The sequence below is a fragment of the Nomascus leucogenys genome, unplaced genomic scaffold (genome assembly GCF_006542625.1).
Source record: "Nomascus leucogenys isolate Asia unplaced genomic scaffold, Asia_NLE_v1 000741F_108327_qpd_obj, whole genome shotgun sequence".
Taxonomy (NCBI): Eukaryota; Metazoa; Chordata; class Mammalia; order Primates; family Hylobatidae; genus Nomascus; species Nomascus leucogenys.
In genome coordinates this window covers 909-70,993 of record NW_022095814.1, presented here as the reverse complement: position 1 = coordinate 70,993, position 70,085 = coordinate 909, and the positions used below count along the sequence as shown (strand labels likewise).

The 70,085-nt window shown below is 57.4% G+C and overlaps 1 protein-coding gene across 1 annotated transcript; it reads left to right on the top strand.

Annotated features, from left to right (window-relative positions):
- The first annotated feature begins 36,962 nt into the window (after positions 1–36,962).
- On the top strand, positions 36,963–53,572 carry LOC100601837 (meteorin-like protein). The gene is made up of 4 exons (XM_030808571.1): positions 36,963–37,348; positions 43,062–43,456; positions 51,593–51,652; positions 52,700–53,572. The coding sequence occupies exons 1-4, from the start codon at positions 37,179–37,181 to the stop codon at positions 53,017–53,019; spliced, it is 945 nt and encodes a 314-aa protein (XP_030664431.1). The 5' UTR covers positions 36,963–37,178; the 3' UTR covers positions 53,020–53,572.
- Positions 53,573–70,085: the final 16,513 nt, after the last annotated feature.

The following is a 70,085-nucleotide window of genomic DNA, read 5'->3' as shown; positions in this document are numbered from 1 at the left end:
TGATGAGCTGGGGGAGGTCACTGAGGTAGACGCTTGGAGGGCGGTTTGCATGTGTGTGATGAGCTGGGGGAGGTCACTGAGGTAGACGCTTGGAGGGCGGTTTGCATGTGTGTGATGAGCTGGGGGAGGTCACTGAGCTGGATGCTTGGAGGGCGGTTTGCATGTGTGTGATGAGCTGGGGGAGGTCACTGAGCTGGATGCTTGGAGGGCGGTTTGCATGTGTGTGATGAGCTGGGGGAGGTCACTGAGGTAGACGCTTGGAGGGCGGTTTGCATGTGTGTGATGAGCTGGGGGAGGTCACTGAGGTAGACGCTTGGAGGGCGGTTTGCATGTGTGTGATGAGCTGGGGGAGGTCACTGAGGTAGACGCTTGGAGGGCGGTTTGCATGTGTGTGATGAGCTGGGGAGGTCACTGAGGTAGACGCTTGGGGCGGGCGGGGGGGGGGGGTTGAGTGGCTGGGGGGTGTGTGGATGAGCTGGGGGAGGTCACTGAGCTGGATGCTTGGAGGGCGGTTTGCATGTGTGTGATGAGCTGGTGGAGGTCACTGAGGTAGATGCTTGGAGGGCGGTTTGCATGTGTGTGATGGGCTGGGGAGGTCACTGAGCTGGATGCTTAGTGGGTGATCATCTTGGCGTGCATCTCTGTGATGAGCTGAATGTGCTGCCAGCATCTACAACACCAGAGTGGGTGCACATCCCGTGACCCAGCTCTGATCGTAACAGATACTGTGTGGCGTAAACCCAGCAAAACTTAATCTGCACGGCCATCAAGAGCAGCACTATCATCAGAGCTCAAAACTGCGAACTATCCAAGCGCAGAACGGAAAAGCTGGAAACATACATGACAAGAAGGCACCCTCCAGGGCTGTACACACAGTGTGGGTGCCTCTCCCAGGCTGCTAGGCAAAGAAGGGAGCAGCTGCTGGGTGGAGGCACTGGCCCGAAGCATGAGGGCAGCCAAAACTCTTCTGTGCTGTGAGAAACTAGGAAAGCAGCTGCCCTTGGGGAAGGGGGTGACCAGAGGGGCCCGAGGGGGCTTCTGGGGGCTGTGATCTTCTGTTCTTCCTCAGGGTGCCGGTTACATGGTGTGTGCGGCTTGCAAACCTTCATCCAGCAGTAAGACTGTGATGTGCACTTTTCTGTGTGGATATTATATTTTAAGAGGAGTTTCAAAAAATCTCTGTCTTCAAGACATCACAACTGAGCTGGAAAAAGAGCTGAACGATGACCTATGGTTAAATGCCAAATGAACGGGATTGAAAACGGGGCTAGGGAGGCTTAAAGGGTCCCTGTTGGGGAGCTAGGCAAGAGCCTGAGGCTGTTAAGAATGTAAACCAGCAGAAGCAAGGCAGCCCAGGGCAGACCACCATCCTGGGTGCCGCCTGCGGGCGGTGGGCAGTCTGGGCAGACCTCATTATTTGGGGCAGCCTATGTTTAGGAAAGCAGGCACTGGGCAGCTTCATGGGAACTGCGTGTTGGGCTAAGAAGGCTCAACTTCCCCCTGCCAGCAGGGGTAGCCAAGGAAGGCTTCTGAACAAGGAGTAACAAGCAGAAATTGATGCGTGGCAAGCTCAGCTTGGATGCCGATGGCAGGGTGGATCAGAGGCGGCATTTAGCCCAAAATGAGGGTGCTGAGGAGGCGCCAAGGGGTAAGGTACCCACTTTCCCTAGAAAAGAGGCTGGCAACACCGGACAGTTACAGACATGATGGCACCCAGGAAAGTCACACAAAGCAAAACAGACGTGTGCAGAATTAAGCAATAGATCTCTTTGGTATCCAAATCAAGACAAGCTGCAGAAAGTTGTCGGTCGGAGGGACAGTGGCCAAGTGTGCATTTCGGCCACACCCGTGGCACTCTCCCGTCTCCCCTACAAGGACGGGAAGGCAGGGCTCCCACCCCACGGGGGCTGCCCTGTTCCGGGGGGACATCGAGCAAGCTCACGGCACCACTGGGACCGCATGGCCTCACAGAAGCGAGACGCACAGAGTCTCCCACCCTCTCTGCATTCTCCAACCTGGCGCGGTGCCCCTCTTCATACCAGGTAGCAGTTTAATTTCTAGCATTAATCCCTAAAATTTAGCCAGCTCAACCCAGTTAGCCAGAGGATCCCAGATGTCAAAATGCCAGGGGCATAAACAGGCACAGGGAAGAAATGCACCCAGGGAGGTTAGTGCCTGTTCTGCCCTGGGAGGAATGGTGGGCTGTGTCTCCAGGGCTGCTGCAGCCAAGCCTCCATCATCGCTGCAGAGCAAGGTGAGTGCCCTGAAGCTCCTCACGAGAAACACAGGCAGAGGCACCTGTGAGAATGCAGGGCCGGAAGGGGCCTTCCACAGGCACACCGCAGTCACCAGGGGCTCCGCTCACAACGTGGCTTGTTAGCGTCAGGTTTCAGGAGAGAAGGGTATCCATGAGCCTGGGTAACGAAGGAAGACTTATCTCACTAAGGAAGCTGGAAGTTTCTCACAATGAATCCTGTGTTTGGCAAAGACAAGGAATTTGCTTTAATATTATTGCCTTGAAGAAAGTCAAATGTTTGTGTGGGGCTCCTGTTTGGGGAGGCCAGTCCCTTTGTGAGGGGATCTGGTTGCCATGGTCTCAGAGGAAGAACTCACACGGCCGTGAGATATTAACATTCCTGCCTCCCGGATAGAAGAGGGGGGTTGTACTTCATTTTGGTTTTAGCAAGTGGCGACATTATTAGGAAAGTGGGGCTCCGTTAGTGCACAAATCATAATAAGTGAATCGGCCCATTTCAAATACCCAGCACTTCTGAAAAGAGACACTTTGGATCTACGTTATCTAATAGTCAATATAACTCTCCCTATTTAAGAAAAAATATTATTACAGGAAAATACGTCCCTTTCAGCTATAACCAAACCAACCATATTTTATTAAAGTATAGAATAGGGTCCCCATGAGGTCTCCTTACCCACACTTCAGACAGGCAGCAGGACGGCTCGTTTCAGCCCTTCACCTTGGTCCTTCAGAACTTTACAACGGATTGTTTTTATTATTGACAGAATTCATACAAATGGGATGTGCCTCAAGTTAGAGCTAATCTATAAAAAGTATTTTATGAAAAGCAAAATGTTTTCAAAATGGATGAATGTTTTTAGACAAGGAGTGTCACAACAGTCACCAAAATACTTTAAATTTGTTTTCATCCAACTATAAAAGATGCAAAACACTCTCTAATATTCTTTAACTTAAAAGAATATTAGGCCGGGCACGGTGGTTCACACCTGTAATCCCAGCATTTTGGGAGGCCAAGGCAGGCAGATCGTGAAGTCAAGAGATCAAGACCATCCTGGCTAACATGGTGAAACCTCGTCTCTACTAAAAATACAAAAAAATTAGCCAGGCGTGGTGGTGGGCGCCTGTAGTCCCAACTACTTGGGAGGCTGGGGCAGGAGAATGGCGAGAACCTGGGAGGTGGAGCTTGCAGTGAGCCGAGATCACGCCACTGCACTCCAGCCTGGGCGACAGAGTGAGACTCTGTCTCAAAAAAAAAAAAAAAAAAAAGAATATTAAAGGATGTTTATAGTAGTTTCAAAACCCAATTTGTTTACACACATTTCAGAAGCAAGTTGAAACCAACGTTCTACAATAATCAATTTATAGAGAGTTTTCTATTTCAAACCAACGAAAGATAATGAAAACAAGATACAACTTGGGGAAAAAACATCTTCCAAATACACAAGACGATGATGATGACAGCAATGATGATGACAGACAGCTGCCAACACCTCCTGAGTGCCTGCCGCCCACACCTGTTCTAGACACTCTGCTGAGCGCCCGCCGCCCGCACCTGTTCTAGACACACTGCGGATTAGCTCATTTCACACCTCACAGCACTCCAAGACGGGTACTGACCGCCACGGCCTGTTCACAAATAAGGAAACGGAGGCAGAACGAGGTGGCCGTGGAGCCGACCCCACCAGCCTGGGCCCACACCCGAGTCTACTTTATTCCTGCATCTTCTGAGCCCCACGGCACTGCAGGAGAAGAGCCGGGGCCGGGAGCTGCTCTTGTCCACTGACACCCCGTGGGTGAGTCTGTGATTTTGTGAGTCTCACAGATCTGAACAGGACCCAACAGAGGACTTAACTCCCCAGGCTCTCACACGGGGACATTCTAGAGGGACCCTAAACCCTCAGCCGCTCGCCCCTGAAATACGTTGTAGCTGTAAGACTCCCTCAGGACCAAGTCCACTAGAAAGTGGGGTGATGCCACCCATTCCTGAGCATGTTCTAAAGCAGTGGCTCCTGATTCTGGATGTGTCTCAGAATCTTCTGGAAAGCTTTTAAAATCCCAACGCCCACGCTGCACCCCAGACTAATTACATGAGAATATCTTAGGGTGAGACTCAGGCACTGGTTTTATAAAACTCACTGGTGATTGTAACATGCAGCAAAGTTGATGACCATTATTTTAGAGAAGCTGTGACTCCTAAAATCTGTAGGAACCTGTCCACCAACTAAAAATATATCATCTGCCGACCTCAACTTTTTCAGCCCCACGCATTACAGGCAGGCATATTTTTTTCAAGTCTTATATGAAAACTTTAAAGTCAAACTAAAAGGACCCTGATCTATTACAATCAAAGCTAAGAACACAAGCTAATCATTCAACATAAAAACAGAGGGTGAATGAAGAAACCTCGGCACACCTTGACCCAGCATCATGAAATTTCAAAATTCAAAAGCACAAAAAGAAAAATCTTAAATACTTTGAGAAACAATACCTTTAAAATAACAAGAGTCAGACTGGTGTAAGATTTCTTATTAGAAACATGGACACTAGAATATAATGAGACAATCCCTTTAAAAGTCTAAGAAAAATGATTTTGCACCTAGAATTCTATACCCAGCCAAACTGTCCATGGAGCATAAAAATATCCTTGAGCAAGAGAAATAAACAGAACAAAAGTTTGAAAAAACAATGGCTGAAAAATTCTCAAATTACTAAAATTTTACTGGAGGAGCTCAAGAGTATATTTAAATATGCAGAAGAAAAATTAGCAAACACAGAGATAGATGGGTAAGTCTGAATCTGAAAATGGAGTGAAAGAAGAATGAAGAAAGTGAAAAGCATCTCAGAGAAAGCTGGAATACCAGTAACTGTACCAACATATGCACAATGCAAGTACCACATGGAAAGGCAAGAGAAATAAACAGAAAAAAAAGTTTGAAAAAATAATGGCTGAAAAATTCTCAAATTATTGAAAAACATTCATCTACACATCCAGGAAGCTCAACAAACTCCATGTAGAATAAACACAGAAGATTCGCAGCTAAACACATCATAGTAAAAATGCTGAAAGCCAAAGATAAGGACAAAATATTGAAAGTGACAAGAGAAAATCACTTGTCACTTACAAGAGAGCCTCAGTAAGATTAACTGCTTACTTCTTATCAGAAACAATGAAGGCCACAGGCAATGGGGGAACACACAGATGCTCCTCAACTTAGGGTGAGCCTGTGTCTAGGTAAACCCACTGTACATTTAAAACATCGTAAGTCAAAAATGCGTGGGGGACTGGGAGCTGTGACTCACAGCCACTGCCTGGCATTGTGACAGAACCACAGTTTCTACTGAATTTGTATTGCCTTTGCACCATCATAAAGTTGAAAAATGGTAAGTTGAACTATAATAAATTGGGGACCATCTGTATTCATAGTGCTCAAAGAAAAACACTGTCAATTATGAATCCTATATTCAGCAAAGCCATCTTTCAAAAATGAACAAGCAATTAAGACATTCTAAGATAAACAAAAACTGAGGGAGTTCATTAAGGGCTGAAATGAAAGAGCACCAAACAGGAACTCATAGACAAAGAAGAAATGAAGAACAGGGATAAAGTTTACTGTTCAGGTAAATATAAAAGATAGTATTATTTTGGTTTGTATTTTTTCCTATATGCTTTTAAAACAAATACAGAAAACAAGCCGGGTGCTGTGGCTCATGCCTATAATCCCAGCACTTTGGGAGGCTGAGGTGGGTGGATCACTTGAGTCCAGGAATATGAGACCAGCCTTGGCAACAGGGCAAAACCCCCTCTCTACCAAAAATACAAAACTTACCCAGGCATGCTGGCAGGCACCTGTATTCCCAGCTACCTGGGGGGCTGAGGCACAAGAATCGCTTGAACCCACTGGGTGGAGGTTGCAGTGAGCCAAGATCATGCCACTGTGCTCCAGCCTGGGTGACGGAGTGAACTCCTATCCCCTACCGCCACACACACACCAGGAAACAATTATAAATCTACGTTCATGAAAATAATTTATGAATTTATGTTAATGTTACATGATTGAAGCTAAGTGTTAATTCAAACTACATTGTTATAAATTTAAGATGTTCACTGTAATCCTCACAGTAACCACTAAGATGATCATTTAGAAATATACAGAAAAGGAAATGAGAAGGGAATCAAAATGGCACATCGGAAATAAGCAATTAAACAGAAAAGAAGGTAGTAATGCAGGATTGAGGAATAAAAAAGACATAAGACATATAGAAAGCAAATAGCAAAGTGGCAAAAGTCCTTCTTTGTCAGTAATCACTTTAAATGTAAATGGAGTAAATTCTCCAATTAAAAGGCAAAAACTGGCAGAATCGATCTTGAAAATTATGATCCATCTAAATGCTGTCTATATGAGGAATTCACTTCAGATCCAAAGGCACAAGTAGGCTGAAAGTGAAACAAGGGAAAGAGATATTCCACACAACTAGTAATCAAAGAGTGCTGGCGTGGCTGTACAAATATCAGACAAAATAGACTTCAACTCAAAAATTATTAGAAAAGACAAAGAAAGACTATATGTTGATAAAAGAGTCAATTGATCAAGAAGATATAACAAGTATAAAACTGTACACATCTAACAAGAGGGTCACAAAATTAAGGCAAAGATTGACTGAATTGGAGGGAGAAACAGTTCTACCGTAACAGTCGGAGATTCAACATTCTACTTTCAATAATGGAGAGAACATCTAGACAGAAGATAATAAACAGAGAACTTGAACAACACTATAAACCAACTAGACTTAACAAAAGTATACAGAATACTCCACTCAACAGCAGCAGAACACACATTCTCAGGTGCACACGGCGCATTCTCCATGACAGATGACACGTCCAGCCCTAAAACGTGCCTTAAACATTTTTTTAAAGATTGAAATTATATGAAGTCTCTTCTCTGACCACAGTGAAATGAAACTAGAAATAAATAACAGAAGTAAAACTGAAAAATTCATAAACAAATGAAAGCTAAACAAACCAATATGTCAAAGAAGAAATCACAAGGCCCATTAGAATATACTCAGAGACAAACGAAAACAAAAACACAACAAACCAAAACTTTCAGGATGTAGAAAAATCAGTGCATAGAAAGGAATTTATAGCTATAAATGCCTACATAAAAGAGGTCTAAAATCAAGAACCTAAAAGTACACCTTAAGAAGCTAGAAAAAGAAAAATAAACTAAACACACAGCTAGCAGAAGGAAGGAAATAGTGAAGATTAGAGTGAAAATAAAGAAACAGTAACAAAACAATAGCAAATCAACAAAAAAAGTTGATTCTTTGAAGAGGGCCAACAAAATTGACAAGCGCAGCTAGACTGAGAAAGAAGGAAAGACAACTCAAAATGCTGAAATAAAAAGGGAAAGTGGAACCTGACTCCCAAACTTAACAGAAACTAAAAGGATCACGACAGTGTGAAGAACAATGTATGCCAAAAAATTAGATAACCTAGACGAAATGGACAAATTCCTAGAAACAAACTACCAAAATTGACTCAAGAAGAAATAAAAAAAATCTCAACACACCTATAACAAATAAAGAGATTGACTCAGTAATAAAAAAAACAAAACTCCCAACAAAAAAGCCCAGAGTCAGGTGACTTCACTGATGAATTCCACCAAACGCAGAGAATTACTAACCCCAATCCTTCCTAAACTCTTCCAAAAAAGAAGAGGAAGAAACACTTATTCTATGAGGCCAGGACTACTCTGATACCGAAGCCACACAAAGATATCGTATGAATAGGAACCTATAGGCCAATATTCCTTACAAATATATATGCAAAAATCTTCAACAACATTCTAGCAAACTGAATCCAGCAGTATACTAGAAAGATTATACACCAGGAACAAGTGGTATTTATCCCAATAATGCGAGGGCAGTTCGCCATAGGATATCAATCAACGTAACATACCATCTTAACAGATAAGGGGAAAAAAACTATATGATCATCTCAAATTGGTGTAGAAAAGGCATTTGACAAAATCCAACACCCTTTCATGATTTAAAAATTCAACAAACTAGAATTAAAAGGGAACCTCCTTAGCGTAACAAACGGCATTTATAAAAACCTACAGCTAATATCGTATTCGATGGTGGAAGACTGAAAGCTTTTCCCCTAAAATTGCTTAGGAGAACCTAAGCAAGGATGCCCACTTTCACCACTTCTGTTCAGCACTGCCCTCGAAGCACTAGCCAGAGCAATTAAGAAAGATAAAAGCCGGGTGTGGCAGCTCACACCTGTAATCCCAGCACTTTGGGAGGCCGAGGCGGGTGAATCACCTGAGGTCAGGAGTTTGAGACCAGCCTGGCCAACATGGTGAAACCCCATCTCTACTAGAAATACAAAAAAATTAGCCGGTTGTGGTGGCGCATGCCTGTAGTCCCAGCTGCTCAGGAGGCTGAGGCATGAGAATTGCTTGAACCCAGGTGGCGGAGCTTGCAGTGAGCTGAGACCGTGCCACTGCACTCCAGCTTGGATGACAGAGTGAGACTCTATCTCAAATTAAAAAAAAAAAGAAAGAAAGAAAAAGAAAGAATCTAAATTGTAAAAGAAGAAGTAAAACTATCTCTACTCATAGATAATATGATCTTAAATACAGGAAATCCTAAAAACCCACAAAGAACAAACTATTAAAGCTGATAAACTATTAGAGCTAATAATTGTAGGATACAAGGTCAACACTAAGAAAAATCAGTGATTTATCTACTAGAAATGAGCAATCTCAAATGAAATTAAGAGAACAATTCACAAAACTTATCACAAAGCTAAAGTAATCAAAACAAAACAATGAGGTACTGGTGTAAGGACAGACACATAAACCGACGGAATAGAATCTGGAGTCCAGGAATGAATCTATACGTTTATGGTTAATGGATTTTTCACAAGAATACCAAGACAATTCAGTGGAGAAAGAATAGTCTTTTAAATGGTGTTGGAAAAACAGTATCTACTTACAGAAGAATGAAGCTGGACCTTTGCTTCACACCATGTATAAAAATTAAGTCAAAATGGATCAAAGGCCTAAATATAAGAGCTACAAGGATAATTCTGAAGAAAACATACAGATAAAATCTTCATGACCTTGATTCAGCCGTGGCTTCTTAGAAATGACACCAAAAGCACAAAAGAAATAATAGATAAATTAGATTTTTGTCCTCATCAAAATCATAAGCCTTTTGTGCATCAAAGAACACTCTCGAGAGGGTGAAAAGATAACCCAAAGAATGGGAAAAAAATTGCAAATTATATATAATAAAGCTCTAGTATCCAGAACATATAAGGAGCTCTTACAATTCAACAATGAAAACACATACAGCTCAATTTTTACAATGGCCAAAATACTTGAATAAACATTTCTTCAAGGAAGATATACATTTATTTATTTATTTATTTATTTATTTATTTATTTATTATTTTTTCTGACAGAGTTTCACTCTTGTTTCCAGGCTGGAGTCCAATGGCACAATCTCGGCTCACAGCAACCTCTGCCTCCCGGGTTCAAGCAATTCTCCTGCCTCAGCCTCCTGAGTAGCTGGGATTACAGGCAGCTGCCACTACTCCAAGCTAATTTTTGTATTTTTAATAGAGATGGGGTTTCACCATGTTGGGCAGCTTGGTCTTGAACTCCTGACCTCTGGTGACCCACCCGCCTTGGCCTCCCAAAGTGCTGGGATAACAGGCACGAACCACCAAACCCCGCCCACTTATTTTTTATTATTTATTTTGAGATGGAGTCTCACTCTGTCACCCAGGCTGAAGTACAGTGGCACCATCTCGGCTCACTGCAACCTCTGCCTCCCAGGTTCAAGCGATTCTCCTACCTCAGCCTCCCAAGTGGCTGAGATTACAGGCGCCTGCCACCACACCTGGCTAATTTTGTGTGTGTGTGTGTGTATGATATTTTTAGTAGAGATGGGGTTTCACCATGTTGGCCAGGCTGGTCTCAAACTCCTGACCTCAGGTGATCCACCCGTCTCAGCCTCCCAAAGTGCCGGGATTACAGGTGTGAGTCACCATGCCTGGTCCAAGGAAGATATATAAATGGCCAACAGGCACATGAAAAGAGGCACAACATCTTTAGTCAACAAGGACATTCAGATTGAAACCACAATGAGACACCACTTCACACCCACTAGCATGGCTATAATTTAAAAAACAGAAAATAACAAGTGTTGATGAGGATATGTAGAAATTGGAACATCCATACATTGCCGGTAGGAATGTAAAATGCATCCACTGTGGAAAAGTTTGGCAGCTCCTTGGTATGTTAAACACAGAATTACAACATGAGCCAGAAATTCTACACCAAGGAATGTACCCAAAGGATTTGAAAACCAGTGTTCAAACAACTGTACCCAAATGTTCAGACTGTCACCATTCACAGTAGCAAGGGGTAGAACAACTCAAATGTCCACTGCCTGACAAACGGACACACAAAACATGGTACTTATGTACAACTGCATATCATCCTCCCAGAGAAAGGAATGGAGGACGGACACACGCCACAGCACAGAGGAACGTTAAAACGTTAGGCTAAATGAAGCCGGCTACAAAAGAGCACGTAGAACCTGGCTCCATTCATACAAAATGTCCAGAGCAGGCAAATATACAGAGACAGAAAGCAGACGAGTGGTTGCTAGGGACGGAAGAGCCTGCATGCCATCGCAGAATACCCCAGACTGGGTGGCAGAAGGGGTTTCTCACAGTTCTGGAGGCTGGGAAATCCAAGAGTCACGCTCCAGCAGATTCGGTGGCTGGTGAGGGCCCCTTCCTTGTGCACAGAGGTGTCTTCTCCGTGTTCTTACAGAGCAGGAGGGGTGGGGGAGCTCTGTGCGGCCTCTTTTATACGAGCACTAATCTCATTGGTGAGGCCCCACCCTCATGTCCTAATCACCTCCCAAAGTCCCCACCTAATGTCATCCTAATACTATCACCCTGGGGGTTCCAAATATGAATCTGGGGGTGGACACAGACATTCAGATCATAGTAATAAATCCTACCAAATAAGAAACTTAGGTCTATAATAAATCCTTATCAAAGAATAAGAAATTTAGGTCTATAATAAATCCTACCAAAGAATAAGAAATTTAGGTGTATAATAAATCCTACCAAAGAATAAGAAATTTTAGGTCTACTAGGTTCCTTTCTTTCTTTCTTTCTTTCTTTCTTTCTTTCTTTCTTTTCTCTCTCTCTCTTTCTTTCTTTCTTTCTTTTTCTCTGTCTTTCATTTTCTCTCCCTCTCCTTCCTTCCTTCTTTCCTTCCTTCCTCTCTCTTTCTCTCTCTTTTTTGAGATGGAGTCTTGCTGTCACCCAGGCTGGAGTGCAGTGGCGTGATCTCGGTTCACTGCAACCTCTGCCTCCTGGGTTCAAGCAATTCTCATGCTTCAGCCTCCCAAGTAGCTGGGATTACAGGTGTGTGCCACTACGCCCGGCTAATTTTTGTATTTTTTGGTAAAGATGGGGTTTCACCATGTTGGCCACGCTGGTCTTGAACTCCTGACCTCAAGTGATCCGCCTGCCTTGGCCTCCCATAGTGCCGGGATTACAAGTGTGAGCCACCGCACCCGGCCTCTACTAGGTTCTTAATAAGTGGCAGACCCAATTACCACCAGGATACTTTTTGTCAGTATTTGAACATGAAACTGCTTCAGTATGTAAGTTGATAAGAAACCACGAATTATAGTTTAATAAACTAAGCATGTTTACTTACCGCCTCGGGGAGAAGGAGAATCGTGCCCCCCAATGATCACGTGGACACCGGAATCTTCCAGCTTCACTCTCCATTTTTCAATGATAGCCCCAGACTTGTCCTGAAAGCAGAATGCTGGCAGGTCAGGAAACTTCCTTCCGAACAGTCAACCGTTGCTTACGCTGGGGGCTAAGTCACCCGACAGGAAGTTCATACAAACCTTACTGGCATCATTGAAAACAGACAGCTCCATGGTGCCTTCAAAGTCCTGTTGCAAAACAGACCTCAAACATTCGTCCAGCCACGGTTCAGCGTTGTGGACTGGGAGGATAATAGACTGGAATTCAAAAGAAATGGATTAATAGAAGTGTGAAAACATAGTTCCCTTTCCGTGGCTCTAATTTACCTCCCCTTCACCACCTGCACATATGCCGTGACAACAAAAGGTGTCCACTCCTTTACTCCAGGCTCTTAACAAGCTCATAAGATTCTTTATGTCTTAGCTTTCCCTGAACTGCCTTCTATATGATTTTGAAAGCGAAAAAAAAAATGAAAGGACTTTGGGAGGCCGAGTCGGGCGGATCACAAGGTCAGGAGATTGAGACCATCCTGGCTAACATGGTGAAACCCCGTCTCTACTAAAAATACAAAAAATTAGCCGGGCGTGGTGGCGGACGCCTGTAGTCCCAGCTACTCGGGAGGCTGAGGTAGGAGAATGGCGTGAACCCGGGAGGCAGAGCTTGCAGTGAGCCGAGATGGCGCCACTGCACTCCAGCCTGGGCGACAGAGCGAGACTCCGTCTCAAAAAAAAAAAAAAAAACTGAAAGGCATCAAATTGTTCCCAATTCAATGGTAAATCATGAGTTTTCCAATCACTGATCAGAAACATCATTTTGGTTGAAACAAGTATCTGGGTATCTTCCAACTCACTCATGAAAATAACTGTTTTTTTTTTTTTTTTGAGACGGAGTCTCGCTCTGTCACCCAGGCTGGAGTGCAGTGGCGCAATCTCGGCTCACTGCAAGCTCTGCCTCCTGGGTTCACGCCACTCTCCTGCCTCAGCCTCCCGAGTAGCTGGGACTACAGGCGCTGGTTGGTCATTTTCTAGGTGGAATAAGCACTTCAGCAAACCATGTTAGAAAACCTGCAACAAAGTAACCCCTTTAAGTAACCCCTCGCCCATAAAAAAAAAGCAATGTTTTAACAAAGTATCGGGCAGGACGTGTTCAAAGAACCCGGCTGAGCAAACGGGAGGCCTGACGTCCATCTCTGGATTCCTTTGTCCTACACTTCGTTTCGGGCTGGCTTGGCACTGGCATTGTCCTTTTCTCACGAAGCCCAACACAAAAATTTCTAAAGTGGGATGGAGTAAAACCAGTGAAACTCAATGCCAACAAAACAACTGATAACAGGAGTTAAGTCTTAATTTTATACATTATAATATTAAGTGATATGGAGCGATACTCAGAGATTAGTCTGTCCTCACCCTTAATTTATATCCAAAAAAGAAAAGTTGAAATTGTGTTGAAAACACAATTTAGTCAAGTTCTTTACAAATGAAACCTCACTCTATCCCTTCCTGGACTTAGGTTTGTAAGAATAAAACGAGTTCTGACTGGGCGCGGTAGCTCACTCCTGTAATCCCAGCACTTTGGGAGGCCGAGGCGGGCAGATAATCTGAAGTCGGGGGTTCAAGACCAGCCTGACCAACATGGAGAAACCCCATCTCTACTAAAAATACAAAATTACCCTGGTGTGGTGGTGCATGCCTGTAATCCCAGCTACTTGGGATGCTGAGGCAGGAGAAACGCTTGAACCCGGGAGGCGGAGGTTTCGGTGAGCTGAGATCACGCCATTGCACTCCAGCCTGGGCAACGAGTGTGAAACTCCATTTCAAAAAATAAAAATAAAAATAAAATAAAACGAGTTCCCTAATTTATTTACAAATTTACCTTAGTTTGGATTTACTTAAAGGAAAAGAAGGAAATAATTTTTCTCAAGATCTACAAAATATAATGTTTCTATCAAAGATAGACCTTGATTCACCTGTCCCCAATTTTAGTAAGACTGGAATAAAAAAGAAAAAAGACTGGAAAAAACAAACAGAAAAAAACAAAAACCAGAAAACACGCTGAGCCTTTGGGCGACTCCTAATCCTACACCCCTGTGGTCGTTCACTGCATCGGCCTATCGGCTGGGTCTGAACCCTGAGGGCCTTTGCTCCGGCCTCTGCCGGAGCACGAGGAACGTGTTCGGGGCTTGTGGGCAGGTTTTCAGGGCACGTGTTTGGGGTAAGTGTGCTGGGCACACAGGGAGGTGTGTGGGCGCGGAGCAGGTGTGCAGGTAGGTGTGTGGGATGTGCAGGGCAGGTGCACGGGCAGGTATGGGGCACGGGCATGTATGCAGGACGCAGAGCAGGTGTGTGAAGCAGGTGTGCAGGCACAAGACGGGTGTGTGGGGCATGGGCAAGTGTGCCAGGAATGTGTGACGGCAGATGTGTGGGGTGCGGGGTTGTGTGGCGGCACACGGAGAGGTGTGGGGCACGGGGAGGTGTGCGGGTACGGACAGTGTACAGGGTGTGGGGCAGGTCTGCGGACCAGGTGTGAGGGGTGCAGGACAGGTGTGCAGACCAGGTGTGCGGGGTGCGGGAGCGAGGCAGATACGCGGGCAGGTGCGCGGGGGCGGGGCAGGTGTGCGGGGGCGGGGCAGGTGTGCGGGGGCGGGGCAGGTGTGCGGGGGCGGGGCAGGTGTGCAGGGGCAAGGCAGGTGCGTAGGAGCGAGGCAGATGAGCAGGTGCGCAGACCAGGTGTGTGAGGTGCGGGGGCAGGTGCGCGGGAGCTAGGCGGGAGCGAGGCAGGTGCGCCGTCCGTCCACCCCACGACCAGGTGAGGGCGAACGGGGAACTGCCTGAGCTCCGAGCCCGGAAGCTTCAAAATCAGAACGAGGAAGGTCGGTGAGGAGGCCACAATCGCGGGACGGGGAGCAGGAAGCGCAGCCGGAGCTGCAGATCTCGGCCGCGCCCCGCGGGCTCCAATCCCGAGCGTCCCCCACACGCGCAACCGCGCTCGCCCGCGGGGCCTAAGGGCTGCTCAGGGCGGAGACCCCGTAGGTGAGCCCGAGAGGCGGTGCGGGGCTGCGAACCCCGGAGCGGGAGAGGACTGGAGGGCGCGGTGAGGGGACGCGAGGACCCAGCTGCGCGGCGGGGCACCCTCCCCGCTGGCACCTACCACGTGGGCCTGCATGGCCTGGCGCTCCTCGGACGCCCCGCCCACGCCGGCTCAGCGCTTCCCTCCGCTTCAGCCTACGGCGCCTGCGCAGGCGGCACCAGGAGGCGGGTCTGAGGCCAGGCAGTCTCCGATTGGTGCAGAGCGGCGTCCATCGGGGTGGGCCTGCCCGGCGGGGCGTGGCAGGGGCGGGGCTGCTCGGCGAGGGGCGGGGCCGGGAGGTCTCGGCTACAATCTTCCGCCCTGGGCCACGCCCCGGTCCCGGGTCACCTCTCGGGGCCTCCTCCTTGGCCCGTGGAAGCCTCCTGCCCTCCCCTAGGGCGCGCATCACAATCTCTGGTCCCCCGTGGACGCCGCCGCGGGGAAGGCGGGGCTGTACGAGGGCGCTGCGCTGCAAACCCAAGCCAGGCGGCCTGGAGGTTGCTGTAAAGCCTTAAACAAGGCTGATGGGTAAAAGAGTCGTTGCATTTCACCCGGGCTGTGAGCTGTGCTACCTGACTGGGGAGGACGAGGGCAGTGCAGGGCGTCCTTTCAGACAGACGCGGTGGGGAGAGCAGGGCGTGCAGGACACTTGACGGCCGCAGGAGAGGGGTGAGGCCCTGAGCCCGCCGGGGTGTCCTCCAGGAGGAGGGGTGCCCAGGGTGAGGTCCTGACCCCACCGGGAGGTCCCCCAGGAGCGGGGGTACCCCGGAGTGAGGCCCTGACCCCACCGTGAGGTCCCCCAGGAGCAGGGGTGCCCGGGAGGGAGGCCCTGACCCCACCGTGAGGTCCCCCAGGAGAAGGGTTGCCCAGGGAAAGACATGACCCCAGTAGCTCCGGGTACCCTCCACCTTTGCCCTCATTTCCGCCTCCGAATGCAGCCTCAGGAACTGCAGGGCTGGGAACCCGGAGAAGGTGGCTGGGCTCTGGGGGAGCTCGGAGGTGGCCTTCCTTGCCAGGAACACAGGCCAGGCCCCATCTCTATCTAACCTTATACTTGAGGAGCACAGAGCGGATATCTCCAGATTTGAGTCCTGAACGCACGGCCAGGAACCCCAGCAGTCCTGAACTTGTCAAGGGAGCGGCCTGCCATGAGGGGTCTCCCAGGCGGCTGTGAGGCCTCTGGAACCTCCCCGCTTGGAGGAGGTTGACCGGGGACGGGGCCGTGGGGGTCAATAAAAAGGACTGCTGCCATTAGCCCTGTGCTGCCTGCACACAGAGATTAAGCCCACTTGGGATTTGTTCCAGCTGATCTGAAGTAATGAGTAATTCACAATTAATGAGCATGGCCGTTAGCAGCCCTTCCTGGACAAATCCTTGGCTGTCCAAAACTGAGATTAAATGCTAATCATTCTATCAATTAACCATTACAACAAAGCCAAACTTCTGTTAAGCATCACTTCATAGATGATTTTTTTCCCTTAAATTGCCTCCTTGTTTGCAAAGCCTGTTTTACAAGTGGAATGCTTAAGTCACATGAGTGAAAATGCAGCCTTATTTACCGTTCAGCAAAAGCTATCTGAGGATTTGTTTCCAAGGACCTCATGTTCTCCAGAGGTTGGGGTACTAGGAATCATTTCATTGTAAAGGACTCGGTCAAAAGTAGCCCTGTAGCTGCCAGAATGCGCCGTAGGCTCATGGTAGGGTGGTAAGGGCCAGAGGTCAGGGGTCACAGATGGCTTCTGCCCCTCCATAGCACATGGTGTCCAGAACTGGGCTTGCCTTCCACCTTCCTTCCTGTACATTTCCTGGTGCCAGAAATTTGCTTTTCACTGACTTCCCCCTAATTCAAATTTGATTAGAATCTCCTTTTTGGGAACATTCAAAGTGCCAAGGTGCATTTCAGAAATGCAGGGTTGCAGAGGTGGGGTCCTGAAATCCAAGGGTGGTGGGGCCTGAGATCACTGCCCTCGCAGCAGGAAGATCCTCAGAGAGAGGCCAGCAGAGGGCATGGACAGAAGGCACTGACACCCTACCCTGGAGAGAGACAGGAAGGAGGACCTGGGTCCTCAGAGCTGGCCGGGTTGAGATCCTGTGGTCTTCATTCAGAGGGAAGTGAGGTGGTGACAAAAGATGAACGGCGTCACGTGGGCACCAGCAGAGGAAGTGACACAAAACGCCCCACAGCTTTGGGTTCACTGAGTGGGCAGTTGTATTTATTTATTTTATTTTATTTTTGTAGAGATGGGGTCTTGCTGTTGCCCACTGGTCTCCAGCTCTTGGCATCCCAAACTGCTGGGATTACAAGTGAGAGCCATTGCAGATAGCCAGTTTTCTTTATTTTTAATTGTTGTTTGTGCAAAAGGTTTTGGCGAATACTGGCTCTATTCAGAGGACTCAGTACCAGTTGCCAGGGGCCTGGAGTAGGTGCTGTGGTCTCAATGTGTGTGTCCCCCCAAACCATATGTTGACACCTAACCCCCAAGGTGATGTGGTTAGGAGATGGGGCTTTAAGGAGGTGACTGGGCCATGAGGGCTCTCCTCTCATGACAGATGAGTGCCCTTCTATGAGACTTGAAGGAGCCCTTCTGTCCCTTCCTCCACGTGAGGACCCATAGAAGGTGCCATCTCTGGGGAACAGTCCGTCACCAAACACCAACTCTGCTGGTGCCTGGATCCCGGACTTCTCAGCCTCCAGAACTGTGCGCAATACATTTCTATTGTTTATCAATCACATGGTCAGAGGTATTTTGTTACAGCAGCACAAATGGACCAAGACACCAGGTCTCCAAATCGAAGAACTGCACAGCAGCCTCTCAGTGCTGGGCGGGGAGGCACAGGTTCCCTGCAGGTCCGCATGGACGGTGTTAGACTCGGTGCTGGGTGGGGAGGCACAGGTTCCCTGCAGGTCCGCATGGACGGTGTTAGACTTGGGGGACACTGGGCCCCCAGTAAGAATGATTCTGGCGTGAGTGCAGCTAGTGAGGGCTGAGTTCAAGCTTTAAAGACACAAGCCCGACGGGTTCCTGCAACAGCCTGATCCCCTGGACCTTCGTGTGTCCGAGTCTCCAGAGGGGATGAACCTCACCAGACCTGCTTCGACCTCCCCTAGGCAGTGGGTGCTGCCTGGGGGTCAGGGTTGCTCGAGACTGTAGGAGACTCTGCACGTGGTGACCATAGCACCCCCGTAACAAAGCAGCCCATGAGGGCAGCCTGGCCGTTCGGCAGTGTGTGCACTGAGGTCATCTCTCCTACTCTGTCTCAGGTAGTTAAAGGCTGACTGTGACTCACCACGTGGATTTAATGACTCATTAAGGGGTTGCAGCCCATGCTTTTTAAAAAAGGAATCTACAAAAAATAAAAAGTCTCCGGGACAGTAGACCAAGTGCGGATGTGGCCCCTCGAGTTCCATTTTCAGCCGCCCACGTTCCTAGGATTCAGACCTGCTGGAGATTCTAATTGCACAGGGAAACCCTGTGTCGATTCAGGGGGATAATTCGGGGGTGGGTGTACCGGCCTGGAGCTCCGGGGGCTACGGGCTGATCCTACGAAAGGAAAGTCAAGCCTGTGAATCGCAGAGCCTGGACACAGAAGTTGAGGTGATGGCGTCCTGCAGATCCCTGAAATTCTATTACACGTCAGAGGGAAGGGACAGCCTCATGTGGCCCTTGGAGGGACCAAGGCCCTACCCAGCGCCTTGCACCAGGCAGCACAATCAGTGTTGGCTCCACCAACCTGCACCGTCAGGCATTCTGGAAAGAGGAGATCCGACTGACTGAGCGAGCGTCTCCAAACTTCCAAGCACTGCAAATATTACCTCATTAAAGCCCAGGGCCACGTGACTGACCTGAAGCCAGAGTCTGCACTCCTTCCGTGGGCCTGCAGGAAGGGGTGAGGTTCCTGTCACAAGAACCATTCTGTGATCAGCCGGGCAGATGCTTGCTGTGGATTCTAGGTGAGCATCAAGTACCAGGGACAATGTTTGTCTTGGATTCTGCCGTCCTGCTTGAGCCCAGAACGCAGAGCCGGAGTCAGGGGCTTGCACATGGAGCGTTTCATGCCTGGGAGGCTGGGGCAGGGGCTGGGAAGGAGCGGGGAGGGAGCCAGGACCAGCGTGCTCTGCTGAGGGTCCACATTGAGGGCTGGATCCTGGACCTCCACGAGCCTGGAGAATTCTCCATCTGAGCAGTGAGCAGCCTCTGCTTGTTGTCAGCTGGAGCTGCGCCTTGGGGCATTTGCTCCCCTGGCCCTGGGGTGGTGACTGCAGGATCCCACAGGTGTCCCGAGGCCTGAGGCTCTTCTCACTGCGGAGGCCACCCTGCAGGAATTGGAGTTAGGACCCGGAGGGTGGGACCGGCTGACTCAGAGGAGCCGGCTCTCAGGTTGGCAGGAGGAGGAGATGCACAATGAGACTGCAGCCTCACCTCCAGGGGACGGCCCCGCAAGCGGGAGCTGCCCTGCTGCACACTCAGCACTCGAGGCGGATTCGGAGGTGACCTAAGCCCACAGCTCTCCAAGTCTTGGGAGAATCGACAGTGGATGGCAGGTGCCTACGGACGCCGAGTGGGTGCGGCCCCAGTTACGTTCAATGCAGGGGCACCTGTGTTGTTAGCAGCTGACGTGGACGGGAAAGGCCTGTCCTGAACAACATTCCGTGTTCGGTTAGACACTGTCCTCCTAAACAGGGGCGGAAGATGTCTCCTGGGGGTTCCAAGCGTAATTTATGGAACTCACTCCCGTGAGATAACGCAACATTTTTCACACGTGGAGAAAGGGCTGGGATCGACTGGTGCCTGAGAGAATGCTGAGGATAAATGGGAAGCAGGATGTTCCAGGGCACCTCTGCGTCTTGCATGAGACCTTGTGAGGGCCCCGTGGTGCCCCTGATGTCACTGTCGAAGTTAAAGCCGCCCCCGCATCCGCCTCGGCCTCCCTCGGACGTCCTCCCCAGCTGGCCCTGCCAGCTCACGTGGAAGACAGCTGCTGAGAAGCAGCTGTGATGCCGGCCCATGGGAGGAGCCACATCTGGACACTGCGTGAAGCCAGTCCAGGGGCCACACCGGGACCTGCCCTCAGCTCTGCCACGTCCTGGCCAAGTGGCCCTGGCATGCCAGCCATGGTGTTCACAGAAGCATTCATTTCTCGTGGCAAAGTGGAGGCAAAAGTCAAGTCGGCCGATGCAGGTGAGACACCTGGCTGACCTGGGGAGCTGCACCAGCGCTCCCCACATTGCACTGCTGACTGAGGGGTGCTCGGTGCCGCGGCTTCACACGGTCAGTGCACAGACGTGACTACTGGTCTGAGAAGCCGCCGCGTGCGCCTGGCCCACCAAGTTGCCAGGGAGGCGAGGGTGGTGTTGGCGTGGATCACCAAAGGAGCTGGCAGCCCAGCCGTCCCCGTGACTGGATGGAATCTGCAAACCTTCCTGGGGATCTACTCTGGGATGGGCTCGGCGCCAGGGCCTAGGGTAGTTTTCAAATTGCAGGTTGTGGCTGGTATACCAGGGGTCATGGGGTCAGTACACTGGGCTCTGACTGGCAATTCCTAAAAATAAAGTCTGAGTCTGTCCCATATAGAAAGAGCTGCACTGATTTGTAAAGCTTGTGTTGGTTTTGTATGTTCTATGCCAGTGTGCGCTGGACCATGATAGCGCATTTCTCGCTGTGGTGCCTGCCACAGTCTGGAGGGAAAGATGAGTCCGTGGTTCTACTGTGGGGTGGTGGGTGCGGTCTACGCAGGGATGCTAAGAGCCCACGTGGGGCATGAGAGGGTCCGTAGAGGCTGGGGCAGGGGAGCCCGGGCCAGGTCCTGAGAACAAATGTGGTTATTCAGCTACTAAAGTGCAGGACTCAGCCCAAAGTCCCTGGTGACCCAAAGAGGATCATGTGAGTCTGATGCTGCTGTGGAAGGTGGGGCTCACAGCAGGCTGCTGGGGCACCATTACTGGGGGAGGGTCCTGTCCGCAGTGCATACGTAGACAGCCTTTCAGAACCTGCTGTGTGGTCAGTGCGGCCATGCAGCTGCACCCTGGCCTGCTCACCTGTGCTGTGTCCAGCAAGGAAGATGCCCCCGCTCAGCCCGTCCATGCACCCTCCGGAGGCTGTCAGCTGCCCGAGACCCACACTGGCTCTTGCAGGCTAGAGGAGAGTTCAATGGCCATTTGGGCCCTGTCGCCATGGAAACACCAACTTTGGGTACCAAAAGCCTGAATGTACAAATTCATGGAGTACGACCTGCCTGGTGCCAGTGGGTCTTAGCGTTTTTCTGGTGCCCTCTGAACTCTTAGGTCCCGGTTCTGGCGGATTTGGCCCAGGCACCCCCAGGTGGGAGGCACAACCCTGCTCCGAATGCCCAACACGTGCCCCACACACCTGAGGTACCTCCTGGGCGTCCCACACCAGGACAGGCCTGGAGACTTCCAGCCACCGCCATCTGGCACACCCAGCACCTGCAGATCCACCACCTTAAAACCCACCTCTACTGCTGCGTGCCACGGTCCCTGCGGGGCCAGGCCTGCCTGGCACGTCCACCCTGGGTCTCCCTGCCTCACCCTCTGGCGTATCCACAGTGAACAGGGGCATCTTTCCAAAATGCAGATCTGGCCGGGTGCGGCAGCTCACGCCTGTGATCCCGGCACTTTGGGAGGCCGAGGCTGGTGAATCACATGAAGTCAGGAGTTTGAGACCAGCCTGGCCAACATGGTAAAACTCCGTCTCTGCTGGGCGCGGTGGCTCATGCTTGTAATCCCAGCACTTTGGGAGGCCGAGGCGGGCGGATCACGAGGTCAGGAGATGGAGACCACGGTGAAACCCCGTCTCTACTAAAAATACAAAAAATTAGCTGGGCGTGGTGGCGGGCGCCTGTAGTCCCAGCTACTCGGAGAAGCTGAGGCAGGAGAATGGCGTGAACCCGGGAGGTGGAGCTTGCAGTGAGCCGAGATTGCGCCACTGCACTCCAGCCTGGGTGACAGAGCGAGACTCCGTCTCAAAAAAAAAAAACAACAACCCCGTCTCTACTAAATATATAAAAATTAGCGGGATGTGGTGGTGCATGCCTGTAATCCCAGCTTCTTGGGAGGCCGAGGCACGAGAATTGCGTGAACCCAGGAGGCAGAAGTTGCAGTGAGCCAAGGTTGCACCACTGCACTCCAGCCTGGGCAACATAGCAAGACTCTGTCTCAAAAACAAACAAAATGCAGATTGAATCCAGTCTCACCTGGTGACAGCTGTCCACGTCCCCACCCTTTCAGGACAGCGTGGCTGCCCTTTTGTGGGTGGTTCCAGCCACCCAGACTTTGTCCTTCTCAACACCCCCTCATTAAGGTAGGACCCTAAAGTGAATTCCTACTTGTCCTTCAAAGCCAGCCTCCAGCATCGCCTCCTCTGGGATCTTCTCTGACTTCCCAGTCGGTTCCAGAAGCCTCTGATGGCCCCATGCGGAGAAGACTGCTCCGCTCGTCGCTGGCACATGGCAGATGCTCTGTAAGTGTCGCTGAATGACTGACTAAATGTCTCATAATATCCTTCATAAACAAGGGCCTGGTGTGGATTCATACATGGGTCTCTCAAAGTTTAATTGGTGAGACTCTGTTGTATCAGACAATGAAGGGTTAAAATATAATATTCAAAAAAGTAAAATCATGACATACAAATATAAAATGAACACACATTGATATGGTTTGGAGCTGTGTCCTCACCCAAACTTCACATCGAACTGGGATCCCCAGTGTCGGAGGCGGCCCCGTGGGAGGTGACTGGATCACGGGTGGACCCTTCATGAAGGGTTTAACACCCCCTTGGTGCTGTCCTGGGATGGAGTTCTCTCACGATCTGGTTGTTTAAATGTGTGTGGCCCCTTCCCCCTCTCTTTTCCTCCTCCTCCTGCCGTGCGAGACACTTGCTCCCGCTTCACCTTCCACCACGAGTTGAAGCTCCCCGAGGCCTCCTCAGGAGCAGAAGCCGCCGCGCTTCCTGTACAGCCTGTGGAACCCGGAGCCAGTTCAACCTCTTTTCTTTATACATTACCTAGACTCGGCCGGGCGCCGTGGCTCACACCTGTAATCCCAGCACTTTGGGAGGCCGAGGCGGGTGGATCACGAGGTCAGGAGTTCGAGACCAGCCTGGCTAACACGGTGAAACCCCGTCTCTACTAAAAATACAAAAAATTAGCCGGGCGTGGTGTCGGGCGCCTGTAGTCCCAGCTACTCGGGAGGCTGAGGCAGGAGAATGGCGTGAACCCGGGAGGCGGAGCTTGCAGTGAGCCGAGATCATGCCACTGCACTCCAGCCTGGGTGACAGAGCCAGACTCCGTCTCAAAAAATAATAATAATAAATTAAATAAATAAATAAATAATTACCCAGACTCAGGTATTTCCGGATAGCAATGCCAGAATGGACTAATACACGTGTTATGTCAAAAGTTTTATTTAACTTATTAATTCATAGGGGAAGCAGGAAGATATTAAAACTGGTTCAAAGGAAAATCCACAGGTTTAGGCAATTGGGCTGAAATGAATTTGCTAACACAGTCATCCGCCGTATCCCTGACTTGAGTTGTCTGTGCTCAACCCCGGAAAACAGGTGAGTACAGCACAATAAGATATCTTGAGAGAGAGGGAGATGCCACCTCCACATACTTTTTATTACCTAGATTGTTATAATTGCTCTGTTTATGACTGGTGATTGTTAATCTCTTACTGCGCCTATTTTACAAATTAAACTTTATCAAAGGGCTGTACATATAGGACAAACATAGACGCATCCCCCAGGCCATCACCAAACCAGCCAATATCCACAGGGCCTGAAACCTCCCCTTCGGCTTCTCTCTTCCGCTGGTGGACATCAGCCGTGTCTCCGCTGACGAGTGTTCTTGCACCTCTGTGGGCTCCTGTGTGTGGCCATCACCTTTCTGGTGTGCAGGGAGCTGTCTCACAGCTCCGTTAAAGATGAGGAAGGCGCCGATCACTGCAGCACCAGAGAACCCGGGGGGCTCGCCTGGCCCTCCACCGAAAGGACGCCCAGAAACCTCCTCACCCATTTTCATGTCTTTTCCACTTTTTCAGCACAGACACTCACGGCATCACTGGGCACAACTGGGTCTGGCGGCAGAAGGCCCGGGGGGCGGTGCACGGCCCCCTCCTGAGGCAGGTGTGCGGCTCTGGGGAAAGGCAGAGCACAAGGGCTGGGCTCTGGCCGTGGGACCCACCCAGCAGTCTCCCCTCTGGGGCAGGAGGGGCAGCGAGAGCGTGGGGAAGGCAGGGAGGGGAGCCCAACGGTCCAACCTGGGAGGAGCCATCAGACTCCAGCCCTCAACCAGGCGGCCTGTTGGCCCTGGGCAGTGACGCTGCCCCCTCCACAGGCTACCAGGGCCATAAAGGCAGGTAGGACCCGCCCCTACTGACGCGGAACTGCACCAGCAGCCACCGAGAAACCCGTGGCCTGTACGGTATTCTGTGCCGGGGAGGGCCAGCACCCGGCCCCCAGCTGCTTCCCTGAACCCAACCGTCTGAGGCTGTGTCAAAGCTTCCCCAGTGTTTCCTGGAAGATGCTCCTCCATGGATCCCTTGCTCCCGCCTGTCTTGCTGGGCCAGGAATGCAAACCCCAATGGCTGTCCTGGGGTCGTTTCTCAGGGGGTGTGCACGGGTGTGTGCAGGGGGGTGTGCATGCACAGGTGCATGCAGGGGTGTGTGCACGGTGGCTGATGCCTCTCTCTGGACGAAGAGCTGGCACACTGTCTGCTGTACAGCAGTGGCTTCCCAGAGCTGAGGGGCTCTCCTGTGGGCAGCCCCCTTCATGGGAAACATCTGTTTGAGCCCCTGCACATCGCCGCTGGGGAAGGGGCTTGGAAGCCCGCTCATGTGCTGACCCTCTGGTTCTGCTTTTGCTGTGAGTGATAAGATCCTCTATCTCTGACCCCAGCAGTCTAGTGCTTCCTGCCAGCACCCATGCAACAGGCAGGCTTGTTAGCCTGAAAGTAAAATCTCAGGCCCCTGCACAGTTCAGACGGCATCCAGCACAGTTGGGGCCGGGCCCTACCCTCACAACTGCCAGGGCCTGGGGTACCCTGACCAACTCCTAACTCCCAGGACCTGGATCTGGGGCCATCTAGCCTGAGTTGTCCTAAGCTACGAATGGCAATGAGGCAGCCCAGCTTATGAAGCTCTGGCTCATGCACAGACACACTTCACCCCTCCGTGCCTTAGGGCTGTTCCCCGGCACCTGCCTGTCCCTTTGGCAGGAGGTCCTTCTGCTAAGTGGTCTCCAGCTCTGTCTCTCTAAACTGACCGCCTGTTGGGGCAGGGACAGGGTCTTCTTGTCTACTGCCAACTCCCCGTGGCTAGCAGAGTCCGGTGATCACGTGAGCCGGTTACTGCCGCAGCGCCGGGATGAGGCTGCTGGGAACATCCAAGCAGCCGCTTGAGGAGGAGATGGTGCCTTAGGATGGGGTGTGGGAGGGTCCCCAACCAAGCTCCTTGAGAAGCAAGGCCTCAGCCTCTTCACACCTGCAAGGAGGGACAGCAGGTGTGGACTCCAAGGCAGGCTCATATCCGGGCAGTTCCAGCCCTGCTAGCACCTGGCCCACAGCCACACAGCACAGAGACCCCACACAGCGAGGTCTCCCTCCCTGCTCTCCCCCTCACCCTGGCCCCTAAAGTCCTGCTGTTTATTTGGTTGGTTCCGGAAGGAGCTCCATGGCTGCGTAGCTTTGCTGTGCACCATGCAGGGCGGCGGCCAGCAGAGCTTGGTGCCCAGGAACTGCTGGCAGCTGGAAGGAGTGCCTGAGACAGTGCCAGCGAATCGGCCCCTGCAGGAACTATTATGACTGCGCTTACACCTTCATCTAGTTAGATACAGATTCTATTTCTGAAGTAACTCAAACTTTCCGAAATGCTTAAGTGAATTTCACAGGTGGGTGTGGAACTGCCAAACGCCAGGTGGACACTGCTGGTTTGGATTATCTGGTCATTTTGATCTGGGAAGTCAGGTGAGTTTCCGTTGTCCTGTTGTATGGTCAAGGCGGGGCTGCAAACCAACCGCGGACCCTCCCCGCATCCCCGGCTCCGTCCGGCTCCACATGCCTGTGGGAGCTGCAGAGTGATCGAAATGTCAGGTAATTCCACATAAATCCACATCTGGATTTCGGGCTTCTCTTGGAACGGACCATCTGTAACTCCGGCTCTCTGTCCTGCCAGCACCTGGCTGGGGCTGAGCGAGAGCTGTTCTCTCACGCCCCGTTGTCCCCCTGGACAAATGGGTGGAATTCTATGAAGGCTGTGAACTTAGGAGAGCTCTGGAGCCGAGAGAGGTGCTGGCCGTGCTGCTGGTGCCTTTGAGAAGCTCCTGGCTGCCGTCCTTCCAGGCCCGGCTTCAGACTTGGATCCCTGTTCACTCTGGGAGCGGCCCCACCTGTGGAGGGAGGTGCTGCCCACCACAGCACCCAGCCCTGCAGCCTCTGCACCATCTGTCCCCAGGGCAGCTGCCTCTGCAGCCAGGTCCAGGCCTGGGGAGCCGGAGAGCACCAAGCGGACGGCAGGTGAGGGGCCCATGGGTCAGCACAGGTGGGTCAGGTCCTAGCCCGCTTGTCATACAGGTCATGCGGGACTTAGCCTGCTTTCTCCTCTGTTTAACATCTGCACCCCTGAATAGTGCAAATGCCCAGAGGGAGGGATTGGAGGCTGGGAGATCCGTGGGGGATTCAGGGGGCAGCTTGGGGGACAACCGGTGCAGCCGTGCCCTGATGTCAGACACCGAGGATCCCATGAGGCCCTCGCCCAGGCGTCCAGAGAGAAAAGTCAGCTGGCGGTGAAGGCCTTGTTCTCAGGGCCGCGTGCCGCTTTTGACACCCAGTGCTGAGGTGAGCCATGTGGGATGGGCCTTCCCTCCGGGTCCCCACTGCTGCATGACACCCTTTGCTGGTGCACAAGCTTGCAGCCCCCGAGTGTGCAGGGCTGGGAGGGAGCGTGCTGGGCCCATAGGTGGCCAGGACAGTCTGCCTTGGGGCTGTGGTCTGGGGCACAGGCTGGGACTGCCCCACTGTGGAGGCTTCTGGCGGACATGGCGCAGGGAGTGGACGGGACAGGGATGGCTCCCCCCAGCCCAGCCAGTCAGCGCAGACCTGACCTCCACTTTGAGCGGCGGCTTGGCCTCTGACCTCTCAGGGTCCCTGCTGAGCTGTGCTGATGACCCCTCATTGGCAGAGGGGAGGCTGTGGGGCCTTGGGGGCCTGAGACACCTAGAAAGGGTCAGGAGGGGACCGCGGAGTGGGCAGGGCTGGGAGGTGGCCCAGCAAGCAGCCTGGGGACATTCAGATGCTGGTCACTCAGGGAGCTGGCAGCCGCTCTGCCTGCCCCTCACTGGACTTGAAAGCAGTGAGAACAGACGATACCCAAAGACGCCCACAAAAGCACTTCCTGTTGACATCAACACACTCTTAGGCCTTTCTCCTCTGTGCCCTCCAAGGCCAGCATCCCCCAGGCGACCACTGGACCACGAAAAATAAAGTCATGCCACCCAGCCCCCACTCTGCCACTCATTATTTCCCCGTTGCCTTGTAGTGGACTCAGCCATGCTTTGCTTTTTGAAATTGAGTTTGAAATCCAGATCCTGCCCCACAGGCACTGGTGCCAGAGTTGCGGCTGCTGACCAGAGCTCTGCAGAGTTTCTGCTGGAAATTAGAGTCAAAACAGAACCACTGTGGGCCAAATCCCATGCAGGGCTCTACACACACGCATGCACACACACACACACGTACACCGGCATGCACACATACACATGAGCACACACACGCTCACAATGCACACTCAAGCACACACACACGTGCACACACACATGAACACGCACATGCTCACAATGCACACTCGAGCACACACAGGCACACAGGCATGCACACATGCACATGGGCAAGGAGACGCTCACCATGCACACTCGAGCATGCATACACACACATGCACAGACGCAGGCACACATACACATGAGCATGCACACACAATGCACACTCAAGCACACACGCACATACACACACATATTACGTGAGCATGCACACGCTCACAATGCACACTCAAGCACACACACACGTGCACACACACATGAACACGCACATGCTCACAATGCACACTCGAGCACACACAGGCACACCGGCATGCACACACACACACGCACACAGTCACGCACACATACACATGAGCACACACACGCTCACCATGCACACTCAAGCACACGTGGATGTGCACACACACGTGCACACATACGTGCACACGACACCCAGGCAGTCCCAGGGAGCCCGTACCAGCCCTTGGACAGGGCCAGCAGGTCAAAGGGGAAATCCCTCTTTTCTTTTTTCTCTCAGAAACCCCAGAACAACAGACTTTGTCAATAAGCATATTCACTTTTGTAGTTAAGAAGTATGTTTTTAAATATTTTAATTAGCTCTCTAGACTCAAATAATCATCTTCTTCACCTTGTTTTCTCTGTGACACGCAAAAGGCTGGCAGGCAGGAGGCTGCTTAGAGTCAGGAGGGCTTGGGGGGAAGGTGCCGTCCCCCCAACATGTTCTGGGCAGGACGCAGACACCGGGCGCCCCACGGCCCTTCATGCTCCGGAGGGTAGAACAGAGCCAGAGGGTGGGGAGGAAGGGGCAGATCCTGGTGGGTGCAGCCACTGCTGTGAGGGGACAGGGACAGGGCTGCCGAGGTCGAGGCAGGCAGTGGGGAGGCCGGAGTGGAAGGCCCATGCTCCAAATTACACAGGAAGCTGGAGCTTCCCTCCCACTGAGCTGGGCCATGAGCCTCCCCGCAATCCTGTGGGGTTGGCACCATGAAGTCGCTCTCAGATGGGGAGCTGGAGGGTTGATCGCCACCAAGTCACGCAGTTTAGCAGTGGACGCTCCTCAAGCCAACCTGCACCACCTCACTAAGCCCAGCATGTGCCCCTAGGCCCACCTCCCTGTCAGCCACGCCCCGGGCCTGGCCCCCCGAGAGGCCCCATGAGGCTGCAGTTGTTTTCTGGGTAAACCGTGTCCCACCCATCATTCATAACAATCTCTCTCTCTGTCTCCTTCCCTCTCTTCTTCCCTCCATCTTTCCTCCCTCCCTTCCTCCTTCCTTTTTTTTTCTTCCTTTTTGAGTAATTTGTTTTCTCATCATAATAGCAATACCTAGGCATTGTAGAAAAATTGGGGACTATTAAAATTCCACCGCAGAGTCGAGGGGAGACTTCCCCTGGCTCCTGTCACTGTTGCCACACTGCCTACAGAGATCTGTGGTTTTGTTTCTTCAGTTCATGTGACCTCATCGCTTTTACTCTCTCACTGGAGTCCCTTGTGAGCCTGGTGACAACAGCCTCATGACCCCAAGCTCCTCCACGTGGGGTCAGGCTGCCCCAGCCTCCTGCCCCGACTCCTGCCGGGTTGGGCCTCCTTGCACCCCCACGAAGTGTGCAGTGCCAGCTGCTCCTCCTCCTCACCCATGCTTGAACAGTTGCACAAGCACGTAGGTCACCTCTTCCAGGCAGCCCTACAGGAGTGCACCCCACCAACACTGACAGCCCCCCAGACAGTGCTTAAAGACTGAAACTGCCAGCCAGGATTTGGGGAGGGGTCCCTGCCTCTGTGGGTCCTGTCTGGCTCTGGCCCAGGCTGACAAAGAGGAGCATCTATGGGGGGAGCTGGTGCGGTGCAGGGCATGGTGGGGTGCGGGGGCTGGAGGGTGTGGGGCGGGGGCGGAGGGGGCTCAGTCATCTTTCATGAGCCTGAACTGAGACCCAGGACGCACAGTCCGCCATCCCGGGTCTGGACAGCGGGTCCCTCTGGGCCGTCTCACTTCCGCAAGCTTCAGTGGAGGCACAGCACTGTCACTGGGTTTGCAGGGACCTCCTGGCACCACTGGGGGAGTAGAGTGGAGCCGCGGCACCGGCCTGGCCACCTCTCCAGGAGAAGGCACCTGGAGTCCTCAGGTCCTTGTTGGGACAGCTGGCGCCAAGGCTGGGCCCGCACATTGCAGCAGGCAGGGTTGGGGTGGGGCGCTCAGCACCTGCTGCGTGGATGGGAGGGACCCCTCCACGCCCGAGGAGAAAGCCCACCAGCTGGCCTCGCTCCTGCCTGCCTGGAGGGGCTTCTGGAGGGAGTGTTTCCTCCACTGAGTCCAGGCAGGCATGGCTGGAGGAAGAGGGTGAAGCCAGCACCCCTGGGTGATCCCGTGCACTCCAGCTTGGCCCTCCGGGAGGCACATCCAGGCCCTGCCCCACCCCTGCCTCCACTTGCTCGGGCCCCACCCTGCTGGGCCCCATCTACTGGATACTGCAGGGGTCCAGTTCTCTCTCCAAGATCTGCCAAGTCCATGTGACCCGGCCCCGGGACGCTCCCTGCATGCCCAGCCCCATCGACACCCTTCCCCAAACCCTGGAACCTGCAGTGGGGTGTCTTAGTACACAGGTGACTTGGGAGACAGATCCCCTGACCCTGCCTGCCAATGTGCCTGCCCACTGTCCGCTGAGCTGGGCGTCGCCTGCTTCTCCTCTTTCTGGGTGGGACCGTCTGTCCAAATGGCGGTCAAGGCCTCCTTCACTATCTGAGCGTGGGCAGAGAGGGACGGACACGCAAGAGAGCTGCCCTGTGCCCCACGCGCCCCCACATCCCACGCACACTCCACAGCCAGAGCTCTCAGCCCCTCCAGCTGGGGGCAGCTCTGGGCTGCCGGGCCTCTTTTCAGGGGCAGGACAGCCGGGCTAATGACCTGCACGGGAGGCCCCACCCGACAGGCTCCTGGCGAGGGTGTCTCCTGCGGCCCCCGCCTGCCTGAGCTGAGTCATCCAGGCGCAGCGTCGATGTGGGGAGGGCCTGTCCCTGCGGCTGTCCGTGGAGACTCACCCTGTGGACTGGAGGAGGAGGCTGAACCCCGCCTGGCCGGGCAGGTCCTGGGTGGTGACTGTGCCGTCCACGGTCCTGCCCGTCCCCACGCGCTGGGCAGCCGCCCATCCCGGTCCAGGTTAGGTGCCCCAGCATCTGGACGTCCACCCTCCCCAGGACACCCAGCCCAGTGGGGTACAGGGGGAGAGAGCTCTGTCTGCCCTCAGCCTCCTGCAGCGTGGCTACTCCAGCCCATTTGACCCTGGGCGGTCCCCGGTTCCCGGCTTAACAGATGTTGACAAGGCCTTGCCTCCTTTGGGGTGGTGCCAGGGGCAGAGGGGCACAGCAAGAACAGGGCACGGCCCCTCACACACCCCCACACGCCTCCGCTGACGGCAGGCCCCACTGGGGTCTGGGAGATGCCTTCCTGTAGCATGAAACCAAAGGCCACAGAAGCAGAGAAAAGCAAGCTTGTCCTTTCAATTATAAACTTGCAAGAAAAAAGGAGCCCCAGCTGTTCAGTGAGACAGGCCGACCGATCTGAGCCCACGAGGAGCCCCATGCTGCAGAGCCCCTCTTTCTGTTTATTCTAGAAGGTGGCCACGGTGGCCCTAGAAGTGCCTTCCAGAATTCAGATGCCAGTGGGGCGGGCTGCCAGGAGGGCCACTGAGCGGGGCTCTGGTCTCTGGTGCCAACCAGTGAACCCTGGGAGGGGCCACCCTGGGCCCTGCCCAGCCTGTCAGAGGGGGCCCAGCCCGGTTAGGAGCAGACAAGTTTGGGGCCCAAGGGGAACAAGGCAGCGTGCATTTACTCTACGGAGGGGCGCCGTCTCCACACGGCTAACTGGCCAAGGGTCACAACCTCTGCAGCTCCCACATGGCTCAGGGGAAATGCACAAAACAGAGGAACAGCCCTCGGCTGCGGCCGGAGGATACGTGGGTGCCCTGCACACTGGCCTTCAATGTTTGTGAGTTTCAGGCCTTCGGTAGTGGGCATATGGGACACTCCCTCTCCCTCCAGGCCGTGGGGATACCGGCTCCTTTTGAGGCGTTTCTGCCGTGAGTGTCCTCCAGAATGAGTGGGCGGAGGCCCTCAGCTGATGTCCTGGGTGACCACATTGCAGTTGTTTTCTGGGTAAACTGTGTCCCACCCATCATTCACAACAATCTCTCTCTCTGTCTCCTTCCCTCTCTTCTTCCCTCCATCTTTCCTCCCTCCCTTCCTCCTTCCTTTTTTCTTTTCTTCCTTTTTAAGTAATTCTTTTTCTCATCATAATAGCAATATTATTGCTATTATTGTGTGTGGCCGGCTGGCCAGACCTTAGCACGTCACTACTGGGCTCACGGTCCTGCTTCTGAGCACATCTGACGGGCCATGGCCAGGGTCCACGCAGATGTCCACCTCTGTGTACAAATCCACCTTGTACTGTAGATGGCCCCTCCTGACACCACCCTGTGGTGGCCGAGGACCCTCCTTCCCTGTGGGGTCTGAGTGCCTGAGATGGCAGAGTCACTACAGCTCATCACCCCTGGGGCCATGGTCGGTTCACGGCGGGGCAGAGGGTGAGATGCTGCCATGAGCAGCTGCTACAAACAACTGCTAGGACAGTGCGGGGTCAGCGTGCCACACAGAACTGTCTCTCACTGCTGAGCTGGCGGCTGGTGGCCTCTCTCCCCCTGGCCAACCTGGGGGCAAGCACCACCCAAGGTCATATAGCCGGGCAGCATCAGCCTGGACTTGTATCCGACTCAAGGAAACTCCCCACTCCCACTTTCCTCTGACGCACAGAGAGCAGGACATGGCAGCAAATTAGGTTAAGGAGGGGTTTGGGGAAGAATTACACACTGAAGGTTATCAGGTGGAGGCTGGCTGGCGTCCGTGGCTGTTTCGTGTAGTAATTACATGTTGCTCATTGAAGTTTCTGGATGTTGAGTTACAAGCATAGGCTCTGCATGTATCATCCAACCACAATTACGATAATTACGAGAAGGCGAAAATGGCCTGGGAGGGAAATGGGAGGCAAATGACTTGGGAGGTGGTGGTTGAGTGGGGCCGTGGGATGAGCTGTTCTCACATGAACGACAGACTTGGACGTTCTTCAGTATTTTTCAAATGCTTAAAGAGAAATTTCCTGGACACATTTGGGGAAACCATGTAACGTTTTTCTGGAGGAATCCAGCTTCCCCGGGAGGAGTTGTTTCTTTAGCGAGGGGATTCAGGTGACTGGTCATCTTGGTCAGGACATTGGCCGTGAACACACATTTGAAAACCTCAAGACTGGGCAAAAAATAAAAGCATTGAAGTCCACTGGGTTGTGCCAGTGGCTCAAAGAACTTGAAGCTGTGGGGAGCACGGTGGGAGGGGTCCCCCCACCCAGCCCCACGAGGGCCTCAAGTCCTGATGATAGCCCGGTGGTGCCTTGAACAGGTGGGAATCAGCCCCCACCTGGGGACGTGGCATTGAATCGTGACATCACAAACCCTACGATGCCCTGGGAATCAAGAACGGACTTGGGAATGGACAGCGGGTAACTGAGGCTCAGAAACAGACGCCAACCCCGCCACGTGTGTGACCCAGAGCTGGGGGCTGATGTCCGAGCCAGGTCTGTCCACCACCCCACAGGGCCTGCAGGCACCCAGCATAGGAACGGCTGAGAAAGGCGTCCAGTCCCGCAGCCCCCCGCCCCGGCAAATTCCCAGGTGCTGGGTCCCTGCAATGCATGCAATAAAAACTCCCGGGTCAAATACACAGAGGTGACCCTGCTGAGGTCACTCGATCCTAACAGTGGGTTGTGGTCCTCAGACGTGGGAGGTCACGTCCTGCTTTCTGAGGCCTCAGACCCTGGTGGGGCACAGAAGGACTGTCCAGGGTGCACCCAGAACTTTTTATCACAGACGTCTGCCCAGGAGGCGTCTGAGAGCTGTTTCTCGAGGGAACGGATGGATGAGGAACGAGAGAGGGTTGATGTAGACGTACGATTGGGCCACAGGCTCCCCTGGCCCAGGCCCCTTAGCTGCCATCTCCAAGGATGCAGAAGCATCACTGCAGGGCCCGCCGGTAGAAGGAATGGGCAGGCGTGATCCTGGTGGGTTCTAGAGCTCTCTGATTCCACGGCTCAGCCTCAACGTTCCAACTCAGGTAGGAAGTATCAGAGCTTCACGCAAAGCTTCGAAGACCAGCCCCTTCCCACGAGTGGGTGGGTGGGACGATGCTGTGGCCCCTTCCTGGGTCTAACTCCGTGACATGCTCACTGGGAAGCAGCCCCTTCCCAGACATCCAGGGACAAACGAACCCAAGGCCCTTTCTTCGCAGACCCTCCCAGAGGACCACGGGGAGGGCCACACGCCACAACCAGCTGGGATCCTTTTGGTTCATAATCGGCCCCTCGGGGTCTGGAGGTACAAGGGGCAGTGGCTGGGAACACCCCCAGACAGACTTGACCACCTCAGCCTGCATCCTCTAGGAGCTTGATACCTCCTGACACCAGGAACCCCGTCTACAGGGGACGTCTCACCTGTAGGTGGCCTTGCTGGGCCAGGACAGGGGTCAGCAGAGGTGCCCAGGAGCACCCAACATCTCTGGGGCATAAACCTCCTCAAGGGAACAGCTTGGGGGACCACAGCCCCAGGGTGGGAAGGACCAGGCTCCTTTCCCAAGATAGATTAGCTTCTTCCAAGAATACTGGCCAGCAAGCATTCTTACCCTAGCTTTGTTTTGTTTTGTTTTGTTTTAATTAGCAGACTTAATGTTTTAGGTTTACAGAAACACCAAGCAGATGGTAGAGGTCCCCCACACCCCCTCTCCCTGACCCAGTTTCTCCTGTGATCACCTTCTCTCATTAGGGTGTAGGCGTGTGACAGTCAAAGAACCAATATTGATCCGTTATTATTACAAACGTCTCAAGTCTCCATCAGGATTCACTCTTGTGCTGTATTTTCTACGGGTTTTGAAAAGTACACGTGGGTCCCATACTCACCATCGTACGATCCCAGTCTTAGGACAGCCTGCTGGGCACAGGAGGCTGGGCATCCCGCCAGGTGGCAGATCTCTGCCCCAGCCTAGGCTGGAACCAGCTGCCTGCTGACCAGAGGTGGCCTCTCCCCTTTGGTCTAGCAGCCACCAGGGGCTCTGAGACCCTGAGCAGGTCACGGCAGGTCCTGAGTTCCCCACGTCCGCATCTATAACTCAAGAGGTCCCAGCACTGCCCCTGCCTCTTTCGTGGTGTGATGATCTGGACCCTGATAGGCCATGTGGCCCTTCAAGGGTGGACCGGGCCTGGGGGGCTGCTATCTTATGCTTGGTGGGCATGGAAAGCAGTTGCTGTGTACAGGTGTGAAGCCGCAGGTCCCTTTCCACAGCAGACTGGGCACCCTGTACCTGCAGTGACGGGGGTGGGGGGAGGTGCACTCCCAGAGCAGACGGGGGTGGGTGGGGCAGTCCCCAGCTCCGAAATGCACCTCCACCAGACCTTGAGCCTCAGGGTGATGTCACTTGATGTGCTGGGCAAGGTCCTGGCTCCAGGCTTTCCATGGGGTGGGTGCTCTAAACAGATCCTTGCAATGAAACTAACTTTAGTGGTCACCGTCATCGCCTTCCAGTTCTTCAGACCCTCACCCTTGTTCCAGCTTTCCTGGGCTGGGGGCTGGGCTCCACCTGACTTCCATCCCTGCAGACTCACAATTTTCAAAGCCCTCTCTCCACCTCCTCTGGTAGTCACAACCCAGTTATTCAGACTTGCACAGGTCGTTTGCAAGTCCTCCTGGAAGGTATCTTGGCTGGAGAAGGGGACAAGGCCAAGCTTCCCCACCGCTGGATGCTGCGCTCGGCTCTGGAGCTGACACCAGGCGTCTCGGGCAGGGCCACTGACCCGCAGCACAGAGAAGCCAGCTTTGCGATCGCAGCGGGGACGGCCTGGCGGGCCAGCTCCGCTCTCTCCTGCCTGCTGGGCCCTCGGCACCCTCTGGCTCCCCTTCTCTGGCCTGAGTCTCTAGGGCCTCCCCAGTCCGGGCGGGGGTCTCCGCTGTCCCCCCCCTGGGTCAGGCACGTGGTGGCAGCGGTGACCACCTGGGGAAGGCGCCGACTCCGAGGAACACACTGGAGCAGGACGCTCCGCAGGTGATTCTGCCCCGCGGGCACGGGTGGGGGCGGGATTTGGCCAAATCTGCAGAGAGTTTAGGTTGTCAAAGCTGGGGCGGGGGTTGCTGCTGACATCCCGAGTGCGGGGGCCCGGGTGCTGCTAACATCCCACTATGCGCAGGAGGGCCCCACCCCAAGAACCATCCGGCCCCGCGTATCCGGAGCGAGGAGTGGGCAGCGCTCGGCAGAGGCCCCGGCGCGGCGGCTGCACGTCCTCCGGGAGGAGGGAGCCGGGAACTCCCGAGGCACCAACTCTGCGCAACGCGGGGTGCCCGGATCGCCCCTGATCGCCGCCGGCTGGCGAGGAGCGGGGGACCCAGAACCGGCGGGGCCGGGAGCCTCCTTTACCGCTCCGCGCCGGGGCTGCCCGCAGCATGGGGCGCAGCATGGGGCGCAGGGGACCCAGAACCGGCGGGGCCGGGAGCCTCCTTTACCGCTCCGCGCCGGGGCTGCCCGCAGCATGGGGCGCAGCATGGGGCGCAGGATGGGGCCCCGGCACCGCCTTGCGGGGGTCTGCGGGGGGCGGCCGCGGCTCGCGTCGGCCACTACTTGGGGGTCTCGGGTTTTTCCGCCCCGCCCCCGCCTTGCACCCCCTCCCGCCCCGGACTCCGCTTTCCAGGCCGGGCTCCTCCCTCCGGACCCCGCTCTTGGCCCGGCGCGGCCCCCTCCTCCTGTAGCGCCCGCGCCCCCGATTCGCTGCTGACTCGGTGTCTGCGCGTCCGGCCGGGCGCCCCGGGAGGAGTTTCCGGCGTGGGGCGGGACGGGGGCGGGGTGGGGCGGGGCGGGGCGGCGGGTGGGCCCCACCCCCCAGCTGAGCCCGGCCGGGCGGACTCGGACTCGCCAACTTCAGAGGCGCGGCGGCGGCGGCGGGAGCGGAGCTCTGCGCGCGGCTCCAGCGGCTCCAGCGGGCCGGGATGGGCGGGTGGCCGCGCGGAGGACGCGGGGGGCGCGCGACGTGACCACCCGGATTCGAAGCCCGCCCCGCCCCCGCCCGGCTCGCCGGCTCCAGGGTCTGCTCCGGGGGTCGCGGACGCGGGGCCGGGCGGCGGAGCCGGAGCCAGAGCATGCGGGGCGCGGCGCGGGCGGCCTGGGGGCGCGCGGGGCAGCCGTGGCCGCGACCCCCCGCCCCGGGCCCGCCCCCGCCGCCGCTCCTGCTGCTGCTCCTGCCCCTGGCCGTGCTGCTGGGCGGCGCGGGCGCGCAGTACTCCAGCGACCTGTGCAGCTGGAAGGGGAGGTGAGTGTGCGCGGCGCGACCCCGGCCCGGCCCCCTCCCCTCGCGTCCCCTCCCGTCCTGGGCCGGCCGAGCGTGCGGGGGCGCGGCCGGGGGCGGGCGCGGGGCAGGGGTTCCGGGGGCCGCTCTCCAGGCCCAGTCCGGTGCCCGCTGTCCCCCGCCCCCGGTTCTAGAACAAAAGAGCCCGCGGCGTCCCGGTTCCTGGCCCGGAGGACGCCCGGGGGAGGCGCGCCTGCAGCGCGGCGGGGTGGGTCCCGGCTCCGCGCGTGTCGGAGCCTCGGGGGCCGCCGGTCCCGCGACCCCATCCCGGGGGCAGGCGGGGGTCGGTCCTCGGGCCCTTCCTTGCAGGCTCCGGGAGTTGCGCGCCCCGAGGCCGCCCCGGGCCAGAGCGGGAAGGGACGGCCGAGGGAGGGAGCGGCGGTGTCGGGGGACGGGCGCGGACCGCAGCAGGGGCCACTTCTGTCTCGGGGAACCGCGGGCGGGCACCTGTGAGCCGGGCCGAGTGTGGCTCCGGCCGGGCCCCCCGCCCCTGCCCCGTGAAGGTCAGGCCGCCCTTGGCCGCGGCGCGCGCTGCGCTGGGCAACCCCCCCCCCCCGCCCACCCGCGGTGGCAGCCGAGGACTTTTTTTTTTTTTTTTTTTTAAACTCAAGTGTGGCCGCCGAGAGCAGCGCCAACCGCGAGTGCCTCTCGGGAGCCGCCGCCGCTCCCACGCGAAGCCCAGGGCGCCGAGGGCACCGCGGCCGAACCCGCCCTGCGTGAGCCTCGGAGTCGCCAGTTCCGGAGTTCGCAGATGCGCGGGGACCCGAGTGACGCGCGCCTCCCGGAAAGCCGTGGCCGGGCTGGCCTGGGCCTGGGTCCCGCTTCCCCTCGGCCCGGTCCCCGCCCCGCCGCCCCCGCCGCCCCCGCCGCCCCCGCCGCCCCCGCCGCGGGCCGAGTCACGCGGTTATTTCGAGCGAAGCTGTTTTCCAAGAAGGTCGGGGCAGAGCCGGTGCGGGGCCGGTGTCCGCGGGGCCGGTGTCCGCGGGGCAGGCGCGGGTCTCCCCGGAGCCGCAGCCTCCGTTCTCGGTCCCTGCAAAGCCACAGTCACCCCCCAGCGCCCCCAGCGGAGCCTCCCCGGGGGAAGGGGCGTGGCGCCGGGAGGCAGAGTCACCCCTGAGAGCCGTGGGCGGTGCCCGGCTGTCCCGGGAGCGGCCGCCTCCCTTCTCGGCAGAAGCCCTCCCCGCCGGCCGAGCGGGGACCCGGGAGCTGAGGTTGGGCCGCGGGCGGATGGAGGTCTGGGGGAGGGTCGGCCGGGAACGCTGGCGCCAGCGGAGCTGGCTGGGAGCCTCCGAGGCTGACAGCTCCTCTGGGGCCGCCCTTGCCCCCGCGTAGTGATTAAACTCCGGCTGGCTGCCTCTGCCTGGCGGGTCAGTGCACCCCTAAACCGAGGCCTGGGGCGTTCTGCTTCAGCAGACCGAAACCAGAAACGCAGCCCCCGCCGCCCAGGCTGAGTCTGTCGAGAAGGAGCCGGCACCCTTTTCAGGGTGTCAGGGGACTGTGTGCCTCGTAGGAGGGGGCGCCTCCTGGAGCCCGAAGGGAGGGCGCAGGAGGGAGCCAAGGGTGGGTGGGAGGCCACCCCTCCACCTCCAGGGGCGGGCGGCTCCTCCAGGCAGGTGATAGCAGCGGGACAGCCGTGCTTTGCCTTGCGGGACCTGTGCACCCTCCTGTCTACCTGGAGACCCTCTTAGCCATCGTTGCCAGCGTCCTCCTGGCCTCAGACTCCCCGGAGGGGACCCCCCCACACACACCTGCAGAGCCTGGCAGAGGGCAGCTGTGGAGGCTGCTGGAGCTGCAGGTGTAATCTGGAGGGGACACGGGGCCCGGCTGTGTTTCCGGGGCATAAGTGAGACTTTCTTTTGTTGTAATCACTGCCCCGTTGATCCACACACGTCACGAATCAGTGACAGAGACTCGCTGTGGAAACCGGAGTGCGCTGGCCTGCCTGCTATCCTCCGGTGTTTGTGACTTTTTACCAGCTGTCCTGAAGCAGCACAGGGTGGAGCGAGCGCTGGTGTGCTGGGTGGATTCTCATCCCCTGATAGAAGGAAAGTTGCCCCTCGTGACACTGGCCACTGCATTGACAGCCTCTGTTTCTGGGTGTTTCTTCTAAGCAATTCAGTAGGAGATGATGAACCCTCTCTCCCCTGGGGGGAGGCAGGACCAGCGCCCCGTCTTTATCAGCCAGTGGCCATAAATGTGGACCATGAACTTTCCCACTTGCTGTCAGCCCGGGCATCGCAGGTGCGGTCACACCTGGTTCGTCTCTCCTGCAAGGTGGGGAAAGTTAACCTGCCAGCAGGTTCAAAGCTCTTCGTGACTTTCATATAGGAGCCGGGCATTTTGTCCTGGTGCCCCAGAGCTGTGGTGTGTGGGCTGGTGCCTCAACAGCCCTCCAGCGCACCTGCGCCCCTCCTTCAGTGAGTCCCTTTATCCACTTGGGATTTGCCCTCCTTTCCATGAAGGTGCCCCACAAGCATGTCCACCTGGGTGGTAACCCTTGCTGACTTTCAAAAATGCATCTGTTCAGTCTGTTGATCCAACATCAAATCAGTCTTGTCAGTTTCCTAACATTGAACAGAACCACAATTTTGTCTGCACGCTTTAGTTTTATCACAACAACAGAACTGTGTGTCACCTGCATCTCATGTGAAAATCACAAAATGCCCTCATCCATGACCATTAAAGATGTGTCACATTTTTGCAATGCCAGCAGTTTTGCATAAACAGACTCTGTTTTCAGGTTTGCTGAGGTGCTGGATATTTGGAGGTGAGAGATTTGAGGCGCTCGATTTTCTGGTAGGAACCAGCACAGACCACGAGTCTTGGACTTCGCGCCAAGGTCTGCTGGGTCCCAGGCTGAAGTCCCACGTGCTGGGTCCCAGGCTGAAGTCCCACGTGCTGGGCCCAGGCTGAAGTCCCACGTGCTGGGTCCCAGGCTGAAGTCCCACGTGCTGGGTCCCAGGCTGAAGTCCCACGTGCTGGGCCCAGGCTGAAGTCCCACGTGCTGGGTCCCAGGCTGAAGTCCCACGTGCTGGGCCCAGGCTAAAATCCCACGTGCTGGGTCCCAGGCTGAAGGACGCATCGTTTTACTTTTTTTTTTTTTTTGTCTACACGGGTCTTACGCATTATGTGCTACTGATTTTAATGTGAAAATTCTCATGTCAGTGGGTCTGGTTGGACTCCCGTCGGTCTGGATGTTTCGGAAGAATGTGAGAGGAGAGGGGAGCAGGTCCTGTGCTGGGTGCAGACCACTCTGAGTGTGCTGAGAAGACGTTAGTTGAAGGGTGAGGTCGCCGGGTATCTTCTTTCTTCTGTGTCCACCTTCATTTTGTCCTCTTCCTCTTTTTGCCCAGTGTCTTCTGAGTGGGTGGAGCCAGATGTGCCCACCAGATGCGGGTAGCATGTGCTAGGCCAGGATGGCCTCCAGGCTCAAGTCAGCCTCTTCCTGGGCAGAGGTGGGTTGGCTGCCTGTCCCCAGCCGAGCTGTGGCTGTTCCCCTCACCTGCTCAGATGAAGGCAGTGCTGTCAGAGGTGACCAGAGCCCACTCCCTCGACCTTCAGGACCCCCCGAGAAGGAGGCGACGCGTCAGGACGGTGTATGTGGAGAGAGGGTTGAGGCTCGGTGCCCGAGTACAGGCAGGAGGACAGTGGCCTCCATGCCAGAGACGGGAGGGAGGGACATGACGATGAGGCTGCATAAGGAGAGAGCTGGCTGTAGCTAGTGTGTCAGCCACTCACCACTGAGTCCAGTTTCCACACAGCACCATGATCATGCCCTTCCCCACATGCGTGTTAGATGAGCTTGTGTGAGCTTTTATGGACTGTAATTTGTGAGTCTGTTCTGGGTGTGTGATCCTGGCAGCCGGCTCGGCCTGGCCACTCATGACCTGGGGCCTTGTGGGGGTGGGGAGAGGGCGAGGGGGGTGCACCCTCGACACCACCCTCTGATGTGGCCTGCAGCCTATGAAGAGTGAGGTTTAGGGGCCCAGAGTGTGAGTCACCAGCGGTAAATGCAAACCATATGTTATGCATTTTCTCTGCTGCAGGAAGGGTTTCTGGTGACTAGCTCAGGCCAGGGATCTGGAAAGAGCATTGCTTATTTCACATAAAAATCCTAAGAATGTGGGTGAACCTGTCTGAGATCTGCTCAGAACCCAGTTTCATGTAATAAAACACTTAGTTGAAGTCACTGGGTTAGTTCCAGGCCCACTTGGTGGTTATGACGTGACTGTTAGCCATGAGCTGGCATTTACATTAAAGTGTTGAGAAGGAGAAGCGTGAGGTTTTTGATGTTTTAGTTTCTTGAAAATATAACTGTTTCTACTCAGGACCTGCCTCTCCAAGAGTGTAGCACACACTTCATTTTTTTCTTTTTTTTTTTTTTTTGAGACCGAGTCTGGCTCTGTCGCCCAGGCTGGAGTGCAGTGGCGCCATCTCGGCTCACTGCAAGCTCCGCCTCCCGGGTTCACACCATTCTCCTGCCTCAGCCTCTCCGAGTAGCTGGGACTACAGGCGCCCGCCACCACGCCCGGCTAATTTTTTGTATTTTTAGTAGAGATGGGGTTTCACCGTGGTCTCGATCTCCTGACCTCATGATTCGCCCGCCTCGGCCTCCCAAAGTGCTGGGATTACAAGCGTGAGCCACTGCGCCCGGCCCATTTTTTTCTATTTAGCATGTATGAGGGTAAACTTCGCTTGCTACTCACAGGCTAGTCCCCCACCCGAGTGCTCACCCCATGGAGGAAGTTCACTTCACTTTTGTAGTGAATCTTGCTTTAATGATAGTTTATATTTACAAGTACCGTCGGCAGTGTAGGGGCTTCAGGCTTGCAGAAAACAGTTAAATAATTACTTTGAGAAATGTACAAACATCTATGCTTAATGAGGTGCTAAAAGGCAAAACTCATCTACAACCTCCGTCCCCCCAAACTGCCAACACTCTGGATTAATTTAAAAGCTGCTCTAAAAGACAAAACTCATCTACAACCTCCGTCCCCCAAACTGCCAACACTCCTGATTAATTTAAATCTGCTCTAAAGACAAAACTCATCTACAACCTCCGTGCCCCAAACTGCCAACACTCTGGATTAATTTAAAAGCTGCTCTCTGGGCAGGTTGCATCCCAGGGTTCCTCCTTCACACGCGGTGGGGCCCCACCATCGCTTTACCTCTAGCATCCCAGCCCTCGTGGTCATCTGGAACCAGGGTTGGTACACGGCCTGCTGGCGTTCCCATGATACTCCGTGATATTCTGGAGGAATCCATCCCACTGCTCCAGCACCTCCAGCCACCCTGATTCAGGGACATCACAGAGATTGGTGTTTGTTGCTATGGCAGCAGAGGCGCAGACTCTGAGTGTTGGAGGGCATCTGGAGGGCCTGGGGGCCAGCACCGCCTGCACTCCTGGGAACTCGGCCCCGCCCCACCGTGGCTCTTGGTGCAGGTGCACTGGGAGGAACTGGGTGGGGCCCCTGTGCCGAAGGGCGGAGATGGCGCCGGCCTGCCTCACGGGCAGGGGTCCGCGTGGCACCTGTGGCCGGCAGTGGGCGGGTCCAGGAGCCACCATCATTTGGAGCGAGTGTCATCCTTACTGATTCTCTGTGGGTGCGGGCAGGGTGTGTGATGGGGGCAGGAGCCTCAGCTCCCGGCCTGGCTTGACAGTGTCTCTCCTCTGCAGCGGGCTGACGCACGAGGCGCACAGGAAGGAGGTGGAACAGGTGTATCTGCGCTGCGCGGCAGGCGCCGTGGAGTGGATGTACCCGACAGGGGCGCTCATCGTTAACCTGCGGCCCAACACCTTCTCGCCTGCCCGGCACCTGACCGTGTGCATCAAGCCCTTCAGGGACTCCTCGGGGGCCAATATTTATTTGGAAAAAACTGGAGAACTGAGACTGCTGGTACCGGACGGGGACGACGGGGACGGCAGGCCCGGCCGGGTGCAGTGCTTTGGCCTGGAGCAGGGTGGCCTGTTCGTGGAGGCCACGCCGCAGCAGGATATCGGCCGGAGGACCACAGGCTTCCAGTACGAGCTGATTAGGAGGCACAGGGCGTCGGACCTGCACGAGCTGTCTGGTGAGTGTCCTGCCTGGGGCGGGGGCGGTGGGCTGGCTCCTCTGTCTGGGGCTGCGGGCCTTGTCATCATGGGGCTGGCGATCTGGCAGGTGTCTCTGATTTCTTCCTGCCCCCTCGTCTGCTCAGCCTTGGTGAAAACCCTCCTGTGTCTGTGCTCTGGACATAACGGTTTTGCCTGAAGAGCCCCACAGGCGGCTGGGGGTGGGGGGCACTGGCACCTGCAGAGGGGCCCTCCTAGGGGGTGTGACATGGTGTAGGGGGGTGTGGGACGTCCAAACTAAACCATCTTGGAAATGCAGCCTTTCCAACTAAAACCATCTTTGAAAAGACTGGCCCATCTGGGTTAGTGTTCCGGGCGGCAGGGCCTCGGAGGAGCCTCTCTCCCGGGAGATGTGTCTGGGGAGCATGGTGAGCGTCCGCCTGTGGCGGCCGGGTCAGTGCTGGGTCGGACGCACCCCCGTGCTTACGGATCATGTAGCGCCTTTGAAACGGGTACTTTCACCATTCAGACTGCCCTGGGAACTGGCTGGGTGTCTCTGGTGTCGGCTAAAGACCCTGAAATGTCCATTTCTGGGTGGGAGCTGAGGCTGACTCAGCCTGGAGCGGTGCTGAGCTGTGATGCCCAGAACATGGGGCCACCCCCATCCCAGAGGGGTCTTGTGGGTACGATAAGCAGACAGCTTCCCTGTGTGGCCGGCAGGGAGTGGAGGCGTCACGTGGCATCCGTGGATGCCTGTGGTTGGGGGAGAGGTCCTTCGTGGAGGGCTGTGTTGGTCTGTAGAAAATTCTGTGGGTAGACACCAGGAGGCATGAGGTCCTGGGAGGCACCTGTGGGCCGTGTGACCTCGGCCTCGGGTGTAGACTTCTGTCCTGAATGGGGGTCCACATTTTTGTGTTCTGTGTTCTTGGCCTAGATTAGTTTTCGTCTCTCTCTGAAGTCTCTCCCAAGTGGACTGGTCGTTTACAGAGTGAGCGTAGGACCGTCTGCCTGGAGTCCTGACTGCCCCGAGTCCCAGCTGGCCCATGAGCTCTGACTGCCCCCTGGGCCTCTGCACCCGCAGGGCTGGACGCTGATGTCAACTCAGCTGTGCTGTGGTTGGTTGCACGCTGGATAAAACTTTAACCACGGCGGCCTTTATCTCAGTCACCAACAGTTACGGTGGGTGGGAGACCTGGGGGAGGGGGTACCAGCCTTGCTCTGGGGGCCCTGGAGAAAAACTCACAGTGAGATGCAACCTGGAGAAATCCAAGCTCCAAGCTCAGGCTTTCTAACCGGAGGTAGAAGGTGCCGGGCCAGATATTAGGAACTTGCGAACATTCTTTCTGCTGATTAAAGTGATGACTGGTCTTGAAGACGTTGGGCTGCGGGTCACATGCTCTGTGGCCTGAGCTTTGTTCTGCTTCTGGGTGAGATTCTTAAAGAGGCTGCAGTGCAGTCAGTCCCTGCCACACACACCTGGACGTCCCCACTGGCACAGGCCCGATTTCTGCATTTCCAGGGGAAAATCAATGGTTCTGGTTGTCAGCTGGGGCGACCCTTACAGAGCCTGTGAGCTCACCTTTGGGAACAGAGACTTTGTCTCTCCTGCCTCTGGGGGTGGGGTCCGAGGCCTCCAAGCCCTGTGTAGGCTGGGGCAGAGGGTGGGTTTGGGAGAGGCACGGGAGGGTAGGGGCTGAGCTGCCTCGGGGTCCTGTGGGGTCGCAGGGAGGCAGTGGCCTCTCGTGAGGAGTGACTTGGGCCACGAGGGACCAGAGCAGGCATTTGGCCGTGGGTCCTCGCTCACCCTCCGTGTGCCTCCTGGGCCTGTGGGGTCCTGTGCAGTACTGTGGCCCCAGCACACGTCAGGCTGGCTCAGGGTCCCAGAACTTCGCTGTGTCCTGTGAGGCAGGTGCCTGGGTTTCCTTGTTTACACTTGGTGACCCTGTGGCATCTGCTTAAACCGAGCCTGAGGTGATCTCCAGTGCCCTGTGGGTGGTGGGCTGCTCATCCGAGGAAGCAGACGTGCAGGGATCCTCAGAACTGAGGGCAGGGGCCCAGACTCTGAGGTTCACCGGGGGCCCCTGGAGCTGGGACCCACACCTGGCATCTTATGGGAACGGGCACAGGTGCCTGCCCCACCTGGACCACAGGTGCAGGGCCCCTCCCTGGGCTGAGCACCTCCAGGGCCCTCACGAGAGGCCTCTCCTATCCTGATGGGGTCGAGGGGCAGGAGGGATCCGAGGAGGCTGATGCATCTCCTTTCCCCAGGGTTTTCGCCTTTCATCAGGGGACGGGGGCCCCTAAGCCTTTAATGCCACAGGAATGGGGACATAATGTGGAATGTCGGTGCCGGCCATCTGGCAGCCGTGATGCCGTCCCCTGGGCCAGGCCGGCTCCCCAGCACTCTCCGGCCAGTGCCACGGTTTCCCTTGTCTCCCGTTCCTGCACTTGCTGCAGCTGCGAGAGCCGATGGAGGCTGAGCCTGAGGTGTGCCTGTGCCTTTGGCCTGGCGTGCGCGACCTGCCGGGAGGTGGACCAGCTCGTCTGTGAGTCAGAAGTTCCAGTTTGTGCTGACTTAGGAGGACAGAGGCTCCATGGGCTGGAACCCCGGACAAGGGAGGGTGTGTGAGCCCCGTCCCCTGCCCAGCCAGGAGGAAACCCGTTGCTCTGGTGGTTCTCGTAGGTGTGATCGTGGCACATTCATGCTGTGTAATCGGCTTCCTTGAGTAAACTGAGACACACCGATTACTAAGAGTTGGCCAGAACACAAGGGCAGGCTGCTCCTCCGGGGTACACACCGGGGGCCAGGCGGGAGGGCACCTGCCTCAGGACCTTGGGATTTGGCTATGGGCGGGACCTCTCAGCCCTGCACCAGCCGCCTCTGCAGGCAACACGGACGCCTTCCTTGGATGCTGAGGAAACCCCGCAGGATGGGAGTGGCAGAGTGGTCAGGTGCAGCTTCCGGCCGTGCCCAGACCTGTGCCCAGCAGACCTGGCTGAGGCTGTGTGGGGCTGCTGTTCCCAGGCCAGGGAATCCGGGAAACGGGCACCGCTCAGTGGCTTGGGGAATGTGGGTGGGGGCTGTCTGGTTCTGGGGAACATGGACCCGAGGCAGTCCAGGCCGGTCCCTGGATTCCAGTCTGTTCTTCGGCTTCTCCCAGGGCCGTGTGCCAGGTGCTCCTGGCTTGGCCACATCTGTGCTTGGGGTTTGGGGTGCAGGCCCTGCGTAAGGCCCCCCAGTGCAGGCCCCAGTGAGCAGGTGCCCAGGGCCGGGCAGCAGCATCGTGGACACAGACGGTGGGAGGGGAGGGGATGCTGCCTTGATGCTGATCATGAGCACATGGTGCCGTGCCTGGCTCTCCAGGACACCAGAGTCCTGCAGCGTCTCAGGGGCCTCAATGCCCCCCGCTTTTAAAATCCTGCCCCTGGCTGAGCCCGTAGGTGAATGACCAGCTCGGCGGATGCAGAGCCCCTGCCGATGAGCCCCCTCCAGGAGCCTCAGAGTTTGGAGAAGTCCTTGATTGGTGGGAGGGATGGGTGGAAAAGTGTGGAAGATAATTCTCATTATTTCCTGGAAGTAGAGGAGAGGGGCTGATTTTTCCAAGGCGTCCCATCTCTCGTCCGTCTTTGGTTTCCTGCTTGGTGGCTTCTCTCCGGCCGCTGTAATTTTCATTTTAACCATCTCTGGGCTTGTGGAGAGGAAGGGGGTGGCCCCCGCCAGCTTCCTCACCAGGAAGAGGGAGGGAGAGACAGAGGGAGGCAGGGGGAAGGGCAGGGGCCGTGGGGCCAACACCCCCGGGGCACCCCAGCCACGTACTGCAGCCTGGAGTGTGGCCGCAGCACGACGGTGACGATGGCGGCCTTGGGGGGAGCCTTGGGAGCTCAGCCTTGGGTCCTGGAGCCCACTGGAGCCCACCCTCCACCCCTACCCACTGCTCCCTGTTCTTGGCTCCTCTGAAAGCAGCGTGTCCCCCCGCTCCCCCATCACCAGCTGTGTGGGAGACCCAGTAATCGTGGCCACAGAGGTTTCCATCGGAGCTGTGTGAGTCCCTCTGGCTGTCCTTACCTGGGCAGTCCTGCCGGACCGGTCGGCGTCTGTCATTCTCAGCCTCTCCTCGGAACCAGCTGGTCCTGCCTCTCCACTCACACCTGCTGTCCAATCGAAGTCCCCACAGCAGCTTCCCCAAACCCACCCTGCTGGTCCCTCCCACCCTGTGCATGCGAGCTTGTGACCTGCCTGAGATGTCCACACCCCAGCCCTCCCCCTCCAAAGAGGATGGACCAGGATTCCAACCCTTTGCCGACCCTCCCCACCGCCCTGGAAACTAGATGCGACGTGTCCGTGACCAGCGCCTCCCTCAGCCTTTACGAGCCTGGTTCCTGTTAATAATTGTCTCAAGATTGTCTCCTGGAGTCTACCCTGCGATCTCCGTGAAGGTGACTTCTGCTTTGTAAAGCTCAGAATCAGAACAGGGAGGTCTCCAGGGTGCTCGTTACGAGCTCAGCTGTCGATGGGTCATCTCCAGAGGCTTCTAGCAGGCGAGGCTGCAGGCACTCACCGCCCCCGGCCCCACACCCCTGCTGTCAGCCGGGTGAGCCAGGGCGGGGTACCCAGGGCGCGTGAGGGCAGCGTCTCCATCCTCCCCCTCAGCCGTCCGCTGAGGTCGCTGGGCCATGACTCACAGAGGGCCATGTGCTAGGGCTTGGATACGCTCATACGCCCAGGCCCCAGGGTGGGACGCGTGTGGCTGGGCCTGTGGGCTCCCCTGCCCTAGGGGGAGAGCCACACACACACACCGCCCGCCCCAGGGTGGGAACCATACACACCCCCCCGCCCCACACACCCCCCCGCCCCCCACACACTCCCCCATCCCACACACACAACCCCCCACCCCCCCCACACACACACCCCCACCCCCCACACACCCCCGTCCCCCCCCACACACACTGCCCCCCCACACCCCCCCCGCCCCCCACACACACCCCTGCCCCCCACACACACCCCCCCACCCCACACACACCCCCCCACCCCACACACACCCCTGCCCCACACACACCCCTGCCCCCCCACACACACCCCCGCCCCACACACACCCCCCCACCCCACACACACCCCCGCCCCACACACACCCCTGCCCCCCCACACACACCCCCCACCCCCCACACACCCCCCCACCCCACACACACCCCCGCCCCACACACACCCCCCCACCCCACACACACCCCTGCCCCACATACACCCCCCCCGCCCCACACACACCCCCCACCCCACACACACCCTGCCCCCCACACACCTCCCCCGCCCCACACACACACCCCCGCCCCACACACACACCCCCGCCCCACACACACACCCCTGCCCCCCCACACACACCCCCGCCACACACACACCCCCGACTGTGCTGCTGACTGTGAGGATGGACTCTGGGCACCTCCTGCATCCTGCCTTTGCAGGACCGCCTGGCGCAGCCCCAGCTGCCATGGCTGCCCAGCCGGAGGGTGCTGCTCAGTGAGGGGACCCTCGAGTGGGTTGGGGTCACCACGCTTCTGTCGTTGACCAGCTCTCTCAGCCGAGGCCACCCCCACTCACATGAGGCGCCCTGGGCTGGGACCTCTGGCCCTGTGGGCACTTGGGCAGGTGCTGGCCGGGGTGCAGTCTCACGTGTGGAGGATAAAAGTGCTGCCTGAAATTTGAGTTCCCCCTGTGCTCCCTCCCTGTCACTTCTGGACGTGAGTGGTGGTCTGTGCTGCTGGGCTCTGTCCAGCACGTGCCTGCATCAGGCCCAGCATGGTCTGCAGACCCCCAGCCGGCGAGTGGGATGGGGGGGTCCACATAGGTGAACTAAGCGTCAAGGGTGGGCCACACCCCGGGGCCCCCACAGGAGAGCCCCCCGGGCAGTTTCCAGCTTGGGGTCAGGAGGCCCCAGTGGTGGGGGCTGCAGCGTGAGTCGGTACAAATCAGCAGGGAGGGGATTTGGCCAGAAGCTCCCATTCTGGAGGGTTGCTGGGATGGCAGAGGTGCCCCCCAGTGCCAGGCTGGACCGGCCTCCAGGTGCCCCCCAGTGCCAGGCTGGACCGGCCTCAAGGCGCCCCCAGTGCCAGGCTGGACCGGCCTCAAGGCGCTCAGCAGGCTGTGCTTGCTGTGCAGCTTCTTTTTCCTGATACCTTAATGGAAGCAAATGCAGGAGGGGGTGGGTGGGCTGGTGAGTCAGGCACTGAGCCCGGCTGGGAGGCGCCCTCACCCCTGCGTGGCGGAAAGTACTGGCCTTGTCTCTGGGTCCCTCCTACCTCCACCCTGAGGGGTCCACAGAGACCTGTGCTTGCCCAGTGCGCTGTAGACTCCAGGGTCTCCGCTGACCACATGTGCAGGCCCTGAGGGTCCATGCAAGTTCCTGACCCCAGAAGGCCTCTGAGCAGCTGTCCCCACCTTGGCCAAGGTGCCAGATACGTGTGCTGCCCTGTCCCCCTGGGGCCCCCAGTCACCAGCAGCCGGCTGGGGCCTGCACTCATCAGGCAGGCAACAGCTCAGCTCACTGCAGCCCAGCAAGGGCAGCCGGCTGGGATGCAGACGGCGTTAGCTTCTTCCAGGGCCAGCGAACCCCAAGTCAAGGTCGTCCCAGCTCTTGGCCAGGGACGTTTCAGAGCCTTCAGGATGTGAAATGGCACCAGGGAAACCAGTGCCATTGAGATTTCACATCTCAGAGTTTCTATTGCGTTAGGAGACTTGGGGCCAAAACCTAGAGGCTCAGAACAGGTGAGGCAAGGCCTTGAAACCTGCAATAAGAGCAAATAAAACTGTGTTTCCCAAGTCCGTCCTGAGTGTAGGAACGCAGGGCGTGCAGAGGTTTCTGTTTCACAGCGGCCCGCCCGTCTAAGAAACTGGGGCGAAGGGCAGGGCGAGGGCTGGGCCCCGGGGAGAAGGTTGTTGGGAAAGCCTGGTTTGGCCGGTGTGGGAGCTCATTCTGAGAAGCCTCCGTGCTTCCTGCATTCTCTGGGGGAGGCCAGGCCCCGCAGGGTTAGGGGCTTCAGAGGGGTTCTGTAAGCAGGGCTTGGCTTGAAAGCCATTTGGGGCACGCACCTCATCCCACGGCCAGGTGGCGTCTGGGGAAGGGGCTGGGGCGATGGCCCTGACTGGAACTCACTGCCCTGTTGGGTGAGGCCCCACGCCGGTGGCAGGTGAACGCATCGCTGCCTGCTTAGGGATCCCCTTCCTGGAATCTCCGCCTCACTGGCCCTTCCAGTCGCATGGGGGGTCCCGTGGGATGTGACCCTCCTTTCGGGTGCCGCTGCCATCGCGGCCCGGGGAAGTGGGCAGCAGAGCTGTGGGGAGTGTCTGCCCTTTGAGGGGGCTGGAAAATGAGGGTGGTCCCGGCGCCGTGGGCCATGGAGGTGGGTTGGGGGTGACTCTGGGAAGTGGGGTGGTCCCGGCACCGTGGGTCGTGGAGGTGGGTTGGGGGTGACTCTGGGAAGTGGGGTGGTCCCGGCGCCGTGGGTCGTGGAGGTGGGTTGGGGGTGACTCTGGGAAGTGGGGTGGTCCCGGCGCTGTGGGTCGTGGAGGTGGGTTGGGGGTGACTCTGGGAAGTGGGGTGGTCCCGGTGCCATGGGCCGTGGAGGTGGGTTGCGGGTGACTCTGGGAAGTGGGGTGGTCCCGGCGCCGTGGGCCGTGGAGGTGGGTTGGGGGTGACTCTTGTCTGGTGGGTTCGGTTCAGCCCCGGGTGGGCTTTGCATTTGCAACAGGCATGACAGCGATTTCTCAGTGAGTCCGGCTCAGCCGCACTGAGGAGATAAGTGGGGAAGGAGCACAAAGACCCCTCCCAACGAAGGCCCTGGGACACGGCCGGACTGAGGGTCTTGCTCTCAGGGCACGTGCCCATCATGGCCGAGGTGCAGGTTCCTTTGGTCCAGGTGGGGCCGAGGGGTCCCCTGGGTGAGACCCCGGCGTGGCCGAGGTTGTGTTTTCTGTCTCCTGCTCTGCCGGCCCCTCTGGCACGTGCCGCCGACTCACCTTTGAAGTGGCGTCGGCCACAAAGGTGCCTTGACGTGGACACCCTCCCTGACTTGGCTTTGCTGAGTGTGAGGATCCTTTGACGGTGGTGGGCTGCGTCCCAGAGCCTGCCCCGTCCAGGCTGCTTCCTGACTCTGCCTTTCTTCTCCAGCGCCGTGCCGTCCCTGCAGTGACACCGAGGTGCTCCTGGCCGTCTGCACCAGCGACTTTGGTGAGCATCTGCTCGGCAGCTTCTACCTCCTGTGCGCCTGGTTCCTGCCACGTGGAGCTGTTTGGGCCCAGGAGTCCCTCTTCGGGGCCCAGGACAGCCTTCCGGTGCTGCGTGGACCCTCGTGGAGGGGCACACGCTGTGGAAGCCCTGGGCCCAGCCCTCCAGCAGCCCTGGGGACAGGGACTCCACTGCCCACACTTGGAGGGAGCTGGGGGTTGTTTTGGTGACTGTCAAGCATTTTCCCATTTTGTAAATGAGGTCACTGCTCTTCGAGGGGACTCTTGAAGTCCACTGTTTCCCAGCAGCTCTTCTTGCTGAAGTGCTTTGTAAACAGCATTTTATCAGCAGCCCAGAGCATCCTTGGCGTTGGCCACTCCCTGCCCCCCACCAGAGTTCACGCTGTTCCAGGCCTAAGGCCCCCGGTGGCTCTGCAGCTCTGCAGGTGGAGCTCTGGGGTCCCAGGGCTGCAGCCCCTTTGTGCATTTGCACAGACGCCCTGTGGGAAAGGTTTGGCCTCCCGTCGTGTGGTGCCATGGAAGCCATGTCCTGCAGGGCCCCGGCTCTGCAGCCCACCTCCAAGCTGAAGGACAGGCCCCTTCTCAGTGCTTTCCCGGCCCCTGGCATGGAATTGGGGCCGGGCAGGGGTCTCCAAGTGCGGCTCGAAGGCTGTCCCCATGCCCACCCTCTCCTGTGAGCCGCACCGGGTCTGTCTGATCAGGACACAGAACTGCACCCTGTGTATCAGCTGTTCTGACTTGGAAAACATCTGATACACACGATGGTGTCTGTTCTGTTTTCCCACTTACGGGTCTGGCCCTTGGTAGAAAGGGCACCTGTTCTCTGACAACGTCTAAGTGTCTGGGACACCCCTTGGCAGCTTCCCGCTGTTACATTGTACTTTTCTGCGGGAATTTCCACGCTAGATGGCAGAGTCTGGGTCAGCTGCCCGTTCCAGTGCCCATTGATGCGGGGGCAGGGGCAGGTGCGGTGGTCTTGCTGTGTGCTTGCCCTTGCTCACTCCCTGTCTCCGTCTCCTTCCACGCACAGCCGTTCGAGGCTCCATCCAGGAAGTTACCCACGAGCCTGAGCGGCAGGACTCGGCCATCCACCTGCGCGTGAGCAGACTCTATCGGCAGAAAAGCAGGGTCTTCGAGCCGGCGCCCGAGGGTGACGGCCACTGGCAGGGGCGCGTCAGGACGCTGCTGGAGTGTGGCGTGCGGCCGGGGCATGGCGACTTCCTCTTCACCGGCCACATGCACTTTGGGGAGGCGCGGCTTGGCTGTGCCCCACGCTTCAAGGACTTCCAGAGGATGTACAGGGACGCCCAGGAGAGGGGACTGAACCCTTGTGAGGTTGGCACGGACTGACCCTGGGGGTGCTTCGGGCACTGCCCTTCCCTCTCCTGATGAGTCACATGCTGCGGTGGGCGCCGCAGTCCTGGTGGGGCCGTGCGGTGGGGGCCGCGCGCTGGAAGCCGTGTGCCCTGGGCCCAGGCCTGACCCTGGTACCCAAGCTGTGCACGTTCTCGCCACACTCAACCCCATGAGCTTCCAGCCAAGGATGCCCTGGCCGCTTGGAAATGCTGTAAAATGCAAACTAAGTTATTATATTTTTTTGGTAAAAAAGAAATGTCCATAGGAAACAGATTCCTGTGTCTTAAAATGCCTTGGTGTGCCGTTTGATACTGTTCTCTGAAGACGTTTGGAGTCACGGCATCTGGCCTGGGGTTGGGTGAAGCGCTGGCCGTTGGGCACCGTGGATGTGTGAAAAGGTGCATTCAGAGTTGTTACTCTCATGACAGAAGTTTTGGAGCCAAATAATACGTTTTTAATTTTCATTTTATTTTTAAAGAATGAGCTTTGGGCCTTTTCAGGCCGCTGGTTGTTTCCGTTCCAGAGAATAAAGACCAGGATCCGACCAGCCAGGAGCCAGTCTATCTTTCGCCAGGTCAGGTGCCCACGGCCCTTGTTCAGGGCCTCGCTAGACATACCCCAGGGCGCCACCCTGCCTCGGCAGACGCGCTTGCTCCTCCCGGCGACTGTCCCTCAGCGCCTGCTGCTGCATTTCCGTTAATGCAGGTCCTGCCCTGTGGCCCCAGCCTCCCCACAGTGCAGGAGAGCAGAGCAAGTCTCTGGACGCCCAGGAGCTGGTCTGAACCCAGGTTGGTGACCCCCATGTCCCCAAAGGATGCGGCTGCCAGAAGAAACAACCTCGTTCTCTGACTTCCTGAGGCCACAATCCAAAGTCACGGTGTGGGCAGAGCCTCTCCCTCCAGGGCTCCAGGGGAGAACCTTCATCTTCTCCTCAGCCAGGGGAGGACCTTCATCTTCTCCTCAGCCAGGGGAGGACCTTCATCTTCTCCTCAGCCAGGGGAGGACCTTCATCTTCTCCTCAGCCAGGGGAGGACCTTCATCTTCTCCTCAGCCAGGGGAGGACCTTCATCTTCTCCTCAGCCAGGGGAGGACCTTCATCTTCTCCTCAGCCAGGGGAGGACCTTCATCTTCTCCTCAGCCAGGGGAGGACCTTCATCTTCTCCTCAGCCAGGGGAGGACCCTTCATCTTCTCCTCAGCCAGGGGAGGACTCTTCATCTTCTCCTCAGCCAGGGGAGGACCTTCATCTTCTCCTCAGCCAGGGGAGGACCTTCATCTTCTCCTCAGCCAGGGGAGGACTCTTCATCTTCTCCTCAGCCAGGGGAGGACCTTCATCTTCTCCTCAGTCGGGGGAGGACTCTGTCTTCTCCTTGCCCTCTGGGGGCTCCAGGTGCTCCTTGATGGTGGCTGTATCACTCCAGTCTCTGCCTCCGTGGCCACACGGCTTCTTCCTGTATCTGTGTCCAGATCTTTCTCTAAGTAGGACATTGGTCACTGGATTGGGGCCTACACCAGTGACCTCATCTTAAACCGATTATGTCCGCAAAGACCCCATTTCCAAATAAGGTCACACTGAGCGGTTCCTGGTGAACATGAAATTTGGGGTATGCCATGCCCCAGCACAGGGTGTCCCTGGGAGTGTCAGTTAACCAGACCCAAGCCTGCATCCCCATTTATGAATCAGGCAGTTCCTCCTGTGCAGCTGCTAAGAGCAAAGGGGGCCCGGGAGAGGGTGGTGTGGTCAGTGGGCACCATGCCGGCCATGCCAAGTGCTCAGGTACCCCGGGTAAGCACTGTGTACCAGCTCAGATGTTCACTGGCTCAGGTGTGCACCAACTCAGGTGTGTACCAGATCAGGTGTGTACCAGCTCAGATGTTCACTGGCTCAGGTGTGCACCAACTCAGGTGTGTACCAGATCAGGTGTGTACCGACTCAGATCTGAGCCAGCACAGGTCTGCAGGCTCCCACAGGTTACAACAAGAAGCAGGTGCTTCTGGGCGAGGACCTGAAGCAGCAGGCTGGGGCTGGGCCACATCCCACTGTGGCTGGTGGTCAGCACACCTTTGCCAGCAGGCGCCACAGCACAGGTGCCCAGCCCACAGCGGGGCGGCAGGGAACCTGCTCCTGGAAACTGGGTTTTCTGGGCCGGCTCCAGGAGGTGTTGACTGACAGGAGGAGGCTGCAGAACAAGAAGGTCGGGTTTCAGGCTAGCAGTGTCTCCTCAATTACAGGGATGCTGGGAGGCAGAACCTGGTGTCAGGTGGAGTAGAGGTCAGGCTTCATGGGAACCTTCTGTTTCTTAAGAAGTGCCTGGGGGCTGGGGGGTTTTTGGTCCAGAGTCTAGGGGAAGGCAAAGCTCACCAAACAAAGTCTCCACTCCGGGGTGGGGGACCAGGGGCTGAGGTGGGAGGGGTCCGGGAGGCTGTTGTGAGAGGCAGCCGAGGCTGTCGGGGCCTGTGGGTGGCCACCTGGTGCTGGCACGCGAGAACCTTCTCTCTGGCCCGTGAGCTTAGTACCATGAGGGAGCCTCCCCAGCGGCTGCTGGTTTGGGGAAAGCGGGAAGATCCACATTTCCCAGCGCCTAAAGCGCCTGACCTCCCTCTAACCCGTGCCCTCCTGCTGCCCAGAGCCTCCGGGATGTCAGGCCACAACGCGCTCGGGGACCCACCCTCCCTTAGTGCCAGCTCCTTTTGTCCTGCTCCTCCGACGCCGCCTCTGGTCAAATCCCAAGGCCTTAAGAGGCCCGGACACCTTTCTTCTCACCACGTTCCTCGAACACACTGGTGCAGGGAGCCCCCAGCCTGATGGGTTTGCACAATGGTTGGTGGTCACTGCACTTGCTGGTCTGTTTGCAGAGGCGCAGCCTCATCTCTTCTCCACAACCCTGCCAGGCGGGGCCCCACATCAGAGCTGGGGACAGAGAGACTCGTGAGGACGCTGGACCCAGCTTTCTCCGCCCACCCATGGGGTGCCCCAGAGGGCTCAGGCCTCTGTAGTTCATGGATGCTCAGGGGTGTCCACCTTCCTCCTATCCCCGACCAGGCAGCCCCGAGGCCTCTGGCACAGGGCCCCTTGGGGGCCCACGCCTGCCTGCCGTGCTCACTGGGAGCCATGTGTGTGGGCCGCCCACACTGGGGCCTCGTCTCTCGCTGGGCCAGGACAGGGCTGTGAGGTCCAGCTGCCTGCTCAGCTCTGGGACCTGCCCTCTGGCAGGAGCCCACAGCCATGAACATGCACACGGGCAGATCCACATGTCCTCCAAGGAAAAAAGGGTCAGGGTTGAGTGTGTGGGTGCTAGGGGGTGCAGAACTCACTTCTAACTAGGAGGGTTGAGGCGGGCTTCGCAGGGGAGGTGGGCTTTGAGCGAGGCCTGCAGCCCGGCATCTGGAAGTGGCTTCCAGGCTTTCCCTGAGCTCACTCCTGCAGGACACCCCTGCCTGCAGATCTGCACCCCCAGCTCCTTCCTGGGGACTTGATATCATGACCCTGCCTGGCACCCCAGGGGTGAATGCTACACCCAGCCCTGAGGGTTCCCATCTGCTGGGGGCATCTGACCTGGGCTGTGTGGGTGGGAGGGAGCCCAGCGGGGGCAGGTGCAGCGTGGCCAGGGGGAGACACTGCCCTGGCTGGGGCCTGGATTCACTAGGTCATCACCAGTGCAGGGGGTCCTGGCTCACTGGACTTTGCCACTAGAGAAGGTTAGGGAGCTCCACATGAAGGCAAGGAGGCCGGGGCTCAGGGTGTAACTCATCCCCGGAGAGCAACCAGAAAGGCCGTCGGAGCGCAGCGCAGCCTGCACCGTCCTCGCTGAATGCCTGGTCCTGCCCCACCCGCACTGGACAGCAACTGCCTCCCCTCCAGGGCGGCCCCCATCGTCCCCCACGTGCTCCAAGAGCAGTGAGACTTTCCCAAGACAAGTCAGAGACTTCGGAGCTCTCGGGGGCTGTGGCTTCTCCCAGGAGCCCCGTATCTGTCAGTCCCCCATAAGGGAAGGGGAGTTGGCAAGCCTCCTCCTTGATCCCAGCGTGAGGATCGCCCCCGCTTTTCCGGTCCCCACTTGCCCCTTCCCCCTGCCCTTTTCCCTCCGGGAAGCCCTGGAGGTTTTCCAAGAACTCTGCGGGTCGAGGGAGGGCGCCTGTGCCGGGGCCTCCTGCTTTTTGGATGCCCAGACGCCTCCACCTTTCACCCTGGGGTCCAGTCGGCTGATGGCCATGAGAGAGAAGCTGAGAGCAACCAGAGCCCACAGCTCCACGCTGGTCCCCCATCTGCAAATGCTGGGCCCCATGGGAGCTGTGACTCAGTTTCCCGCTCGTCATGTCAAGCCATCTCAGGTTGGGCAGGAATGTGGTCCGTGTTCACATGTGTGTCTGTGTGTGTGTGAGAGACAGGCGTCAGCTGGGATGCTGGGGTGGCAGGGACAGTCCCGGCTCACCCCTCATCCTCCCTCGACCTCGACTCCCTCCACGAAAGGAGCCCCCCCTTCCTGGCTATCCCGTGAGTTGAGCTTCCTCTGCTGGGAGGGCTTTGTCGGAGGTTCCCTGCGGTTCCAGAAGGAAAGCTGGCTGCAGGGAGGGCCGGGCCCTGGGCACCGCGTGGCTGAACCTCTGGCGGGGGCTGCACAGCTGGGTTCCCAGCCCCCCTCCTTGCCCCCACCCCACCGCACTGGGAGGCCCTGCTGAGGGGCCAGAGTCTGGCTGCAGGTCCCACGGGTGGGGGTGGGGCCCCTCATTAGCACTGCAGCTGACACCGAGGGCTTCCACCTCGCTAATTGATTAAACTGTTCAGAAACCAGGTCGGCGTGGTGGGAACTGGCCCCGGCCGGGCCGTCCGCTCCCCTTCTGTGCAGGCAGCGGCCCCCGGAGTTCGTCAGTCAGGCTGGTTGCTGGGGTCCCGGCCCCGGGCGCCCTCGGGAACCCTTCTTTGCTCCTTTGTGTGGCCAAAATGGTGACGGTCCTGAGAGCAGCTGGTGAGACCCCGGGGTCCTCTCCTCCCCGACCACTCACTGGGCGAGCACGGCCATGTTCCCGGGAACCTGCCTGCTGAGATTCAACCCGCCCTTGTGAAGGTCGGCAGGTCACTCAATACCAGGAGGGGCACGGGGCTGTGAGCAGAGGCCTGAGAGCCTTCTGAGGAGGACTGGGTGCTCCCGGACCCTGCTCTCCTGGGATCTTCTGCGCCTGTGACCTTCCTCTCCGGTGGGATTCCCCCAACACCCCTCCCCTCGTGCCATTCCTTCCCCACCAGGCCCCATGCCTCCCCTCCCCAGTGCCCCCTACCCCCAGGTCTTCCCCCAGGACATCAGCCTGGGCTGTGGATCTTGGTCTCCCACAGAGGCTGAGTCCTGGGAGAAGGGTTCCCTTGGTTCCCAGTGCAGCCCCTGTGCCAGCATGCAGTGGGTGCTGGTTCAGCCGGTGCACAGTGGGTCCTGTCCCCGCCTGAGGAGCGGCCTGGGGCCTGGTCAGCCCTGCTGGTGTCTGGCCTGCAGCCAGCACCGGCTCTGCCATCCACACTTGGTTACAGGTGGGTGCCCATCCAAGCAGCCTCGGAGCAGAGTGGGTCGGGCTCGGGAGGTGGGGGCGGACACTAACAGCAGGAGGTCGTGGCAACGCAGCTATGGCAGGGGTTCTGAGGGGCAGAAGCCAGGGGCAGGACATGGGGACGCAGACCTGCAGGGAGGACGCCAGCTCACCCAGCGGGGAGGGGATGCTGCCCAGGGACCCCCAGCCTGCCTGCTCTGCTCCCCCACCGCCGGTGCAGGGGCCCCACGGGGGACGCCACGGAACGTGAGGAATCCGGAGTCAACACTGGGCCACTGTGTGCTGCCACCCGGGCGGGCCGTGATTTATAAAAACAGCGGAGGCTTGGCTGGTATCGCGGCGGTGAGGTCACGGCGGCCGGGGGCTCTGGAATTTCTTCAGAAGAATTTTGCTTACCAAGCCACATACTTTCCTAGCCATCAGTTTGATCGGGGCAAGATGAAAAATATGCTAAAAAACAAAGAAACAAAAAAAGACACCCGGAGGGCTCCGGTGAGGGGGAGGGGCGCTGCGGGAGGGGTGGAGGGCCCAGGGAAGGGGGAGGGGCCGGGAGCCACTCTGCCTGGTGCTCTCCGCCCAGAAACAGCCCAACGCCCCTTTCTTTCCCCTTTTAGCACTGCTGAGCTGGACTAAAATGCCAGACAAGGAACTTTACTAAAAACTGAGGCAAGAAAGAAAACACAGATGACATAAAAATAGTCAAGGGCACATTCTTGATGGTAGATAACTGGTCTCTGGTCACAGCGGCTGCCAGGTTGGGTGTCGGCCACTCGGTCTGCCAGTCCCACCCACAGGCGCTGCACTTCCCTGGGCCTGACGGGGGGGTGGCGGGTCTGCGGGAGCGGGGACAAGGGTGGCAGGACCCGTGAGGGGGGTGGAGGGTCTGCGGGAGGGGGGACAAGGGTGGCAGGACCCCTGAGGGGGGCGGTGGGTCTGCGGGAGGGTAGACAAGGGTGGCAGGACCCATGAGGGGGGCGGAGGGTCTGCGGGAGGGGGGACAAGGGTGGCAGGACCCGTGAGGGGGGTGGAGGGTCTGTGGGAGGGGGGACAAGGGTGGCAGGACCCGTGAGGGGGGTGGAGGGTCTGTGGGAGGGGGGACAAGGGTGGCAGGACCCGTGAGGGGGGCGGCGGGTCTGCGGGAGGGGGGACAAGGGTGGCAGGACCCGTGAGGGGGTCAGAGGGTCTGCGGGAAGGGGGACAAGGGTGGCAGGACCCGTGAGGGGGGTGGAGGGTCTGCGGGAGGGTAGACAAGGGTGGCAGGACCCGTGAGGGGGGTGGCGGGTCTGCGGGAGGGGGGACAAGGGTGGCAGGATCCGTGAGGGAGGTGGAGGGTCTGCGGGAGGGGGGACAAGGGTGGCAGGACCCGTGAGGGGGTGGAGGGTCTGCGGGAGGGGGGACAAGGGTGGCAGGATCCGTGAGGGGGGTGGAGGGTCTGCGGGAGGGGGGACAAGGGTGGCAGGACCGTGCGGGGGGTGGAGGGTCTGCGGGAGGGGGGACAAGGGTGGCAGGACCCGTGAGGGGGGTGGAGGGTCTGCGGGAGGGGGGACAAGGGTGGCAGGACCTGTGAGGGGGGTGGCGGGTCTGCGAGAGGGGGGACAAGGGTGGCAGGCCCCGTGCGACGATGTGTGTGCAGCACAGTGGGGCTCTGTAAGAAGGAGCCTGGGCGGCTTGGGCAAAGGTAGGCTGGGCGGTGCCCACGGGTCTCTGTCCACCAGAGCCTCTGTTCAGCCCACCTCAGTGTCGCTCCGGATGTGGATAGAAGGAGACACTGTCTGGGCCACAGACCAGGTGCTTCCTTCCTCCTGACCACACCTGCTTCTGCCCAGGAGAAGCTGCAGGGTCTGTGTTCCCCGCCCGGCTACTCTTGAGTGGTCCCAGGCTTCTCCTCCACCGGGTTCCACCTGGAGCCGTGGGTCTGTGCCGGGGACGCCTCGTTGCAGCTGCAGCTCAGGGAGAACTCACTGCTGGAGCTTCTGCCTCTCCCGTGCAGTGGGGCCGAGCCGAAGTCCACCCGCGTCTGGCCTTCTGCACGGGCAGCTGTGCTTCCCAGGGTGGTGGAGAGGGGTCCCTGGTCCCAGCCACTGTGTGACCTCGACCAGGACATTTGACTTTTCTGCCCCCAAAGGGTCTTGTGTGGACCTCCAGAGCCCCTAGGCTTGCTCACGTGACTCTGCTTCTGGGCAGGGTGCTCTGTATTGCTGTTGTTGGCACCTGCCATGTCTTGGAGGGGTCTCCAGTGGGACCTCTGAGCATGGCTCTTCCTGTACCTCTCAGAGGTGAGCAGAGGGCATTTGTGGGAGAACTGGACCCTGGGGAGGAGAAACCCCAAGGCTAGCAAAGACCCTCCCTGCAGTCTGTCCAGTGACCCACCGAGGCTGAGGGGTGGAGGATATGGAGACCAGCCTGGTGGGTGCCTGGGGAAGAGAAGGCCTCAGTCCGGTGAGACCAGCCTGGTGGGTGCACGCCACCCTCGCCTGCTGTCAGGGCCTGCCCTTCTCTCCGGCCTCCAGCTGCTTTGCCCCAGCGTTCAGGCGCCTGAGCCGCCTCCCCCTGAGCCTGAGTCCAGCTGAGCTCCATGTGGCTTTCCTGGTGGAGCAGACTCTGATTTCCCGGTGGTCAGCGCCTCCCAGGGCCTGCTCCCTGCCACGGAACAGCCCCTTGGGGCCAGGTGTGTACTCCAGGCAGTGGCCCGGCAGTGCTGGGAAGTGCTGGTCATGGCTGCTGCACGTGGGTTGCCGTCTGGGAGAGGCCTGTGGTGTTTGCTGGGGGCAGAGGACACCGAGGACAGAGAATGGGCAACTTCCAGGGAGGGCCCAGATGCGGCCACGACTGGGGTGCATCTGGGAAATCTTGTCCAGGGACAGCCCCCACCATGGCCTGGTGCCCATCCAGCAGGAGGAGCTTCGGGGCAGTAGGAAGGGGGAGTGGCCCCGGCTGCAGAGGGGCGGAGCTTGGTGGCAGGGTGGCAGGAGGGATGGGAGGTCAGGCTGACGTCCACTGGTGAGGGCACTTCAGATGAAGATAGTGTGGACCCCTGCCCAGTCCCAACACAGGCCCCAGACGCCCTGAAACCCCAGGTGCTCAGCCCAAACCATGGGCAGGAAGCGTTGCTTTACTGAGAAACCATAAAAATGTAGAATTCAACCTCAAACACTGCTGTGGCTGATACTGAAGGTTAGAAATGAGCCAGTGGGGCCCGGCGCGGTGGCTCACGCCTGTAATCCCAGCACTTTGGGAGGCCGAGGCAGGCGGATCATGAGGTCAGGAGATCGAGACCATCCTGGCTAACACGTGAAACTCCGTCTCTACTAAAAATACAAAAAGAAATTAGCCGGGCGTGGTGGTGGGCGCCTGTAGTCCCGGCTACTCAGGAGGCTGAGGCAGGAAAATGGCGTGAACCCGGGAGGCAGAGCTTGCCGTGAGCTGAGATTGAGCCACTGCACTCCAGCCTGGGTGATAGAGCAAGACTCCGTTTCAAAAAAAAAAAAAAGGGCCGGGCGCGGTGGCTCACGCTTGTAATCCTAGCACTTTGGGAGGCCAAGGCGGGCGGATCACGAGGTCAGAAGATCGAGACCACGGTGAAACCCCGTCTCTACTAAAAATACAAAAAATTAGCCAGGCGTGGTGGCGGGCGCCTGTAGTCCCAGCTACTCGGAGAGGCTGAGGCAGGAGAATGGCGGAGCTTGCAGTGAGCCGAGATTGCTCCACTGCACTCCAGCCTGGGTGACAGAGCGAGACTCCGTCTCAAAAAAAAAAAAAAGAAAAGAAATGAGCGGGTGGGTGCTTCCCGGGGGCGCCCTGCGGCCTGTGGCCCCATGCATGATGGCCCTCAGCTCAGCCACAGCCCCCAGGGCAGCTGTGGCTCCTCGAGTGGCCCAAGACAGCTGCCGCGTGGTGTGAGCTTCGCTCCTGACGCTGGGCAGAGGCTGGGATCCCAGGTGTGAAGACGGGCCTGGGTGGTAGCCGCTGGACCTTGTCACAGATGTGCCACGTGCTTCCCAAAACCTAGCACCAGGGGTCTGAGAGGTTGCTGTGGGAAGGTTGCTTGCTCCAGGGGGCCCTGCAGGGTCTTACACGTGTGGCTTAGCGTTTGCTCCCGGGTGGCGATGACGCCCCATCCTGTGCTGCTACACCTGGTCCCTAGAAGGTAAACGGCCCTGGGACGGCCTGGTCAGGAGACACTGAGAGCTGTCCCTGCTGTGGAACCGAGGGGCCGCCGTACTCAGCCTCTGTCAGTCTTCTCGTAGCACCACCTGTGCTGGTGGACCGGGAAGGGTGTGGGTCATCCTTGTGACCCACCAGGGTCTTGTGACTGAGGCCCGGGAACGGTTGCTAAGTTTAACGCCCTGGCCCAGGTTCCACCCGTCCTGCTGCAGACCAGCCCTGCTCATTCCTCCCTCTGGCTGTGAAGATGGAAGCCCATGGGTTGGCTGCCTCGGGCCAGGGCTGCCACGCAGGAAGCCTGGGGAGGGCTGTGGCACTGACCCCATGCGCCGTGGTATCTCCTCGGGGCCCCGCCCCCCCGATCTCCATCCCCTCGGGGCCCCGCCCCCCCAATCTCCATCTCCTCGGGGCCCCGCCCCCCGATCTCCATCTCCTCGGGGCCCCGCTCCCCCGATCTCCATCTCCTCAGGGCCCCGCCCCCCGATCTCCATCTCCTCAGGGCCCCGCCCCCCGGATCTCCATCTCCTCGGGCCCCGCCCCCCGATCTCCATCCCCTCGGGGCCCCGCCCCCCAATCTCCATCTCCTTGGGGCCCCGCCCCCCCGATCTCCATCTCCTCGGGCCCCCCCCCCGGATCTCCATCTCCTCGGGCCCCGCCCCCATCTCCATCTCCTCGGGGCCCCGCCCCCCGATCTCCATCTCCTCGGGGCCCCGCCCCCCGATCTCCATCTCCTCAGGGCCCGCCCCCATCTCCATCTCCTCGGGCCCGCCCCCCGATCTCCTCTCCTCGGGCCCCGCCCCCCGGATCTCCATCTCCTCGGGGCCCCGCCCCCCATCTCCATCTCCTGGGGCCCCGCCCCCCATCTCCATCTCCTTGGGGCCCCCCCTCTGATCTGCACCTGGCCTCACCTGAGAAGCCCCACGTACAGCAAAGTGGCTGTGTCTTGGTGGCCTCTGCCCGGGGCACTATGGGTAGCCTGTCTATGCCTCAGTTTCCCCATTCTTGATGAGAGGGAGCTGCGGTCGCTACTGGTCACTCGGGCCCCAGACAGACCAAGGCTCACTTCTGTCCACTGCTTGGCCCCCTTCCCAGGAATCCCACCAGTTCCTGGCCGGGGTCTGGAATCTGTTCTCCCAGTCCAGGACCTCCCCTCCCCTCCACTTCCTGTCTGCAAGCTCTGTGGTCCTTCCCTGCCTTGAGCCCAGGGGTCCCTGTGCTTCCGGTCCAGCCTCCCTACTCAGGGCCGAGGGCACCGGGAGGATGGTCATTGCAAAAGAATATGGCAGGCCGGGCGCGGCGGCTCACGCCTGTAATCCCAGCGCTTTGTGAGGCCGAGGGGGCCAGATGACTTGAGGCCGTGCAACACCTGCCAGCACCAGCATTTGACACGGAATCGAAGAAAACAGGCAGGACATACCCTGACTGCAAATAGTACAAGTCATCGGCGTCTCGGGGCCCTGGGTTTTAGAAGTCACGCCGTCGGGGAGGGCTGGTGCTGTGGAGGAATCGAGGCATAGCCAGAAACTTGAAGGAAGGGTCAGCCGAGCTGCCCAGAAGGGGCCTCCTCGCCACGTTCCCCAGGGAAGCACTTTGCTCATGGGCCCCGGCCCTGAGAGAGGAGCTCCTGCCTGTTCCCGCTCGGAGAGGGCTGACAGGAGAGGCTTGGCCTGGTGTTTCCTGATGAGATAGTGGGCACGTTCCCGGAAGCGGTGAGCAGGCCCAGCAGACATCAGATGTGGTGCTTCCTGTCTTCTGTGAATGTGCGTGGCCCTTGAGGGGGGTCTGGGATGGAGAGTCGGGGCAGGGGAACCCCACTCCCCCTTCTCCTTGTTCTTGGCAGCTGGACTTGGGCAATTGTGCTTCCACCCTCTGGAGGGGCCTCCCCCTGTGCTGGCTGCAGGTCAGAGGGGCGATGGGGAGGAGTCCACCGGTCCAGGCGGGGGCGGGCCTGGAAGGCCCAGGCGTGGGCGAGAGGGGTGCGTGGGAGGACGCCCGCAGCCAGGCAGGGACTCTCCTCTGGACGGTGATGGCCCTGCACGAGGTCCCTGTGCCGTCTGCCTGCACGGGGAGAGGAGAGGATCATGCGACCATGGGAATGTTGGCCACCTGAAGGGTGAGTCCTGCAGCCTAGAGACTGGAGTGTGGGGACCAGGAGGAGCTTCTTAGTGGAACTCGGCTGGGGCTCATGCAGTCCACCAGCACCCCCGACGTGACGCCCTGGCTCATCCTGGGTGATGAGGCTGCTGAGTCTGAACTGATAACGGTGGACGGGTGGCCGCCGGTTCCCAACGCGCGGTCGGGCCTGGAACCCAGGTGACTCTGGGAGATGTGGTCACAGTCACAGCCGTCTGTGGGCCTTTGGTTTCAAAACAGCGCAAGTCACAGGAGACAGAAGGGAATCTGAGCTTGCAATTGCTCGTTCCTGTCACCCTCCCAGCTCTGGGACACCACTGCCATCTCCTACCAAGGGTACCCCGTTCCTGGCGAGTTGGAAAGTGGCCTCATGGGCAGAAAACGAGGGCAAAGGGAGCCGCGTGCTGTGAGAGACGTCCCTGCATCCACCCTCCCCGCCAGCTCCCTCAGGCCTCTCCTCCCCCGGGCCCCACCCACACCCGGGTGGCTCTCTTCGCTGTCTCTCCTGGGTTTAACTCAGAGGCTGGCGAGCAGGGGCTGGCCAGTGTGTGTTGGACAGCCTCTCCGAGTGGCCAGCATGGGCAGGGATCTCACAGGCTCGGCCCTGAGACCAGGTCCTGTCTGAGAAGGAGGCAGGGATGTGACCCCCACGCCTCCTGCCTGGGACCCTGCCTTAGGCCCACTCTAAGACCTAATTTGAATTTGATTGAATGTAAATCTGAATTTGCTCGAAGACCTGATTTCATCTTTCCTGGACACACATTCAAGCGATTACACTTCAGTAAACCTTACATTCTCCGTGGGTGTTTATTTGTAGAACTCCCAGTTAAAGCTGCTGCCCCGGCCCAGCGGGGCTCAGCGACGTGCACTGGTTTTGGGAGTAAATCCGACGCAACAGAAGCGTTTGCACTGGCTCTGGGTGCAGCCTGCGTCTTCAGCCCTGGGGCACTGATGCTGGGCAGCTTCTCGGCTTCACTCGGGAAGGCACTCAGGAGCGAGGTGGTGGGGAAGCCAGCAGCTTGGCTGAGGCAGCAGTGGAGGTGGTCCAGCTCTGCGACTGCTCCCACAGAGCAGGGCTGCCACTCACGCAGCGTGCAGAGTGCAGCCGCCCGGGGCCAACTTGCCGTCATATTTATAACCACCTTTAATGACATGCTAATTAGGGGGCGGGTTATTCAGGCATAGCTGGAGGTTGGGCAGTTTCTTCCAGGTGTTGCCAAGGCAGTGAGAGTGACGGGAGGTGCCCTCGGCGCCTCTTCCAATTCTGGCCTGTCTTTGGTTGGGTCCGGGGACCAGGCTTGCCTACCATGTTTTCTGTGTCAAAACCGTCGAGGAGAAATAAGCAGTGACAGCACTGTGATGAGAAAAGCGGAGAAACAACTCATTTCAACTTTCTGATTTGTTGTGACCTCAGCACTTTTATTTGTGCTTAACATTGAAAACAGCGAGACAGTGTAAGCGGTGAGATGTGATTTTTCATTTGGTAAGTGCAAATTTTAGTTTGTTCATGAAACCAATTTTGAAGATCTTTAAAATAGAATTTAGTAGACCTTAAGAATTGTTAATTGTTTACAACTAAAGACCAACAATCCAAGAGAATAAAGCGTTGCACGAGTGTTAGGGTTTTGTAGTTGCCTAAATTGTACCTTTTACAGATGCTTCGTTCTATTAAAACTCACTAGTCACTGGATCTCCTATTCAACATGGTGATGGGATGAAATTATATATGACGACTGTGTTCCCTGAAAAGACGTGTTTGCGTCCGATTCCCTGGGGCCTGTGAATGTGGCCGTATCTGGAAAAGGGTCTCTGTAGACATAATCAAGTTAGGATGACATCACGAGGACAGGCCCTAATCCAGTATGACTGGTGTCTTTCCGAGAAGAAAAGAGAGACACAGAGGGCAAGACCCACGTGAGGATGGAGGCAGAGATTGCAGCACTGCAGCCAAAGGCCAGGAGTGTCCGAACCACCAGAAGCTGGAAGAGGCAGGGCAGGGTCCCCCGAGAGCCGTCGTGGGGAGCTCCCTCAGGCAGATACCTCGTGGTCCTGCAACTCCTCGATCGCAGACTCTGGCCTCCAGAGCCGTGAGACAGCACAATTCTGTTGTTTTAAGCCACCTTGTTTGTGGTCATTTGTGCTGGCAGCCCCAGGACGGTCACGCGTGCACCGTTCACTGCTGTGTTGGGTTAGACCCTTGAACTGAGGGCTTTGGGAGCCTGACTGGGTTGGCTGCTGGACAGAGGACTGTGGGGGCTGCGAGGGGTGTCGGCGCAGGAGTGGAAGGTGCCCCTGCTGGGATGGGGGTCCCTCTGTCCCCTTCCCCTTCTGGAGAGAGGGCCATCATGGGGCTGCCCAGGACACAGAGCTACTTGTAAAATCCTGCCCCCATTCCAGCCTGCTGGGGGCAGGGTCCAGGAGCCTCAGGACAACATATGGATCCAGGGCCCGAGGTGGCTGTTACGATATCCAAGTCTCAAAGGAAGGGAGCCTGGGGAGCTTGGGATGAGGCTCGTCCCCAGCCCGAGTTTTCTTCCTTTGCTGTCACCTGTTGCCCCTCTGGGAGCTGCCGTCGAGAATGAGGAATGTTCCAGGTGGACTCAGCCGTGCCAGCAACACCACTGCAGGCTCGGGGGGGAGGGGAGGGGAGACGGGCACTGGGTGTCACACACAGGTGCTGTACAGGAAGTGGGCTGAGGGCAAACGCAGGGGGTGGGGGGCAGACGGGGAGGGGGCGTTGCACAGGTGCTGGACGGGAAATGGGCTGAGGGCAAGCGCAGGAGGTGGGGGGCAGATGGAGAGGGGGCGTTGCATAGGTGCTGGACAGGAAGTGGGCTGAGGGCAAACGCAGGGGGTGGGGCGGCCACTGGACCTGGCTGACCAGAGCAGAGAAGGTCTATGAAGAGAGACGGGGGAGGAAGATGCAGAAGAATTTAAAAATAGGGCTTTGTAATTTTCAAACAGCACACAGTATGCTATGAAAGAAAGGTTAGAAAATTTTTTGAAGTTAGCTAAAATCCCATCACCTAGAGATAAACACAGATGATATTTTAAAGTTGCACCCGAGTTAAACAGTGGCTCTGAGCATCCTGAGTAGATGAGGCACTCTCTAGTTTTCTGAGTGGGGAGTTTAGTGACGAAGCTGTTGCTTTCGGAGGAGGATGAGGGCAGTGTGGGCACTGGTGGGGGTAGGGGGGCACAGGGCTCTGGGCCAGGACAAGCAGAGGGAGGCTCACAGTGCCAGGCAGGTCCCAGCCTCTGCCATCAGGACAGACCAGACCCCTCAGCCTCTGAACTCTGGGCAAACAGGATTATGACTATGAGTGGCTGGAAGGCCCCGCTTGGTGCTGAGTGCACTGGGACCCATGTTATGTCTGTGGCACAACCACTCAATGAGGTCTGCACGATCATTGCAGATGATCACTGCACGATCATTCCTCGCTGCACGATCATTCCTCGCTGCACGATCATTCCTCCCTGCACGATCATTCCTCCCTGCACGATCATTCCTCGCTGCACGATCAGTCCTCCCTGCACGATCATTCCTCGCTGCATGATCATTCCTCGCTGCACGATCATTCCTCCCTGCACGATCATTCCTCCCTGCACGATCATTCCTCGCTGCACGATCAGTCCTCCCTGCACGATCATTCCTCGCTGCATGATCATTCCTCGCTGCACGATCATTCCTCACTGCACCATCATTCCTCACTTCACAAGGGAGGAAACTACAGCACAGAGAGGGTGAGCCACTCACCCAGGGCCACATAGCTGTGAGGGGGGAACTAGGAATTCTCATCCAGCCTTCAGGACAATTACATGTGGACTGGATGTGATGGATCTTGAGCCACACTGACAACTGAGTCCCCGTCCCTCAGTGGGTTTCAGAAGAGAGGCCTCCCCTCTCCCACATCCCAGGAGCTCAGAGGCCCTGGGATGGGCAGACAGTTCTTGGCCAGGTGGCTGCTCCTGGGGTCACATCACTTGGGGGTGCTGGCCTGGCATGCAGGCGCCCCCTGTGCCTGTGGGGTCCTCTCCGGGCTGGCCTTCTGGGGACGCTGGGAGGACCCTGACCTGCCTGGCTGGCGCTGCCTGAAGGGTGCATCTTCACCCTTCACTTGGCCTTTCAGAGCCCCCAGAGCACCGTCACCGGCAACCCCAGCCTGGCCCTGGCCACCCTCGCTCAGAGATTGCTGGACGTCCTTGGACCTCAGACCACGCAGGGCCTCCCTTTGCAGAACAGGAAAACAGGACGGCCACCCTCAGGCCACCGGCCATGAGCATCACAGGGGCAGGTTCTTATCTCTGGGCTGGACATGTCAAGGCCGGGCTTGGGGCCAGAGGCTCCCCAGCGGCCTCCCACTGGCCACAAGACACAGGCAGCCCCTCAGCCCTGCAGCCACGTCCTCTCCGACAGGGCCCCTCTTGCCCCAAGCCCAGCCAGGCCACCGTGGCCAGCTCCACGCACACATCTGGCTGCGCACACACGCCAGGCTGCAGGGTGGTGTCACGGCCCAGGAATGCAGGAAGACGTCTGGGGTTCTGGCAGAGAGGCATGGCCATGCACCAAGAATGTGCCTTGTAGAGACATAATTATGCATTGGGGGAATACGGCATAACAAACCCGATGGGATGCCCGACTCCACTTATTTTACTGCGAGCTGAGAGGACAGCAAAGTGCAGCAGCTGGAAAAGTGTCTCTGACTCCGAGGAGGGGAGGGCGCTGGCTGGTGCCCACCGTCCTGCAGAGGACTGAGGGATGCCTGGGCATGGGTGGGCACAGCCGTGGGGGCGCTGGCCTGGGGAGGAGGAAGGAGCTGGGAGAGGGCGTGGGCGGACTCTGTCCTGGCTGATGGCGAAGGAGCCAGGGGCGCGGCCGCAAGTGCGTGGCAGCGTGGCAGGGCGGCTGAACGACCCCATTGTGTGCAGTGAGGCCGAAGGCCAAGTGGGGCAGGCGGGGGAAGAAGCACATTTCATAACTTCAGTCCATTGTGAAAGGACCGCCTGCCCCTTTTAGAAAACTTGGGAAATCACAGCAAGTCTCCAGCAGGGAAACAACGCCACGGGGGAGGGGTCCTATCTCTGGGCTGCGCTATCTCCCCACCCAAAGACCACGTCAGCCTTCCGGGCATTTCTTTCAGAACTTTAAGCCACACGTCTGTGTGTGTCTGTCTGTGCATACAAACACGTCTGTTTATGTGTGTGCTCACATCACTGGGGTCATGTT

Excerpts from the sequence above, each read along its gene's own strand:
- LOC100601837 (XM_030808571.1), top strand. The coding sequence starts at position 37,179 with ATGCGGGGCGCGGCGCGGGCGGCCTGGGGGCGCGCGGGGCAGCCGTGG. Across the intron at positions 37,349-43,061 it reads CTGTGCAGCTGGAAGGGGAG|CGGGCTGACGCACGAGGCGC; the intron begins GTGAGTGTGCGC and ends TCTCCTCTGCAG. Across the intron at positions 51,653-52,699 it reads CGTCTGCACCAGCGACTTTG|CCGTTCGAGGCTCCATCCAG; the intron begins GTGAGCATCTGC and ends TTCCACGCACAG.